The following is a 69,701-nucleotide window of genomic DNA, read 5'->3' as shown; positions in this document are numbered from 1 at the left end:
GGGTCTCCCACAGTCCTACTAGTTGTATTCAGAATTTGTTCCCAAAATCTTAGCCCTTAGGACTTATTTATGAGAAGAATGGAAAACTTAGCGAATGTTTGCAAATATAACACATGAGGTTTTTGCAAGCGTAATAGTTGTATTACATATGTCACATGTTATGACCACATGCCAGCCCCCGAGTGAGGTCTGACCCCTCGCGATTTGCAGGGGTCGAAAGTCACTAAGGATCGGGGTTTTATTATGACAAAAATTGATAAGGAAGAGTGTATGCTTATTTTAAGGATAAAAATGACGTAGCTGCTCAATGTTCCAGGCGTTGGTGAAGACCTCATCGTTGATGGTTTTCAACCGGTAGGCGCCTAGGTGAAGTACTTCTGCGATGACGTAGGGCCCTTCCCAGGGCGGGGAGAGTTTGTGGTGGTCCTTGTTGCTCTGCACAAGATGGAGGACGAGGTCTCCGACGTTGAAGGCTCGACCCCGTACCCGTCGGCTATGGTACCGTCACAACGCTTGCTGGTACTTAGCTGAACGGAGGAGGGTGATGTCGCGGGCTTCATCCAGCTGGTCCATGGCGTCTTGGTGAGATGCCTCGGCTCCCTGTTCATCGTATGCTCTGACTCTTGGTGCTCCATAGTTGAGGTCCGTTGGGAGAACGGCCTCGGAACCGTAGACCATGAAGAAAGGTGTGTAGCCGGTGGCTCGGATAGGAGTTGTCCTTAGGCTCCAGAGCACGGCCGGGAGCTTAGCGAGCCAGCGCGCGCCAAACTTGTTCAACCGATTGAAAATTCTAGGTTTGAGGCCTTGAAGAAGCATGCTGTTTGCGCGCTCGACCTGCCTGTTTGTCCAGGGGTGTGCGACGGCTGCCCAATCGATCCGGATGTGTCGTTCATCACAGAATCAAACGAATTTCCTACCGATGAACCGCGTGCCGTTGTCTGTGATGATGGAGTTCGGTACTCCAAAGCGATGGATGATGTCGAGGAAGAACAGCACAGCTTGCTCGGATTTGATCGTGGATATTGGTCGAGCTTCAATCCATTTTGTAAACTTGTCTATGGTGACAAGCAGGTGGGTAAAGCCCTCGGGCGCCTTTTTGAGTGGCCCAACTAGGTCGAGCCCCCAGACCACGAAAGGCCACGTGATGGGGATCATCTAGAGAGCCTGGGCTGGGAGGTGTGTTTGCCGAGCGTAGTACTGGCACCCTTCGTAGGTGCGTACAATTTGCTCAGCATCGGCTACTGCGGTGGGCCAGTAGAAACCTTGTCGGAATGCATTCCCAACCAAGGTTCTTGGTGCGGCGTGATGACCGCATACTCCACCATGGATGTCGCCCAGCAGGAGTTTTCCTTGTTCGCCAGGGATACAGAGTTGCAGAATTCCGATGTGACTTCGTTTGTAGAGTTCGCCCTCTACAAGAACGAAGGACTTGGCACGTCGTGCGAGCCGTCGGGCTTCCGTCTTGTCTATCGGTAGTATGTCGTGGAGGAGGTAGTCGAGGTAAAGCGTTCTCCAGTCATCGGGAGGGTCGGACTCCACTGCTAGGCCCTCTTCAAGCTCCATGACCTCGGGGTCAGGCGGAGCAGTTGGCGGATCGGCCCCTGGGGTCAGACTAGAAGGGCCATCGTCGGCTTGTTCCGACCCCATGTAGTGTACCGAGGGTTTGTGTTGATCACTGGCAAAGACGCCTGTTGGGACTGGCTCTCGGCCGGATGCTGCTTTTGCGAGCGTGTCGACCGCTTCGTTGAGGCGCCTAGGGATGTGATTGAGTTCGAGGACGTCGAATTTGTCCTCCAGCCGTCAGACCTCTTGATAGTATGCCTCCATCTTGGCGTCGTGGCAGCATGACTCTTTCATGACCTGGTTGACGACCAGCTGAGAGTCGCCCCTGACGTCGAGGCGTCGGATGCCCAGCTCGATGGCGATTCATAGGCCATTGATGAGCGCTTCGTATTCTGTAGTATTGTTTGATGAGGGGAAATGGAGCCGAACCATGTACCTCATGTGGACCCCAAGGGGAGATACAAAGACTAGTCCTGCTCCGGCGCCCTTCTTCATCAGCGATCCGTCGAAGTACATTGTTCACTCCGTGATGAAGTCAGCTAGTGCCTGAGATTTGATCACCGTTCGGGGGGCATAAGAAATGCCCTGATCCATCAGCTCGAGTGCCCACTTTGCGGTTCTTCCCATAGCGTCATGGCTACGGATGACCTCGCCGAGGGGGAACGACATCACCACTGTCACGGGGTGTGACTCAAAGTAGTGGCGTAGCTTCCTTTTGGTGATGAGGACGGTGTAGAGGAGTTTCTGGATTTGGGAGTAGCGGGTTTTGGAGTCGGATAACACCTCACTGATGAAATACATAGGGCGCTGCACCCTGAAGGCGTGCCCCTCTTCCTCTCGCTCTACTATTAAGGTGGAGCTAACCACTTGGGTGGTGGCCGATATATACAGTAGGAGGGATTCTCCGTTGCATGGAGGAACTAGGACCGGCGGTTTAGTTAAAAATCGTTTAACCATGTCAAACGCCTCCTGAGCCTCGGCTGTCCACTCGAAGCGGTCAGCTTTCTTCAGGAGTCGATAAAGGGGGAGTCCTTGTTCGCCGAGGCGTGAAATGAATCGACTGAGGGCGGCAAGGCACCCTGTGATCCGCTGAACCCCCTTTATGTTTTGGATCGGGCCCATCCTTGTGATGGCTGATATTTTCTCCGGGTTGGCTTCGATGCCACGCTCGGAGACGATGAAGCCGAGCAGCATGCCCCTCGGGACCTCGAAAACACATTTTTCGGGATTGAGTTTGATGCCGTTTGCCCAGAGTTTCGCAAAGGTTTGTTCAAGGTCGGCGACAAGGTGGTCAGCTCGCTTGGACTTGACTATGATGTCATCGACATAGGCCTCAACGGTTCGCCCGATGAGGTCTCTGAAGCAATTGAGCATACAACGCTGGTACATTTCCCCAGCATTCTTTAGACCAAACAGCATTGAAATGTAGCAAAACGATCCGAAGGGGGTGATAAAAGATGTCGCGAGCTGGTCGGACTCTTTCATCGCGATTTGATGGTAGCTAGAGTATGCGTCAAGGAAGCAGAGGGTTTCGCACCCTGAGGTGGAATCGACTATTTGGTCTATTCGTGGTAAGGGAAACGGATCCTTTAGACACGCTTTGTTGAGGCCGGTATAATCGACACACATTCTCCATTTCCCGCACTTTTTTCGGACAAGAACAGGATTTGCTAACCACTCTGGGTGGTATACTTCCTTAATGAATCCTGCGGCCAGTAGTTTGGCTATCTCCTCGCCGATGGCCCTGCGTTTCTCCTCGTCAAAGCGGTGCAGGCGTTGCTTCACCGGCTTGGAGCCCGAGAGGATCTAGAGAGTATGCTCGGTGACCTCCCTCGGGATGCCCGGCATATCCGAGGGTTTCCACGCAAAGATGTCTTTGTTGGCGCGGAGGAAGTCGACGAGCGCGCTTTCCTATTTGGAGGAGAGCGCAGTCCCGATATGGACTTTTTTTGCCCTCGGAGCTGCTGGGATCCAAGAGGACCTCCCTGGAGCCTTCTGCCGATTTGAACGACCCGGTTGATTTCTTTGCGTCGGGTGCCTCTTCGACGACCTTCTCCCTGAGGGTGGTGAGCTCTTCGGAGGCGATGACTGCGGATGCGTGTCTGCAGCATTCGACCTCGCACTCATAAGCGCGCTAGAAGGAGGTGCCGATGGTGATGACCCTGCGGGGGCCTGGCATCTTCAGCTTAAGGTACATATAATTGGGGACGGCCATGAACTTCGCGTAGCATGGTCATCCTAGAATGGCGTGGAAAGTCCTCGGGAACCCCACTACATCGAAGGTGAGGGTCTCAGTCCGGTAATTGGACCGATCCCCAAAAGTGACGGGCAGGTCGATCTGCCCTAGTGGCACGGCTTGCCTACCAGGCACGACGCCATGGAAAGGTGCTCGGATGGGACGGAGGTTCGTTCGGTCAACGCCCATCTCGTCGAGCGTCTTGGCGTACATGATGTTGAGGCCGCTGCCCCCATCCATCAGTACTTTGGTGAGCCACTTTGGACCGATGATCGGATCGACGATGAGCGGGTACCTTCTCGGGTGTGGGACGGCATCTGGATGGTCGGTCCGGTCGAAGGTTATGGCGGATTCCGACCATCAAAGGAAGGCTGGCGTGGCCGGTCCGGTGGTATAGACCTCGTGACGCGCGACCTTCTGGCGGCGCCTGGAGTCGTAGGCCATTGATCCTCCGAAGATCATGAGGGCGCTGGTCGGCATTGGGAAGGCGTCGTCCTTCTCCTTTGTGTCGTCAGTGGTGGGGACAGGTTCCTTCCCCTGCTCCCCCTTGTTAAGGCCCTCGGCCAAGTATTTGCGCATAAGGCCACATTCCTTGTATAGATGCTTGGCCGGGAAGGCGTGGTTTGGGCATGGCCCCTCGAGCATTTTCTTGAAGTGGTTCGGAGTGCCCTCCGTGGGCTTCTGGCCACCTTTGCGGTCGGCAGCGGCCACGAGCGAGTTGTTGCGCCGTTGCTTCTTATTTTTCCTTTTAGCGGGACGGTTGGAGGCGCCTTCACCGGCGTCCTCGTCCCGCCTTGTCTTTCCATCGGAGCGATCAAAGATGGCTCCGACCGCCTCCTCTCCAGAGGCGTGACTGGTGGCGATGTCTAGGAGTTCCTTGGTAGTCCACGGGCCCCTGTGTCCTAGCTTGTGGACCAGGGATTCGCAGGTCGTCCCGAACAAAAAGGCTCCTATCACGTCGGCGTCGACGACGTTCAGGAGCTCGTTGCATTGTCGAGAGAAGCGCCGGATGTACCCACGGAGGGTTTCATCGGCCTTCTGGCGGCAGTTCTTGAGGTCCCATGGGTTTCCAGGGCGTTTGTACATGCCCTAGAAGTTGCCTACGAAGATCTCCATCAGATCTGCCCAACTCTGAATAGCATTGGACAGTAGGTGCTCCAGCCATGCTCGCGCCGAATCGGCCAAGAACAGCGGGAGATTGCGAATAATGAAATTGTCATCACTCGCACCACCGGCCTGACATGCAAGCCGATAGTCTTCAAGCCAAAGCCCGGGATTTGTTTCGCCAGAATATTTAGGAATGTTGGTAGGCGGTCGATACCTTAGGGGGAATGTAGCGTAGAGGATGTGTCGGCCAAAGGCCTAAGGGCCTGGTAGGCTAGGGCTCAGGCTTCGGTCCTCATTGCTGTCGTAGCGTCCGCCACGTCCGGGATGGTAGCCGCGGCGCGCTGCTTCTCCATCGTCGCCGTGGGCGCGTCTCCGAGCGTCGATGATGTTGCGTACGTCGTGGTCACGGCCGAGGCGTTGATGCACTGGGACGGCGGAGGGCTGCCTGCTGCCTGGCGGTATTTGGTGGATGGACACGTCCCTGGTGGGACGCACTGAGGGTGCGCGCTGGCTGGTGTCGGGTTCGTGTCATCGAGACAACAAACTTTCCGCCTGCTACGCTGCCGCCCGCTCGAGCAACGTGTGAATTTCTCGGCGGGCGCGGCGATCCTCGGACGTCGCGGCCTCTGGAAGGCCATGCAGCAAGGCGGTTGCTGCGGCGATGTTCTGACTGGATCGGGCAAAGTGAGGAAGGGCCCCATCGTCGGTGAGGATCCTTTGGTGTACGGTGCGGGCCGTGGCACGCGCGCCCCCCCCCCCCCCCCCGTTTTTGCGGCGTTCAATCTCATGATTGATGTCCGTGTACTCCCGGACGTGCCCTTGCCCGGCCTCATCGATCTCTTGCTGGCGGGCCCTCAGCTGCTCCATCCTTAGGCGAGATGGGGCGGCCGTCTCTTCCCCGGATCCGCCATCAGGGTTGTTTGTGGGGGTGACCTCTTCCCCGGAGACACTTTCGATGTGACCCTTGGGGGTCTGCGTCATGAAGCATTCCCGGGAAGGGTGGTGGCTCCCCCTACTAGAATCCGAGCTGGAGAACGATCCTGGCTCCTCGTTGAGGAGCTCATAGAGGGTCTCCGTATCATGCTCAATCGCCCCCACGAACTCGATGTCCGTGGGTGACTGAACCATACATAGCGCCAGAAGGCGGCCAGCGGTCGCCGCAGCGTTGCGGAGACCGAACGGAAACGCTATCAAGGCGCTCCGTACGGACCCTTCCGAACACAGGGTGGCATTGTGAGAGGCCTCCCTTGATGACTGGACTCCCAGGGAGTTGCCCGACGGGCCCTCAAGCCTAAGACGGCTGAGGTTGATGGAAGGAAGAGATGGGGTGGCTGGGTGAGTCAGCACCAGCTCTCCCCCTAGTGTGATGATGAAATCTAGGTCGCCGAAACGCACGTGTGCGCCCGGGGCTCAAGTGATTGCGTGGGTGGCCATCCGAGGCCTGATTTGGAACACGCAAGCTCCCCTACCTGGCGCGCCAACTGTCGGTGTTTCGTACAAGCACCGGCAAGTAAATTTATAGTAATGCACGTTAGGCTCGGATGGTGCGCTAAAGGACACAAGATTTATACTGGTTCGGGCCGAATGTCCCTACGTCCAGTTTGTTGCTGCTCGTGTTATTAGCACCGTGAACGGTTTGTAGTAAGGGGTACAAACGATCGAGAGAGGGACAGGTCCCAAGTCTCTGATGGAAGGGTTGAAAGGAGGTCAAGAGTTTCATGGCCGCTTGACTGTGTGTATGTGTGTGTGGTCTTCTTCGGTCCCCCTTTTATGGGAGAAGCGCATCCCCTTTTATAGATGAAGGGGGTGGCTTTACAAGGATGAGGGCTTTATCTAATCTTGTGGCTTACGTCTACCCGGCCTGGTCCTTCATTCTGATGAGTGCGAAGGAAGATAAGTGCCTACAACACTATCAATGTCTCTATAGAATGTCAGGTTGATTACAGAATGCTGCCCTGCACAGGGTATGGGCTGTAGTACAGTGGTTTTGACTTATTAGCCTTTCCCAGCCTTGCTCCGCACACCTTCTGGTTCCTGTGAGTCCTCGTCGGAGGGACGAGGGGTCGGGGATCGGAGTAACGCCGAGGTCAAGGCCTTCTGACTTTGGCGTACCTGAGGGGTCAGGAAGCGGGCGCCGCTCCCTCAGGTCCATAGCGTGGTGACGGAATACCCGTCGTTCGTGGAGATAGCAAATCTTCTTCTGGAGTGTAGCGGTTGTCGTATATCTTCGTCGGGTTCCGTGTCCCAGGGCTGAAGGCGGCGCCTACAACTCTACAGGGTGAGGAGCACGCACCTGTACAACCTTTCGGGCCCTGCGGCACCCGGAAGGGTCTAAAGCACTCATCCCGTCATCCCCTGGCAGTACTTTTCCTACCAGGGCGCAGGGTATGGTTCTTGGAGCCACGGTTGACCCAAACGTCTTGTCTTGCCCTGTCCCTATCATCTTGAGGGAACAGGGAGAAGTGGTCAGGTAAGATGAATCTAGTCTTTAGATATGGAGCAGGGTGAGGCTCGTTCCTTGCCGTCGGGCGAAACGGAGACCAATCCCTATCTCCTGGGCGAGACCGACCCTGCCCCTCTGGGGTCAGGCGAGGCGGAATCTATCCCTCAGCCCTCGGGCGAGACTGAGCCCGCCCTAAAGGCGTCGGGCGAGACGGAGACTAGCCCTGAGCCCTCGGGCGAGGCAGAGCCACCTCAAAGGCGTCAGGCGAGTCGGAGTCTATCCCTCGGCCCTCGGGCGAGATCAAGCCCGCCCAAAAGGCGTCGGGCGAGACGGAGACTAGCCCTGAGTCCTCGGGCGAGGCAGAGCCACCTCAAAGGCGTCAGGCGAGTCGGAGTCTATCCCTCGGCCCTCGGGCGAGATCGAGCCCGCCTAAAAGGCGTCGGGCGAGACGGAGACTAACCCTCGGCCCTCGGGCGAGACCGAGCCCGCCCCAAAGGCGTCGGGCGAGGTGGAACCAAGCTCCTGTCATTCCAACAAGGGGTGAAACAGCGCTCTTATGCGTCCAGAAGTTTTTAACGTTCGGTGGTTATTGGTTCCACCTTCTGGGGTACCCCGGTATTAGGTCCCCGACAGTATCTATCTTAAGGTCCTGTTTAGTCGGAATAGTTCTAATTCTTGCCAGAATCATTAGAATCCATGCCAAACGGGAAGGAGTTGTAACATTTCTAGACGAAAACACTAGAATTGTTTCTCAGGGCCGAAAAGGTGGGTTCTCCCGATTCTATTTCTTACTCCCTGCCTTTCAAATTATAAGTAGTTTTGACTTTTTTAATACATCTATTTTGCTATGTATATAGACATATTATTATATATGGATACATAGTAAAATGAATAAATAAAAAAGTCAAAGCGACTTATAATTTGAAACGGAGGGAGTACATGCTCAGTACAACGGTGCTTGTGCTTTTTAGTTATTCTTTTTTTATTGTAACAAGTAAAAAATAGGTTGTATTAAAGTTGTTCTTCGCCTAAAAAATTATATTTGTTAAAGAATATTTTCATTTACATGATTTTTTTGAAAAATATTTTTTGTTGATCAGAATCTAGCATGCTAGCCAAACGATCTCATGAAGTGATTCCGATTTATTGTCAGAAATGTTTCTTAAGAAAATCTGGATCCGAAATGTTTCTACGAGAATATGGATCCTTACCAAACACACCCTAAGTTTAACTAAGTATATAGAAAGTAGGTACGACTTTAATAGATGTATCAAGCAAATATGTTTCATGACGTTAATAGGTGTATTATGCAAATATGTTTCATGACAAATCTAATGATACCTACTTAGTACGATAAATATTAGTATCTTTTTATATAAATTTAATTAAACGTAAACATAATACTATTCTAGAATTACATCTTTTTAAAGACGGATGGAGTATTAACAGTACTATACCGTGTGTGCAAGCACATATGGGATCTTTTTCTTGAGAAGATCAGTTGGCCCAGGGTAGAATTGTATTCTTTTATAGACGGAGGAAATACGTTATTTTGCACTACAGTCTACAGACGACATATAAAACAAAAACAATGTATTCACGTTACTTTAGCAAATCATGGTTGCGAAAAGGTGCTGGTCTTGCTGGATGGCATCAACCGATTTTTAGGGTCTGTTCACTTGAAATTATCAGCCGGTTTATCAGCTAAAATCTATAATATTTTTCTCTCACAATAAATCAGACGGCTACCGGCCGAACAGGCCCTTAGCCGCGATCGACCTCCATGTGCGCGTTGTTTAGGCCTGCATGTGATTGCTTAGCAATTCCTTGCTTGGCAGTTACCTCATCGACGCAGTTTCATTAGAATCCTGGCGGTAAACGTTAGCACGCATGAAAATGGCATCACGTTACCGTGTCCCGGCGTTGCTTTCGCATCTGGTTGTCTTGGGCCACTTTTCGCGTGCTGTAACTGTAACTGCGTCTAACGAAAAGCCGCTTGCGAGTGAATGAAGTTTTCAAAGGGAGAGGAGACGCATGGAGGCTGCGTGACGACGACACGAATGGGTAATGGCATTGGGGAGTTATTAGGAACCTGAAAACTCGAAAGCACACCACACCATCGCGCAATCTGCTGCTTTTCGTTTGTCCCTTCCTTCCATACGAAACATTCAGTCTATTCGCTCGTTGGTTTCAGTCAGGGTTTATCAGTCGGTCAACGATGTTTTTCTTTCATAATAAACCAGCACCAGCTAAATTTATTAGCCTAGAAATCAACCAGCGAACAGGTCGATTATCGCAACTTGCCGTCACAGGATGACTACTATGTTAACATGATCGTTATTTCTTCAAGAACAAAAGGATGGTTGTTGATCATACATCACCTCCTCTCTATGTCCCACAAAGAGTATTATTCTCACTTTTCTAGAAATCAAATATTCCCAACTTTGACCAAATATATACAGGAGAATGTTAATATTTTATAGTGCATAGTAAGTATCATTATATTAATCGTTAAATATATTTTCATGATAAACTTATTTGAAGATACAAATGTCGCTAATATTTTTTATTAAATCTTTTTTTGTGAACAATATTTTTTTACAAATCTAATCAAACTTAAAAAGTTTAACCGGCATAAACCTTATGCGATACTTTATTTTTGTACGGTGAGAGTAGTCAACCTTATACCTCTGGCAGAAGTCACTACTTCCGACTAAATATATAATTTATTAACACGGGTATGTTGTACTACTAGTAGAGCAAAACATTAGGAATATATACTGATTTTTTTTTTTGCCAAAAAAGTTATATACTACACAACTGCTTTTTATAATGAATCTAATAAGGCTAATCTTGAGCTCTTTTTTTAAAAAAAAAGAGAGGGAAAATCTCTGCTTATAAGAAAGCAAATGTACTAGATAACTAATCTTGAGCTCTCAATCTATATAGCTTATATTGTGGTCAAATGTCAACATTTTTTTACCGTAAAATGTCAACATTTGATGGACTTACATTTATGATTAGAACAAGTACTAATGTACTATCTTTCATGCAAGTCTTTTAAACTTTGAACTGGAGTCGTGTCTCCTCATTTCTCAACTTCTCATAGCACGTACTAGCAGTTTCCAAAAAGTTCTCCAAAAAGTGTTACAGTAGTCATCACATTGAATCTTACGATATGTGCATGGAGTATTAAATGTAGACGAAAAAAACTAATTACATAGTTTGGTTGTAAATTGCGAGACGAACGTTTTGAGCCTAATTAGTCCATTATTGAACACTAATTGCCAAATAAAAACGAAAGTGCTACCGTAGCCAAATTCCCAAAATTCGCGAACTAAACCCGCACAGAAAACTGCAGTTGTGGCCGGCATCTCCATTAGAGCAAGTATAATAGCAGGCTGTAAGCCGACTAAATGTTGAGGTGGAGGAGAGAGGGGAGAAGAGAGAGGAGAAGCGGGCTGTAAGCTTACAGCCGGCTTGGGCACAAGAACCAAGAAAGTCTGTGAGAGAGATAAGTGGGCCATGTATTAACTGTAAATAGCCAACTACTATATGAGTAGGCTGAGAGAAGGCTGCAAGGAACCTTACAGCCAGCAAGCCGGCTGTATTATTAGCCTTGCTCTTAGCGCAGAATAACATCCAGTGTCAGGCTTAAGCTCACCGGTCGGTGGCTGCGCGCCTCGGGTTAAGCACCTGCACCGCAAGTAACCCAACCCTGTCTTACAATGCAAGTGACTGACCCCACCCATGCCCATCATCATAACATAACACACGCTCATGCGCCCGGTGAATCAAACCACCACCCGATTTGTTTACCCCCGAAAATTTGCCGTCTCCTCGTCTGATCGTCTCGCTCCCCTCCCTGCGCAGCCCGCCCCCAGATCCGGCACCGCCCGCTCCTCGATCCCCGCACCCCACGCCCGCAGGTGAGCCCCACCGATCCGCCCGCGCGCGCCGCCCCGCTCGCCGCCATTCCTTCCTTCCGTTTGCTCACGACGCGTGCGTGCGTTCTCTCTGCAGGCCGGGACCGGTGGGGGCGCGCGCCGGGTAGTAGTAGGAGGAGGAGAGGAAGGGCGGCATGGCGGCGCCGCCGGCGAGGGCCCGGGCCGACTACGACTACCTTATCAAGCTGCTCCTCATTGGGGATAGCGGTGGGTGCTGCTAGATCTCTCTGTCTCAGTAAACGGGTGTGTAAGGGCGCGCGTTCGTCGGATCGGAGTTGGATTCGGGCATATGCGCGGTGTGGATCTTGGTCCTGTTGCCTGTGGTCGTGTTCGCTTCGCTCGATTGATCCGTCTTCCGTCTGGGGTAGGGAGTGGATGAGATGTTGCTTGCTGGTTCTTCAATTCTTTGTGCTTTCTACCTAACGTACCATGCGTTAATCAGTAGGTTATTAGCATCTGGCGCATCAGTCTGAGATGCGAAATTGGGCACTAGTGAGAAGGATGGATTGTGCCTTCCTGTGAGTTTTGAACATTCATTCACTTGTTCAATTGCTGTGGGTGTTTTTTCCCCTTCGTTGATGAGCATTCACTCGTGGAACTCTTTGGTTAAAGGAAGATGCACATTGGAAATAGTCCAGTTTGTGGAAATGTCCTTTCAAGGCTCCATGTTCTGCAGATTAAGTTTGTAGACTGGCTCAAAGGTTGACATGTTGAACTGATACTTCCTGGTTAAGCGATTATTTGTTTTACCCGTTCTTGCATTCAGCAGAGACTGGAATATTCACTTCAAACTGCACCCACTTTAGGGGCTTTAGACAATGTAGAATTATTTATTGTGATGTTGCTTGCTGTTCTATCTTCTATAATTATTTGCTTGTTAGTGTGTACCATGTAACCATGAAATTGAGTAGTCCATGAAATTTATGAAACACATGAGTTTTTGTGAGGCAGATGGATTGTAAAAGTGGCAGCTGCTGGATGTTAGGCGGAGCAGTGAAATGTTGAATGGATTATCCTGTGTTGGAAACTGCCTCTACGGAAATTTAACTGAGGCTTAGCCAAGAAATATGCCTCAACTAATTAATTGCATTGTCGTGTTCTCTCTATCTTATACTTTATTATCTACATTTCCATCTTTCCTGGATATCCTTACTGCCGAGACTGACGAAGTGTTTCTCGTCACAAAATGGTGATGAGTTCCATTGTCATCCAGGTCTGTATGCAATGGTTTTGAGCTTATCTAGTTTTTTATTGAAGTTTGTTGATTCCTGACATAACCTTGGCATTGTACCTATTCCGGAGTCTCTCCAGTAGCTGTATTGTGATAACATGTAAAGTGTAGGTGATGGTAGCTACAGTACAAGGTTATGTTTGGACTGAATAGTTCATTCATAAGCTAGTGGCATGTCCATCAGTAAAGTTTTTTATTACGTCAATGCGTGATTTCTTTTAATCCTTATCTATGTTCAGGTGTTGGCAAGAGTTGCCTCCTGTTGCGGTTCTCTGATGGTTCCTTCACTACAAGCTTTATTACCACAATTGGGTAGGTCCCTTTGGTGTTGTCAAGATTGTTAAACTGGTCATCATGCTTTCTTACATCAAATAGGAATTCAGCATTTGTTATTTACTCCACAATGATTTTGGACCTGTTACTGTGCAGTATTGACTTTAAGATACGAACAATAGAATTGGATGGCAAGCGTATAAAGCTACAGATTTGGGATACAGCAGGCCAAGAACGCTTCCGGACTATTACCACTGGTATGATGTTTTGTTTCATTTCTGATTGACACTTTCAAATTATACGACGACCCTTCTGATCCAATGGGCTTTATTTTACCTCAGCGTACTACCGAGGAGCTATGGGCATCTTGCTGGTTTATGATGTCACTGATGAATCTTCTTTCAACAGTAAACTCTTCTTAACCATATATTCCAATTCCTTAATGCTTCCATTTTAAACTATTTTACCATCTATTCGCAATTGGTTCATCTAAAATACAGACATCCGAAACTGGATTCGGAACATTGAACAGCATGCCTCTGATAATGTCAACAAAATTTTGGTTGGCAACAAGGCCGATATGGACGAAAGCAAGAGGGTACATGCCTGAACTCATTGTTTCCTTGAATGTTTGACTGTTTTCACTCTGTATTTCTTGTTTGAAATAAGTAGTTAGATGCTTAATTCTTTTCCTTCAATTAGCTAAATAATAAATCTTACTGCTACTATTGCTTCAGGCTGTACCTACTGCAAAAGGACAAGCACTTGCTGATGAGTACGGGATCAAGTTTTTTGAAACAGTATGTTGCTTGCCAGACTTGCATGACACCTTCAGTGAACATTTTTTTTTAATAAAAAAACAGAGTTTGCAGTTGTTTTACTCACAGATTTCTGTATCTTTCAGAGTGCCAAGACAAACCTGAATGTGGAGCAAGTGTTTTTCTCCATCGCACGTGACATCAAGCAGAGGCTTGCGGAGACTGATTCAAAGCCAGAGGTACAAATAACTGTGCCTAGTTATGCTTGACATTCCACCATTCATCGTGTTCAGTGTTCTGAGCGATATTTCCTTTGCACTGTAGGACAAGGCAATCAAAATTAACAAGCCAGACCAGGGTTCTGAGGCACCAGCTGCCCAGCGATCTGCCTGCTGTGGCTCATAAGCAGATACACAATGGCCATAATCATTGGTTATTTGACATTATTTATTTCCCGCTTGGCTGTTATAGGAAGAATTTGAAGAAGCCACTTATGATATACTGATGTGGTTGTACTCGTGTTTGCTTCCATTCTTCGAAGCAACCACCTCTTGCTGTTGACGTAGCTATTGCTATTGCACTCTGGATTTGGATCCGTTGGAAAAACCTCTCCCCTCCCTACAGTGTGTAATGAATGAAATCCATGTCGTTGGGTTTGCATCTTATCGATCAATGCATGGAATAACGTGTCGCTCTGGTGTGAATTGTTGTGTGCTTTTTTCTGTTGCCGTTCTATCCCACAGAAATTCAGAAAGTCTGAATATTCGATTTTTTTTAAGAAAAGGAAACGTAATTGGAAATAAGCCCGATGCGTAATGTTTGGAAAAAAAAATCTAATAAAACGCATACAGTTGTACTACAGGCCTCTTCTCAAAGAGGAGGGCAATCCAATATCAGCGATTTGCGCACGCCGTGCACCGTGTTGCCAGGCACAGTGTTATTCCGGCATTTGGCGCAGTTCTCCGACGGCGCCAGGCTCAAGTCCAAACAGATTCCACTGGCACAGCATCCAGCGCCAACGTCGGCTTCCTCAACCGACGTGGCGTCCCCAGAGCAGGAGTCGGCTGCCGCAGTCCGGTGCCGACGCATGTGCCCGCCCAGCGCCTGGCCGACCGCGAACTCGAGGCCGCAGACGGGGCAGCCGTGCAGCCTCGACGACCCCGCCGGGGCGCACTCGCCCTCGTGCGGTTCATCCTGCAGCCTCGCCCGGCGTAGCCCCGGTTCGCCGCCGTAGGGGTAGGTGTAGGGCTTGGGGCGCCTGTGGCTGGCGCGGTGCCCGCCCAACGCCTGGAACGTCGGGAACCTCCTGCCGCACGTCTTGCACTCGAACACGCGCCCGCGGCCGCGCCCGCGCGCGCCGAGCCCTGCCGTCCTCGCGCCCCCTTGTTGTTGCCGCCGCGAGTGCAGCATGAGGACGCTGGCCGCGTCCACGCCCACGCCGGTCTCCATCTCCTGGCCGCCCTGACGCTGGTCAGGTGCACGGCTGCACGCTCTGCTAGCTAGCTAGCTAGCTCGCTGCTCCGAGCTACCCAATGGTGCAAGTGCAATGCGAATGCGATGCTGTCCGATGAGATCCATGCGACGTTGGCCACTATATATAGCACGACGTGCGGGTAGCTTTACTTGAGTATTAGTACTGGGAATTGACTCGAGAGTGTAAAAAGTTTCTAGATGTCGGTATGCCTTTTCCACGCTGCCGTTTGAAGGGCTTAAATTGGGCTCAGTAAGAAACGCACACGTAGAGGAGCCCAAAGCACCACCGAGCTGCCTTAATTAATGAATGCGAGCTGGCGTGCGAGCGTCGTCGGCCGCCGCTGGATCGCCCAGGTCCCGCATCCGCGCCGGGAGCAGCTCGCGTCCGGTGGTTCGGCGTTTCACACCTGGGTTGGTGGCTCAAACTGGACTGCCGGAGTGGCAGTGGCTTACTGGCACGTTAGCTGGACCCTGACCTGAATTCCATGTCTCGGAAGTCAGAACACAGATTCAGCATTCAGCAAGCGTCGGGAACAGGTACATGAACTGGTGGTTCAGGTTCAATGGCCTAGTCAGCGGTTCTCGATCGATCGCCTGAATCGGGTTGGTGCGGTTAAGCCCCCGGTCTCTTTGACCAATTTGCAGGGAACGTTGCTTGACAGTTGATGCTCCACTACTTTTGTAGTATAACACAAAGTCCACCAACCACCGTGAAATTTGTTCATTCGATCGGACCTGACTACCTGAGAGGGTGGCGAGCAAATGAAGTAGGCATTACTTTGATTTGAACTGTATAGCCGCGTATACAATCGTGCAGATTAGACACCACGACAGCGCATCGAAGACCCGGAAATGAACCACAGGTCAGGTTGGTTCTGACCAGGTTCCAGTCACACCAACCCCTTATGTACGTAGTACGGGCTAGCATCCTGTACGGCACATGTAGGAGCATACCCCGTATCAGCGAGAGCAGCCTGAACGAGCTGCACGTTTGGGAAATCGGCCGTGACGCAGCGAGACAGACAGACGCGGAAAGCCAGGGGCATCTACACAAGTCGTCGAGCGTGGCTTTCAGTTCTGAACTGGGGTGAACTGAAGCTGCGCGGCACCGGCTCATCGCTGGATGCCACGTTCAGGCGGCCGGCGCGCCGTGCGAACGAGATCCGTCTCAGGCGGCAACCACAAAGCCACGTAAGCTGCGGGAAAGCGCGGCCGGTCAACCAGCAGCTGTTCGACGCTTTTCCTCACCCGACGACTTCAGACATCTGAGCGATGACGCTCGCTCCTGTCACTCTGTCATATATATTTTTTTGAGCAACAGTCAGTCACTCACTCTGTCAGCTGGTCATGGTCGGAATCGTCAAAACAAGGCCCTAACCCATTTTTTTCACGAGAGGCAGCTTGGGCCGAACCTGCAAACCCAAAGACGGCCGGATGCACTGTAGTAGCACTGAACAGGGCCCTAACCCATTTTTTTCACGAGAGGCAGCTTGGGCCGATCTCCAAACCCAAAGACGGCCGGAGGCACTGTAGTAGCACTGTGGCGAAGCCGCGCGAGCCTCTGCTTCTCCGGCTCTCTCTCTCTCTCTGATGGCTGAAGGAGACCGAGCCTATCGGATGGGAGCCGTGCCAAAGACGGTCTTATGCTGTACACAATTCACTGCGTCATCAGGTGATACTGATACGTCACTGCCGGTTCTTTACGCCTCAACTGCATTGTAATACTGAACCCCTCGTTGTCAGACTTTTTTATTGCAGTAAAAAGAGGTGCAATGCAAGGATGATCGTTTCTATGGGAGCGTGTGTACTGGCAATAAGCGGGACCTACAAGCCTAGAGTGGCTAAAAATGGTTTGTCATTTGACCGGGCTTCTAGCACGAGGAGGTACCCCTCACTGTAGAAACAATAATGATGCGCCGTGGGCGTCCGTCCAGGAACCGACCCACTCCGCCTCGCTTGCTCCCTCCCGTCGTGCACGCAGCCTGCTCCCACCCGTTGCGCCGCCTGTTCGGCCGATCAAGACCGGTGCTAGTGGTACTGATGATGGTGGTGCTGGTGCTGGTGGTGCTCATGTGCCACCGGCTTCCACCCGACGTCTGGAATCGACCGGCACCGGCCTTCCCTATGTTGTAAAACGTATGTTTTAACTATTTCAGATGTTTCAGAGTTGTGTTTCAAATGTTTCAGATAGATGTTGCAATAGTAGTTTTTTTTTCTGTTGCACATATTGTAATGGTTATATACGTACGTTGCAAGAGTTTGTTCAAAAAATGTTTCATTTGTTTTTAGACGCATGTTGCAGGTGTTTTATCTGGATGTTGCATATGTTGCAATGGCTATGTTGCAAATGTATGTTCCTAATGTTTCAGACGTATGTTGCAATTGTTTAATATGAGTGTTATAAAAATAGATCTAGATGTAAGGTTGTTGAGCGAAGAAGAGAGAGTGAGAGCGGGAGCCATGGCAGCGTCGATGTGGGGAGGAGGTGTAGCCGTGCAACGCGGTGTGGAAGAGGCGGGGAGTCATCCGAGCGGCGTGGAAGAGGTGAACGCGAAGCGGTGTGAAAGAGGTGTGTGAGACGTCGGTGCGAAAGAGACGGGGTGAAGTCATCCTGACGACGTGGCAGTGGAGTAGAATAGAGCGGTGCGAACGCGGACGAAGCAAAGCGTCCGAGCGCTAGTCTCGCCCGAAACACATCCGAGTGAAATTGAGCCATGAAATCGAGAATCGTCGAAATAAGGCCGAAGCTGCACGTCGCCCTAGCATGGAAGACACCAGTAGAGACAGTTTGGGCCGGACCTGCAAGCCCAACGTAGACTGGGCTACCGCCACGTGCCACCGTGGCACGGCAGACGGCACACAACCTACCGCTACCGGCTTCCCTTCCGTTTCTTCAACCTCAATCGTCCGCACGCCGTCTTCCCCATCTCGCGCAGCGCTACTGCCGGCTGTCCCGAGTCCCGACCACCGTCCTCCGCTCCCCGCCGCGAATCCTTCCTCCTCTCGCTGCGATGGTAGGTGGTCCCGTCTCCCGCCTTCGTCCTCCCGCGTTCCTTCTCGCTCTACCGGACGGGCGGCGCTGCTGCCGGTCTCTTGATCTGCCCCGATCCATCGCTCCGAGATCCAGCCTTTTGTGGCGGGCCACGTCGTTCTCTCCTCGCCCGTGTCCCCAGATCCGGCTGTCCCTTTTTCTCTTTGCTGCAAGCGATATGGGATCTGCGAATGGTGGTGGCCTCGATTTGTTTAAAGGGTTGAACCTTTGTTTGCTGCAGGAGACCTGCCCGTCGGTGAAGAACATCCTCTTGCTGGACTCCGAGGGGAAGCGCGTCGCCGTGAAGTACTACAGCGATGACTGGCCTACTCTCTCCGCGAAGCTGGCCTTCGAGAAGTCGGTCTTTGCCAAAACCCAGAAAGCGAATGCTGGAACGGAAGGTAATTTACATCTGATTTCGCTTATACGGAAGGAGTTGTTTTCCACCGATGGTGATCCTCGGTCAGCGTTGTTGTGTTCGCTTGAGGTAGTCCAGAGTACTTGATTAGCAGCAGTAGTGATTAGCAGTATCATCTCATAAAATGAACTCAGGAGCGTGATGTATTGTTATGATCCATTCTATATATGCTGATGCTGGGCAAGAGTGCTTCCATGGAATATGACTTTTTGTATAGGGGTAGAACCACACCATTCTTGTTTTGATTCTTTTGCTGCGCAACATGTAAGTTATGCTGCCTATGCCATTTTATTCATTGCTTATTTGACAAGGATTATATACAAATTTACAAATCATCTACTCCTCTACTCCATCCATTCCAAATTGTAAGATGTTTTTGCTTTTCTAGACATATAGCTTTTGCTATGTACTTAGATATATACTATGTATAAATACATAGTAAAAACAATGTATCTAGAAAAGCCAAAATGTCTTACAATTTGGAACGGAGAGTATATATTTTTCATGTCCTCCCTTGTATCCTCTTTTAACCTTGGTCACAGCACTGTTTGTACTATCTCCCACTTGCACCTGGTTACGATAAGGACGACTAATCATGATTAGTCGTCCGATCTGAAAACATTGGCCTGGGCTAATTTTACATCTGACTGACCTTAATTTCTCCTTAAACATGCAGATGTGACTGTTTGAGTTATTTTTTTCTTTTCTTCAAAGTATTTCATATTTTTATTTGTTTCTCTTTAACAGCTGAGATTGTAATGTTTGATGGTCAAATTGTCGTATACAAGTTCATCCAAGACCTGCACTTTTTTGTTACTGGAGGAGAAGAGGAGAATGAGCTTATTTTAGCATCAGTTCTTCAGGGATTCTCTGATGCTGTCGAACGACTTCTCAAGTTATTTTCCCTCAATTAAAGTTTATCTTTTCAACCGCTGTTTGTTCTGTTACATGTTATTGTGTTAATGCTGATCGTATATGGATGTGTTTCCAATCTTGGTGGTTTCAGAAACATGGTTGACAAAAGGACAGCACTCGAGAATTTGGACCTGATCCTATTGTGTCTTGATGAAATTGTTGATGGAGGGTAAAGCCTTGTCTTACTACATACATGATATTAAGGCTTCTTTTCTTGTTCCCTTTATTGTGTACTACATTTATCCTTCCTTTGCTCTGAAATCACCTGACTGTCATCTGCCGCATGTTTGATTTTTGGAGTGGGGCCATGGCAATAGAGTTCTATTAGGGCCTCTATTTTGTAATTGTTGTATCACTGGATTCTAAGCTTTTGTCTGGTGTTCTGCTTCTGTACCCCAAGCCCAAGCATGCCTTACCTTTTAATGGGGTTACACAATTTGATATGTGAAACAATGGCTTATTCTGCTATTAACAAAACAAACATCCTATTCCATTGATATTTTCGAAATGGAACAACACTGATTATCTACATGAGGAATTGTATATATTTGATTTTAAGTTTGAGATCTTGAATGACTGCAGCTACCACAACCTTGCACTCGCCTCAATAGGACTTAGATAACCCATTGATGTCTGAACTCTGAAATGTGAGAGTGATAGGATGATTCTTTGTCAAGCTTATAGAGAGATGAATAACATCGAACATTGTAAGCAACGTGTAATTATTTGCTGCATTACACCTTTTTTTTTTTTTTTGAATGATTACACAGGATTGTACTTGAAACAGAAGGAAGAGAGATAGCTGAAAAGGTGTCTGGTCATGGATTGGAGGGTGCTTCATCAGCTGAGCAGGTAGGCAGGCTGCATCTACTTCAATTTTGAACTGAAGAAACTGGTGTCTTTTAACTTACTAGCTTTCGTTATTTGCGTGCAGACTCTAGTCAATGCCCTAACGCAAGCAAGAGAGCATTTGGCGAAGTCTCTTCTCATGTGATGCTGTGCTTTATATTTTGGGGGTGCCAATGGGTATCTATTATTGTGTCTGGATAACACATTCTTTTTGTTAGCGATGGAGAAAGAAAAATATCTGGAATCTATGAATGTGTGGAATGGCATGGTGTTTCCAAAATTCTCATGTTCATTTTGTAAGCCTTCAAAGTTGTGTAACATGATTCTAATTTTGACTGGTTCAGTTATTGGTCGTTTAGTTTAACCTCGTTCCTGTTGGAAACGGTAAAATAGCATGCTTATGAAGATAACTTGGCATGGCCTACCTTAACGAATTAGGGCTACACTTTCTTCAAGATGGTAATAATGTCTCGCTGAAACCAAACATTATTGTAATCTGCCAAAACTCAACTTACAATTCTGTATCCAACTATCCATGTTCTATATTAATGGGTGCAAAAAGCACAAGGAAACCAGGAAGCTGACGGTGAGTGTTTACTCGCCGGCGGTGACATGCTGAGACAGGTCGTCTCTCTGCTTGACTGCATTGTCATCTGCGACGTTACTGAACTGCTGCTTGTAGCCATGGTCATGGTTGCCTGAAAACAGCTTGTCTTTGCTTGGAGTCCCTTCCATGTCGATGATGATGTTGGTTATCAAGCAGCAGACGAAGATGATCCTTGGCAGCCGGTGTTTATCAGGCCTCCACAGCTCTCCCTGGATGACACGCCACCTCCCCTTGAGTGTCGCCAATGCTGTCTGCACCACCGCCGTTGCCGCTGTGTGCCGCTTGTTGAATTCCACCTTAGCCGCCGGGAGACCATGTCCCCGGTACGGGGTCATAAGCCAGGGAAGTAGAGGGTAGCTTGCATCTCCGACTATGTACTCCCTAACCGCGGAACCTCCAGGAAGCTCCATCTGCCCCTCAAGCCTAAGGCCTTTCTCACACAACCTGTACAGGCCTGAAGTGCGAAGGATGCATGAGTCGTCCATGCTCCCAGGCCAGCCACTGACGATGTCTCTGAACCGCATGTCTGCATCCACAACAGCCTGCAGCACCATACTGTTTTTGTTCTCATTGTCCAGCCAGACCTTGCTGTTGGGCTGAGCTGAGGAACACATGAGGATGTGTGTGGTGTCAATGGCACCACAGCAGTTAGGGAGCCCGTAAATCTTGTCAAATCTTGCCTTGATTGTTGCCATCTCCTCAGGGCTCGGCCATTTCAAGTGACAGATGGCACGCTCCTCCACGGACTCAATGAACCGCCATGTGATGTTCGAGATGGCTGAGTGATTCATGCCAAACCACATTCCTATGTTCTGCAGTGACTCACCAGTTGTCAGCCTCATCAGAGCCACCGCCACCTGATCCTCCACCCCTAGGATTGTCTTGTCACCAAACCTGAAGTTTCTGAAACCGTATGTCTTTGTTGTCAGGTCCTTCTTAACAAGTGAGCAGACGTAGTCGAAGGTCTTTCTTGACATCTTGAGGACAGACTCCATATTCTGGTGTTCTCTTGGAAAAGGGGAATGTCCTGTGAAAAGAGAAATGGCGTAGTATTGTTACTAGTGAAATATTACATCTCTTGCGCATCAGGAACATGAAGGCTACTACGGAAGGCAAATAATTTAAATTTTGAGAAACAAGATTATTTAACAGGAAACGCTAGGCACATGTTTTCAAACTAGAGTGAAACACTAATGATACTGACTGTTATGCAATCGTAAAACATAACCATTTTAAGAACAGTATAATAGATATGTATGCAGCATTCTACTACAAAATCAACGTTCAAGGCAGATAAATTGTTCGATTATAACATGCATATCAAGATATGTGCATGAATTATGAAGATTACAATATCATTTTTACAATATTCCCCAAGAACGTGCAGGAGATATGCACATCTTGGAATACAAACTCAAGGATATAGTTTCACCTTTAACCCAGTATTCATTAAAAAAATGAACTTAGAGTTTCAGGCTCATATTTCTAGAAGTTGATGAGTCCATTTGATTTTAAAATCTGAATGACTTCTAATGCTTGGCATATCTTTTAAAATACACCTGAATGATGCAGGGTGTACCAGGCATTCCCAGCTCTTACTGGTTAGTATCAGTTTAGCAGTCAGGATACCTGACATGTATAGAACTATGGCATCCAAAAATTTTCTACTGAAACAAAGGACCATTTTACAGAAAGATTTCTTGTGGTTGCCACAATTGACCTCTGAACTTGAGTAGTCACACTCAACACTGTGAGGAGATCCCACAATGAATAGAGCAAAAGGATCATGAAAACTATCGAACTGCATGGCCATTGTTCCTTTAAGCTCATCTGTCAAACATAACACTGACAATTCACCAAGCACTGAAGTTTCAATATATGATGTAACTTATCAAGCATCAGCAAGTTCCACAAGTACAATTCGAGCTCTTAGTGCTTGTATGAACCACATTAATCGACTCCTAATTTAGATTCCAAAAGCATACCCAAGGTTTAGCAACAATTCAATAAATAGTAATGAATCTCTACACCTAAAAAGACTCTAAAGTAATCATCTACCCGGTGATACCAAATCTCGCTCCTTCTCATGTATCTACGTCCGATATGAATCATCCTCCACTCGGAGCTCGCGTGTCCGCGTCTAATACGAAATCCTCGGAGCTCAAGCGTCTGCGTCCGAGTGATGAGGTTCAGTCCAAAAATAATAATAATCCCGGTGCAACGCATGGGCATATATCTAGTAATTAGTTGCAATTACACCACTATTTGTTTATAACTAGCCTTCAGTTCCCAAGATTTCAGTGTGTAGAGGCCGATGTCTAATAAGGGGAACCTAATCACAACAAAATGTCTACAATATCTTCAAAAACATCGCAGAAATTGTGATATAGCTTCAAACAGCAAAATCATAGCCTGGAGGTTCAGTCAGCAATCCATCAAAGAAACTTTAAAAAAATAATAGGTTCTGGATGGCATTGTTCTTTCTTTTCCTTTTGTGTTCACTACTTTACTTTCCCTTTTAGCTTAAGATACCAAAAACTCCATTCTGTAAGGAAAATTTTAAGATACTTTTGTTTAGATCATCGATAGCTGCATTGAGAATCAGCTTCCTCGTAGCTGGTTCTGGATTGAATTGAATCAACAAAAGTGAGCAAAAACCGATGGTGCCTAGATTCATCGTCTGCTCAAAGTGCGATTTCTGCAGGTTTACAGATCTGGATTCCGGAACAAACATGGGTAAACAAGAAGAAATGGAAACCAAACGCTGAATTCCCAAAATAATCCTCTACTCAAAGGATGCTACAGAAGCCACGAGCAATCGCGGGAGCTGCCACGGTCTGAAGCTCTCAATCCATAACACACCATTCCAATGCATCAAGCCCCTACGCACCGGCATCTTCAAAGCCCATCTAGAGCAATCAACCGATTAAGCTACACATCGACTCCCACAAACTGCAATTCGAACTCCCTCCAGATCCACCCACGGACTATGTCAATCTCTGGGGGCACACACATGCATTACCAAGAACTAGATACTTTCCTACGATGCCACGGCGATCAAGCTTACAGCGACGAAAGGAGCAAGGAAGCGCACATGGTTAAACTCTACAGAGCACAGCGATGCAGGCAAGGAAGGAGGGTAGGGAGAGGAGAGGCGACCTGCAACCCTTCGATAGAAGACGCTCCACCAATCGCTACCGTCCGGCAGCGGCGGCAGCGGCAACCCTGGAGCCGGCGCCGGGGCGGGCTTCTCCGGCCGCTTCCTCTTCCTGGCAGCTCGCACAGGAGCCATGGACGCGAGGAGATCAAGAAAGGCACAACGAGGACTCGAAGACTGGAGGTCTGAGATGTTTTGCCCCCGAAAATAAAGTGTTTTTCTGAACGGGTTGGGTGTTGGCCGTGGTGTGCAGTGCAGCTACGAAAGCGCTGTGCAGAGCATGCAAGGAAACTCCGAAGCCCCGCTTCGTGTTCCTGTGCAGTGTGCACCCTGCGTGACTGTGTCTGCGTGGAACATGAGACAGTCATGCCACGCACAAGATTTATTTAGTGAAGATCGGCTCAGATCTGTCTGGCATGCATGATTTAGAGCCAAACCGCTTCTCTAGCACGCGGTATACCATTTTACTTTTAGATCCATATAAATTAGATATATGTAAGTTGATCGGTACACGACATATCCAAGATTTGTCTAGCGGAGATTGGCTCAGATGGACTATCAGGTGTGCATTGATTTGCGGCTAAACCGTATCTCTAGCCCGTAGCAAAGGGATGCGACACGCAGTATATCGTTTTGCTTTTAGATCCATATCAAATTAGATATATGTAAGTTAATCAGTACACGACATACTATTTTCCTTTTAGTCCATGCTATTATCAGATGTTTCAAGTTAGCTTTTAATGCGGTAATATCAACACGCCAATTTACTTTGCATTGTTGTGAACTGCATTGTTGTGAACTTTTAAAAAAAGAGGCAAGCAGCATAGGGTAGGGCACCTACTGTATGCATACATCTAGTAGCAATTTTGTTTGAGCGTGAGTCTTTCCTTTTCAGCAGATACATCTATGGCATGTTATTGACTTAGGATGACACCTATCTCTGTGCTACTTATTTATATTTAGATCCACACTAATTTGGATATCTCTAAGCTAGCTTACGTATAACAGATGGCATGTCATTTTGCCTTCACATCCAAATTGAATTTGATATCTCTAAATTAGTTTATGCGATGGTAGCATGTGGTGTATCATTTTAGTCTTGAATTGTTGTGAACTCTAAAGAAAAAATCATTTGAAAATCAACATGCGATGTGGGCTATGATCTTCATAGGAACAGTTTGTGCAAGATATTCGCCTTTGCTTTATGCTACACTATGATTACAAACAAATAATATAGATTGATGAGTATGTATTGTGTGCCACCTACTACAACGTTGTGGTAGTATGCTACCTTTTAAATGGCTTACTTATAGTGTTGTGGTTGATAACATTGTTGCACATAATATAATGTCTACAATTAAGTTGTGCATGTCCATGTCTATGTCATTCTAACCTCCATAAGTTCACAAACAAGTGAAAAAAATAAAGATTGGCCAAAAAACTATCACAAATGGAGGGACAGGACCACTTGTATGATGGATTTTTTTAAGTACCTATGTATATTTATTATTAGTCCTAATTTTTTAAATACTTTGCAACCAAACACTCGGTTTTCGAGGCCTGGTTCAGTCAAATGGTGTTTTTAGTTAAAAACAAGGTAGCCAGGATAGCAACCAAACATCCCCTAGGAGTAGGAAAGATAAGAACATAAAGGGGCGTTCATGGGATTGGTACTGTTTTAGAGTTTAGGATAATGAAAGCATGGTTTGGTCAGGGGATATTGGGTGGCACAAAGGGTAAAGTCACCTATACCAAGAGGGTACGGTCATGTTGGAAAATAGGAAAAATGATCACCTAGTGACACACATCACTTATCAAGAAGGCCCAATTACTAGAGTTCGAGCATAGAAATTTAATTGCTCAGTGAGTTCATTCCTAAGTACTTATTTTTGTAATTATGGTAATAGACTAGGTAGCGTGCCCGTGCGTTGCTACGGGATAACTAACAATTTATACTAAAAACACACGGATCGCACGATAAGACAACAATACTGTTAAATTAAATACCAACGTTAAAGTGACATTTAATCCAAAAAGCAAAGTTTATGAATTTAACACAGTCACGGAGTGCGCGGCGTCGTAGGCTTACAAACTCTAGAGCTTTCAGAGATTAGGTCAAATCCAACCTAGAGCCTCGGAACCCTGCATCTTTTCCTGGACGGGCTTCACTTCGGATGCGCCAGTAGCAATATCAACGATCTCCAGTCGATGGACCAAGTCATATGGATTCCCATATAATGGCTTAGACATATAGATTTTGTTTTCCTTGTACTTGGGTACACTTGTTCTACTGAAGCTTTCATTGAAATGTTTAGACACGAACAGTGTTTGATCACCGATGTCCCTCACCTTAGACCACTCCGGCGTATGGTCGTGGAGGTTGCACTTGTAGATCACGCTGCTGTAGGTGAAGCTCTGTATCTCGTGGAACGTGCTCACCATGGCACCCACAATGTGTAGCTCACCGTTTCATTCTAGGTAGCTGCGGTGGCAGAGCCCCGTAGATGGCGACAGCGATGGCAGCAGCATCATGGTTGGAGTAGCGTCAGTGGCGTTGCTGCTGTAGACGAAGATTTCTCCAGTGCAGTCGATCACCAAGAACTTGTCTTGGCAGTGGACGATGGACCCCACGGAGAACTCCAGTTTGGTGTCGAGCAGCGTCCATGCGTTGTCGACTCCAACCCGGTAGAATGCGACCTCCGTGGAGCACCCAAGCATGGCCATGGCCATGTACTCACGGCCACGCGATGTCAGGTGGCGCCGAGAGCATGATCTCACGGAAGAACACGTCTCTCATGTCTTCTAGCTTAATGGCTATGCCTACGGCATCCACGTCCCCATAGCCGTTGGTGGGATGGAGGACCCACCGGCCATGGACCCTAGACACGTGTTCCGATGAGGACGCCACCGCGACGTGTTCGCCTGCTGGCGGGAGCTCAACGCGGTGGGCACGGGCACCGGTGAATGGATTCAGCAGCATCACGGATGCCGCCTCGTCCATGAGCGCCAGCCACCCACACGAGGAGCCGCACACCACCTTGCCGCGCATGTCGGGCAGCGTCTTGGACAAGACCTTCTTCTCTAGGACGTAGTAGAAGCCGACATGGTCTGAGTCGGGGTCAAACGGGAGCAGCAGGAGCGCCCCGAAGGTTGTGAACAGAACAGCGGCGCGCCATGGGGAGCAAGCGGATCAGAAGGACGTCGTGTCGTGGCCTGATGCGAGACGCTGCCCGATGGACTCGAGGAGATCCTCTGGCAGGCCAGATCTTCAGTCAAGGAGAGGTAGGGACCTTCTCTTGGGGTTGGGAGGCTGAGCCATGGAAGACAGATGACATCAACTATGGTTCACGCAAGAAACAGCAAACGAGGGCGATGGAACACGTGAGCGTGAAATCAAATGAAAGGAGGAAAAAATTGTCCCTTTTGCAAATACAAAAAGGGGAAGTAATTAAATATAGGCAGATTTAGTAAGGTTCTCAGAAATACAAAGATGTTCCTTTTATCTTAGAGCCTCTTTGGCAGGGCTTCTGCAGGGGCTTCAGCTCTGGCTCCTACAGGAGCTGTGCCAAACACCTATTTTGGAAAGGGCTCCGCATGGGGAGCCGATCAAGAGCCGGAGCCATTTTTTGCCTACGCAGGAGAAGCCTAAAAAATGAGCTTCACGTGGCTCCTTGCTGTGGGTTCACGTCGTCTAGTGCGAAGGAGCCATTTGCCAAACGTTTTTCAGAACGACTTCAGCTCCTCCAGAGGAGCTGCTCCTTCAGAGGAGCCAGAGCCGGAGCCATTTTCAGAGGAGCTAGAGCCCTGCCAAATAGGCCCTTAATTCTCTTTCCTTCTATGTCAATTCTCTTTCCTTTTGCTCGTTGCCATGTATGCTGGTGCATGCAAACATGCAATGTGTATATGGATAGCATAATAATTTTCTATTTTCTATTTTGCCGTGATTCCTCTATCACACGACAGGCAATATTCAATCAAGGAGATGTCGTGGCCTCATGGGATCGTAGACATGGGCAGACAGACAAACCAAAATAAATGTCGCACAAAAAAATATCCACATTTTATTCTTTTTAGTTGTAGGAGATTTTCTATCTAATGATATAATTATTCTAAGCAACTTTGGAGAGATAAAGGAAGTACTTGGAGGAGGAGAATAGCAGCATAGGTGACCAATCCAAGTTGAAGACCCAATCCAATTTCAAGTCCATCTCAGACTCCAGGAGCAGCCTGAAAGGATCAAGATGCCCAAGAGGGGGGGGGTGAATTGGGCTAATTCTAAATTTTCTTGCAATAATCAAATTCTACGGATGGCCCAATTAACCCCTTGTGCCTAGAAAAGTATTTCTATCAAATTAACGCACAAAAGACTTGCAACCTATGTTCCAAACTTACTCTATCATGGCAATTCTATGAATGTTAAGACAAGTATTGAATTGCTCAAAGTAAATACTTAAAGTAAATGCTCAAAGTAAATGGAGAGAGGAATGCGGCGATGTTTTGTCAAGGTATCGAAGAGTCACCACTCCCCACTAGTCCTCATTGGAGCACCCGCACAAGGGTGTAGCTCCCCCTTGATCCATGCAAGGATCAAGTGCTCTCTACGGGTTGATTCTTCGACACTCCGTCGCGGCGAATCACCTAAAGTCGCTCACATCTTGAGTTGGGTCACCCACAAGCTCCGCCGGGTGAACACTAAGCTCCCAATCACCACCAAGCTGTCTAGGTGACGGCGATCACCAAGAGTAACAAACATGAACTCTCACTTGACCACGCGAAGCCTAATGAGAAGATGGATGCACACTTGTCTACTCTTGATTCACTAATGAGGTTTCACTCTTGGATTCTCAAATCACAAACACCTCACTAGGACCTTGCTCTTCTTGGCACTCACAAACGTGTTTCTCAGCTGTTGGAATGAGCAAAAGTTACTCCACACACGAGTGGAGCTTCTATTTATAAGGCAGCCTAAAAAACGAACCGTTATGAGCTTCTGCGAGGTGACCGGATGCTCCGATCGTGTTGACCGGATGCTCCGGTCAGTTCAACCCATGAACTAGACAAAATGTATTGACCGAACACTGGTAGGGTCCGATCAGTACTGACCAGACGCGTCTGGTCGCATGAAACCCTTACTAGACCCTTACTAGACTCGATCGGACGCTGAACCCTCAGGGTCCGGTCAGCACTGACCGGACACGTCCAGTCATAGATTCCCTTCTCTGGAACCTTACTGGAGTCGACCGAACACTGTCTTTTAGCATCTGGTCACATGACCCCTTTAGCGTCCGGTCACACCGAACGCAGATAGCTGATCAAATGAACTGATCGGACCCTGCGGCCAGCGTTCGATCGCACTGGGGCCAGCATCCGGTCAGCATTTGACCCTCCATTCACTTCCAACTCTCGATCATATGTGAATGAAGTTTGCTCCAAAGGATCTTAGGCATTCATAGGAGCTACCTAGAGCTAGTTTTAAACAAGTGTGCACCACACCTAACTCACTAGGCTTAACTAGGTCAACCTACCCGTCCATACCCTCCTTAATAGTACAGCCAAAGGAAAAACAAAGTCCTAAACTACTCTAAGTGTCTCTCTAACTTCAATCGACACTTAGAACTAGTCATCCTTAACCTTGTCGTCCATCCTTTGAAAACCAAAATGATTTCCATCGTAGGCGCATGACAACTTTGATTGCTCGATTGATCTCTATTACCATGACCTAACTTAATTGCATCTACAAAACACACGTTAGTCATAGTAATCTTGTATTATCATTAATCACCGAAACCCAACTAGGGGCCTAGATGCTTTCAATCTCCCCCTTTTTGATGATTGATGACAATACCACCTCGAGTATGTAAAAGAGTGAGGTTTTTGACGGGCTTAGTTCATATAAGCTTCTGTCGATAAGAATAAAAGTGTTAGTCAAGCTTATATGACCCAAGCCAACACAATGTACTTAAAGAATATGAATTAAGCATGAGTACGAGTAACAAAGCTCATTTGCATCGGAGTAAAACTACGGAAGCAAAGGCAAATGAGCATAACACAAGTGATATGACACATAAATAATGTAAAGTAGAGAGTACACATGTCATATATCACAATCACATAGATAGCACTGTCACATAGATATAATAATATGCATGAAGGTAATCACACGAATGCATAAGTAAGTGTATCTCACAAATAAAACTCTAAATGTATATAATACGCTAATACTATATAACTAGCTCCCCCTAGATCACGCTCCCCCTAAGTCTACATACTCGAACCCTCTCCCCCTTTGGCGTCAAACACCAAAAACTAAGGGTCGGCCAATGGGGCTACAGCAGATGAGTTGGGCGCTGAAGTACGTGGGGCAAGCTAGAACTGAGCACCATCATCATCTGACCCTAAGCTCTGTACTAACTGACCCTCTGTGGTAGGAAGTGTCGCTGAAGCGGTTTGGGTCTGAGCTGGGGCTGGTGCTACCTGTGAAGCTGCTAGTATGTCTGTCGTAGAATCTGACGAGGCGACAGACGAGGGGAGCCTCTGAGTAGTCACTACGGCTGGAGCTACTGTGGATGGACCGGCAGTATGCATATGAGGCGGTGTAGGCATGCCGGTCAGCTCACTGAAAGATGCTCCAAGACTTCTGGAGACTGACGTGTCAGGCACAAATAGCGAGGGTGACTGCTCTGGTAAGAAACACGTGTGATATGGAGTGAACTGCGGGGCAACCACCGGTGAGGACAACCACTGGGACATCTGAACTATAGGTGAAGCAAACTGAGCTAGAGGCTGTCCCTAACTCTGAAGCCCATTGGGCTATATAGCTAGAGTCGTCATGGTGGAGGCAGTCTAAGTAAGCTAGGGCGAAGACTGTGGCAGTGGGGCCCTAAGTGCTGTCATGACATGCTGCATGAAGCCCATAAGCTGCTGCTGCATAAGTATCTGCTGGTGATGCATCTGCTGCTGCTGCTAGAGAAGCTGCTGCTGCCTCTAGAACTCATCCTAACAAGCCTGGAACTATGCGAAGTTGGTAGCAGTCTCCTATGCCTGTCGTGCCTGGTCCTGCTGCATCCGCTCAAGAATAGCTATCAATGCGAGGTCCGTCTGCGGTGCTGGTGGAGCCGAGCTGGAACTACCGGCCTCGGCATCATGTCTGCGTGGAGGCATCTGAGGAATTAGAAGATAGCCATCATCTGAGCTATCACTAGACTCGGTCATCTCCTGTTGTGCCTCAAGCTGCTCCTCCTCTATAGCGGCGATGCCTCTAATGATCTCGTCCTGCTGAGCTGCTGACTCGGGAACATCTAGATGACGGTTGGGCCGAGCTGGTGCCTATGAAGTGCTGTGCCTGATCCTCTGTGCCATGTTGTATGCTGGAAACTCTATGGTGGTAGCCCTGTACTCGGCAACTAACTTAGGAGTCCTGACCTACACACACTTGAGCATCAAGAATGTGACCCAATGTGCATAAGGAAGCTGTCGGCGACCCTTGAAACCCTCAGTAATAGTATCCTCCATCTCTGATAGAAGGAGGTCCCAAATGTCAAATACGGTCTACTGCATCAGGGCATTAAGAAGCCAGAGCTGTAAGCGAGTCAGGCCCTCCCTGTATCCCAACTTGGGAAACAGTGCCCTCCTGATAATGGCCTCTAGCACTCTTGTTATAGGAGTCAAGTCACTAGGGTTCCTGCTCGACCCCTCACCAAAGGGCTCCTTGAAGCAATGTTGCACTAAATCTGTAGGGGGCACCAGCCCTCCATGAGGATGCCTAGGAGGCTCCTGCTGTCCATAGCATACCTCATGCAGCTTGATAGGCTAATCCTATAGCCGCAGTATCTCCTGGGCCCTAGAGCTCCTCACTCGGTAATCTCTGCCGTTGAATGCAAAATGAATGAAGTTGTGATGCGGATCAACGTAGAGTGAAGCATAGAACTGCCGGACCCAAGATGGTACATATACTCTTGTTCGACCAATCAGATCTGCAAGCCCCGATAAATATGACAAGTAGGGGCAGATGTGCTCTCCAACTGCTGTCACAATAGACTCCAAACTGCAGACCCTCTATGATCTAAACACTGCCCCACTATTGATATAGGCATTGTAGAAGTCCTCCTGGAGCGGTGTATAGAACCCCTCAGCTGCTCTCTCATCCCTCCTCGGAGGGAACCACACGTCGAACTCAATAAAGCGCAGCTGGCGAACCTGCCTGGCTGTAGCGGCCCTCAAATCGAGGTGTACCACTAGAGGCGGACCCTATGGTCTAGGCGGAGGGCGTGACCCCCTGCGTTGTGTAGCTGGCCTCAGTGGAACTGTAGCACTGGTATGACCTGAGCGGCATAGCTGGGGTGCTGGCTCGGTCTCCTTGGTCTGCTGACTCCCCTAAGTCTCCTAGGCTAGCCGAGGCTCTGCTGGTGGGGGCTGCTACTGTGCCTCCTGCTAGGACTCCCCTTGACGCTGAGGCTCCTCAATGACTAGACGACATCCTGCCATCATGATAGTCCCAGGTGGACTACCATAAAGCCGCTCAATCTCCCTCAGTCTGTCCTGCGCATCTAGTGCCAGCTGATCTGCTATGACAATTCCATTGCAGGCACCGCCTCTCTCAGCACGCTCTGCGGCCTCTACAACAGCTGCTGCTCTCGCTATCTCTATGTCGGGATACTTGCGCTTCTTGGATGTCACCTGCTTGGTTGACTTGCCCTTCAATCCTACAGGCTGGCGAGGCGGGGGCCTCTGATCATCATCACCTGGACCACCACCAACGTTCTTGGTGCGAGCCATCTGATCTGACAAGAGGGTGAACTACCGCTAATGAAGATCAATAGACAAACTGACACTCTCGAGGCTTGGCCTCGATCCTTACTCACGAGCTTGGCTCTGAGTTGACTGCCAATTGCCACAAGAACCACAACGAAATCGACTCGCTGCATGATAGAATAGATGGATATACGAATAAATACAATATATCTTGTAGATACGAAAACCTAGGAAGCAAGCAATGTAGGTATGAAATTGAGACGACGGGCAAGCTACCTGACGATCCGGCGATCTGAGAAAAGAAAAGACGTCGCGTGGGGAACCTCGGAACTGACTAGGGTTAGGGATCGCGAACCGCTTCGAAGAATTTTAGCGGCCCTGAATGATTTAGGTCAGCGAGAAAAGAACCCGAAGGCGCGGTTATATGAGGGTCCCAAACGCGACAGAGAAGGAAACCGAAAAGAGTCCTAAAATCACGCGAGATCCACTGACCGGACGCTCCGGTGGTAGCGACCGGACGCTTCCACCCAGCATCCAGTCGATTCCAGAGAGGTCCAAATCCTCTAGAATCGGGACCGGACATGTTCGGTGGTCCATGACCGGATGTAGGCAGGGTCCGGTCAGTACAGCCTATTCTTCCTTCGATCGACCGGACGCTAGATCCCCTCCTGACCGGACGCACAAACACAGCGTCCGATCACTCCTTTGGCAGCAGTTCACCTCCTATGAACTGACCGGACGCTGGACAACAGCGTCCGGTGCAACGTCCGGTGCACCTTTTCTAGCAAATCTTCAAAGTTCCTTTGTGCTGCCTGTTCCCAATCAAGTCCCAACTTGAATAAGATTCAAATAAACACCAATTGGAACTGATATGAGTAACCTCTCTCAAACCCTCATATTTTTCAAAATATTTTGCCTTAGGCTATAATTCTTTTTAAGAAAATAGGCAACAAGAGGGCAAATGGAACAAAACGACAAAACAACATTCATGCATATGCAATACTTGTAAGTAAATCTAGTTGCTTGTCAAGTTTGATCCAAGGTTAAGCTTCTTCACATGCTTTTCAGCGATTATCTTAACCATGTTAGACAAGCCCTATATGCATTGCCACAAATTTAAACATGTTGTATATTACAATGAATGCAAGGGACAACACAAGCTCAATTTTTAGTGAAGTTGCTAAAATCAAGTACATTGAGCTCATTTTGCAATCTACAAAATGTAGCATTATCTAGCGGTTTAGTGAAGATATCCGCTAATTGATCTTCGGATCTTACACCTTCTAGTGATATATCATTTTTAGCAACATGATCTCTTAGAAAGTGATGGTAGATATCTATGTGCTTGGTGCGAGAGTGTTGAACTGGATTATTTGTAAGTTTTACCGCACTTTCATTGTCGTACAAAAGAGGTACATTTTCTAGAACAATACCATAGTCTAGCAAAGTTTGTTTCATGTATAATATTTATGCACAACAAGCACCCGTGGCAATGTATTCCGCTTCGGCGGTGAACAAAGCCACACTATTTTGTTTCTTGAAGGACCAAGACACAAGTGATCTACCAAGCAAATGGCACCCTCCGGATGTGCTCTTTCTATCAACTTTGCAACCGGCGTAATCCGAATCGGAATAGCCAATTAATTCAAATAAAGCTCCTTTGGGATACCAAAGGCCAATGCTTGGTGTGTGCTTAAGATACCTAAGGATTCTTTTTACGGCAATTAAATGTGTTTCCTTAGGACTAGCTTGAAATCTAGCACACATACACACACTAAACATGATGTCGGGCCTAGATGCAGTTAAATATAATTAGCTACCAATCATAGAACGGTAGAGAGTTTGATCAACCGGGTTACCTCCCTCATCTAGGTCAAGATGTCCATTAGTAGGCATTGGTGTCTTGATTGGCTTATATTCATCCATCTTGAATCTCTTGAGAAGATCTTTTGTGTATTTCTCTTGAGAGATGAAGATGCCTTCTTTTATTTGCTTGACTTAAAAACCAAGAAAGAATGTAAGCTCACCAATCATTGACATCTCGAACTCCTTCGACATCAATTTACCAAATTCTTTGCATGAGTCTTCATTTGATGATCCAAAGATGATATCATCAACATATACTTGATAAATGAAGATATGCCCATCAAGCTTCTTGGTGAATAGTGTGGTGTCGACCTTCCTAATAGTGAAGCCCTTCTCAATAAGGAAGTCTCGAAGATGCTCATACCAAGCTCTTGGGGCTTGCTTAAGCCCATATAGTGCCTTAGACAACCTATAAACATGATTAGGATATCTAGGGTCTTCAAACCCAGGAGGTTGATCAATATAGACTAGTTCATTAATAAAGCCATTTAAAAATACACTTTTCACATCCATTTGATATAGTTTTATTTCATGATGTGATGCATATGTAAGAAGGATACGGATGGCTTCTAATCTTGCAACCGGTGCAAAGGTCTCTCCAAAATCCAAACCTTCAACTTGAGAGAACCCCTTTGCAACTAGTCTTGCCTTATTCCTCACAACAACACCTTGATCATCTTGCTTGTTGCGGAACACCCACTTCGTTCCAATGACTCTTGCACCTTTTGGTCGCTCTTCAAGAGTCCAAACTTTATTGCGAGTGAAGTTGTTCAACTCTTCATGTATGGCATTGATCCAATCCGGATCTTTAAGAGCTTCTTCTACTTTGGTAGGCTCATAGCAAGAGACAAAAGAGTGATGAGCAATAAATGAAGTAAGTTTTTGAAATCGAGTCATTACACCCTTTGATGGACTCCCTATGATGAGATCTTGTGGATGATCTTGTAGGAGAGGTGTATTTCTTCTATTGACCACTCGAGGAGGAGGTTGTGGAGCATCAATATCTTGTGCTTGTACCACCATTTGCTCATGGGAGATATGAGTATCTTCATTTTCTACTCTCCCATCTTTTTCACCATCTTGTGGTACACTTGATGAAGAAGGTTGGTTAATGACTTGTACATCATCTTCATCATCTTTTGGCTTGATGTCTCCCACCAAAATATTCTTCATAGCCTCTCTCAATGGTTCATCACCTACATCATCAAGATTCTCATGTGCTCCTTGGGAGTCATTAGATTCATCAAATTCCACATCATATGTTTCTTCAACCAAGCCGGTGGCATGATTAAATACTTTATATGCTTTGGACTTTAATGAGTAACCAACAAGAAAACCTATATCACAACGTCTTTGAAACTTCCCTAGGTGTTGCCGCTTCTTGTAGATGTAGCATTTGCAATCAAACACCCTAAAGAATGAGACATCCGGCTTCTTCCCATTGAGCAACTCATAAGATGTCTTGCCAAGGAACTTTTGAAGGAATAGGTGGTTGGATGCATAACATGCGGTGTTGATTGCTTTCACCTATAGAGCTTCGGGGGTGTTGTACTCATCTAGCATTGTTCTTACAAGAGTGATCAAAGTCCGGTTCTTCCTCTCAACTATACCGTTTTATTGAGGAGTATAAGATGTGGAGACTTCATGTTTGATTCCAACTTCATCACAATAAGCTTCTATGTTTGTGTTGTCAAACTCTTTGCCGTTGTCACTTCTTATCTTCTTGAGCTTCACTTCAAATTCATTTTGAGCTCTCTTGACAAACTTCTTGAAGCACGAGACAACTTTGGATTTGTCATGAAGGAAGAACACCTATGTGTACCTTTAATAGTCATCCACAATCACAAGATAATAGAGATTTCCTCCCAAACTCTTGTATGTTGTTGGTCCAAATAAATCCATGTGTAGGAGTTCTAGCACTCTTGTGGTTGACATAAAAGCTTTGGTTGGATGAGTGTTTGCAACTTGCTTGCCGGCTTAACATGCACTACAAAGCTTGTCCTTCTCAAACTTCACATCCTTCAACCCTCTCACCAAATCATTCTTCATAAGCTTCTTGAGTGAGCTCATCCCAACATGAGCAAGTCTTCTATGCCATAGCCACCCAAGTGTTGTTTTGGTGAATAGGCAAGTCTTCAAATTTGCATCTTCGGAGGTAAAGTCAACTAGATATAAGTTATTGTATCTAAATCCATTGAATATCACTTGATTGTCATCTACCTTGGATACAACAACCTTCTTCTCGGTGAATAAGCATTGAAAGTCAAGATCACACAATTGCCCAACGGATAGCAAGTTGAAGCTCAATGAAGCAACATAGAGCACATTGGAGATGGAATGATCATTAGATATTGTCACTTTGTCGAATCCTTTAACCTTGCCCTTTGAATTATCTCCAAAGGTTATTTTCTCTTGTCCATCTACCTCTTCATATAGTGAGGTGAACATACGAGGATCACTGGTCATATGTTGAGTGCAACCACTATCAATAACCCAATGACTTCCACCGGTCTTGTATTTCACCTACACACATGAGATTCAAACTTTAGGAATCCAAACTTGTTGAGGACCCTTCACCTTCTCAACAAGTGACTTAGCCACCCAAATCTTCTTAGGCCTACTCTTGTTAGGGAGTCCTAAGAACATAACTTTCATCTTTCTACTAGAATCTTTTTTAAGCATATAGTGAGCATTGAAAGTAAAAGGTCTAGCATGCTTGGGCAAGGGTTGTGGCGGTGGAGTTTGACACTCATGAGCAAAGTGGCCTTCTTGTCCACACTCAAAACATCTCTTTGGCTTTGGCTTTGGCTTTGATTGTTGATGTTGAGCTTGAGCCTTCTTCTTCTCTACACTTGCCACATCCAATGTCACTTCTATCCATCTTCATGACGGTGTTCATGAGTAGCTCACTTTGGAGATGCTTGCCTCTAGCAAACTTGCTCAATCCCACCTTGAGATGTTCTTTTTCTATCTTGAGCTTCTTGTTCTCTTCCTTGAGAACATCATTGTTCTTCTCTTCCTTGAGCTTCTTGTTTTCTTCTTTGAGCTTCTCATTCTCAAGGATTAACTCTTTGTCATGATCAAGAGTTTCTAGCATAATGGTGTTGTGGCTTTTTATTTCTTCAAGATCTTTCATGAGCTTCTCATTATCACTCTTGATCTTGACATACTCATTATAATCATTGCACTCAACCACTTGCTTGCCTTTGCTACTAGATCCATGCTCAATGCTTTCATCAATTAAATCATCACATGAAGTAGCTATATCAATCTTGACAACATGGTTAGTAGCATCATGTGGCTCATTTGGTAAAAATTCTTGAGCAATAACAAGAGTATCATGATTAATCTTAAGAGTAATGTATTCATCTTTTAGCTTATTGTGACTAGTGATGAGTTTATTGTGCACCCACTCAAGTTTATCGTGTTTATCTTTAAGCTCTTTCTTGGAGGATTTGAGCTCCTTGAGTTTGGATGATATAGCATCATTAGTTTCTCGAAGCTCATCATTAGCCTTTTCCAATGTATCACACTTAGCTAAGAGTGAATCATTTTTAGCATCAAACTTTTCATTTGTAGCTCTACTCTTTCTAATGATCTTAGTGTATTTTCTTAATATTTTGACAAGATCATCATATGTAGGTGAGTCATCATCATCGCTATCGCTATCATTATCACTAGCATGTTCATCATCACTACTATCATCACTCTTAGTTACCTTGTGTTCACCTTTGGCCATAAGGCATAGGTGTGTAGAGGATGATGGCGATGATGGCGGTGAAGATGCAAGATCAATAGCAATGGCGGCCACCTTTTCATCTCACTATCTTCATCGGATAATCCACTTGATGAATCTATGTCCGTGAGCCAATCACCAACAATGTAGGCCTTTCCACTCTTCTTCTTCTTGTGGAAGTCCCTCTTCTTGCCATCTCTCTTCTTGTATGGCTTGTTCTTTTTCTTCTCATCTTCATCTTCATTGCTTGAGTCATCTTTCTTGCCCTTGTTCTTGTTCTTGAACTTATCTTTCTTGGGCTTTGTGCATTGATGAGCAAGATGGTCAAGTTCACCACAATTGTAGCAATCCATCTCGGAGATTGGCTTTCTTCTTGAGCTAGTGAAGAACTTCTTCTTACCATCAAACTTGATGCCACTCTTATTTAGCTTCTTTAGTATCTTGGCGGTCTTCTTCATCATGAGAGCAAGACTTTCTTCATCATCTTCTTCATCACTTGAGCTCTCATACTCAAGTTTAGCTTTGCCCTTATCTTGACTCGCTTTGAATGCTAAGTCCTTCTCTTTCTTCTTTGTAGAGGATGAGCCATCTTGTGGGGTGATGTGCATATACATCTCATGAGCATTGATCTTTCCTAAGATTTATGTCGGTGTAGTGGTGGAAAGATCACCTTGGTGTAGCATGGTCATAATATGGCCATATTTGTCAATGGGGAGGACACTCAAGATCTTTCTCACAACGTCGGATGACGACATTTGAGTAAGTCCAAGCCCATTGACTTTCTCTACAAGAACATTCAAACGTGAATACATCTCATTAGCACATTCTTTGGAAAGCATCTCAAATGAATTTAGCTTTTTAATCACAAGATGATAGCATTCCTCACGCTCACTCTTAGTTCCCTCATGGAGCGCACAAACGTCTGACCATAGTGCATGGGTGTCTTTGTGGTTCCTTACGTGGTTGAACACATCTTTGCAAAGACCTCTAAAGATGGTGTTGCGAGCCTTTGCATTCCATTTTTCATAGTTCACTTCATCGCCTTGAAGTTATGCGGGATTCTTAGGTGTTGGGAACCCTTGAGAGGCGGCTCTAAGTATTCCAACGTCTAGAGCTTCTAGGTATGCCTCCATGCGAATTTTCCAATATGAAAAATCATCCCCCTCGAAGATAGGAGGAGGTCCATCCCCGTGAGACATCTTACTCTAAGCGGTTAAGCTTAAAAACGTAAGCGCGAGACTCTAATACCAATTGAAAGGATCAAGATGCCCAAGAGGGGGATGAATTGGGCTAATTCTAAATTTTCTTGCAATAATCAAATCCTACGGATATCCCAATTAACCCCTTGTGCCTAGAAAAATGTTTCTATCAAATTAACGCACAAAAGACTTGCAACCTATGTTCCAAACTTACTCTAGCATGGCAATTCTATGAATGTTAAGACAAGTATTGAATTGCTCAAAGTAAATACTTAAAGTAAATGCTCAAAGTAAATAGAGAGAGGAACGCGGTGATGTTTTGCCGAGGTATCGGAGAGTCACCACTCCCCACTAGTCCTCGTTGGAGCACCCGCGCAAGGGTGTAGCTCCCCCTTGATTCGTGCAAGGATCAAGTGCTCTCTACGGGTTGATTCTTCGACACTTCGTCACGGCGAATCACCCAAAGCCGCTCACACCTTGAGTTGGGTCACCCACAAGCTCCACCGGGTGAACACCAAGCTCCCAATCACCACCAAGCCGTCTAGGTGATGGCGATCACCAAGAGTAACAAGCATGAACTCTCACTTGACCACGCGAAGCCTAATGAGAAGATGGATGCACACTTGTCTGCTCTTGATTCACTAATGAGGTTTCACTCTTGGATTCTCAAATCACAAACACCTCACTAGGACCTTGCTCTTCTTGGCACTCACAAACGTGTTTCTCAGCTGTTGGAATGAGCAAAAGTTACTCCACACATGAGTGGAGCTTCTATTTATAAGGCAGCCTAAAAAATGAACCGTTATGAGCTTCTGCGAGGTGACCGGACGCTCCGGTCGTGTTGACCGGACGCTCCGGTCAGTTCAACCCGTGAACTAGTAAAAATGTATTGACCGGATGCTGGCAGGGTCCGGTCAGTACTGACCGGATGCGTCCGGTCACATGAAACCCTTACTGGACCCTTACTGGACTCGACCGGACGCTGAACCCTCAGGGTCCGGTCAGCACTGACCGGACACGTCCGGTCACAGATTCCCTTCTCTAGAACCTTACTGGAGTCGACCGGACGCTGCCTTTCAGCGTCCGGTCACATGACCCCTTCAGCGTCCGGTCGCACCGAACGCAGACAAGTGATCAAATGAACTGACCGGACCCTGCGGCCAGCGTCCGGTCACACCGGGGCCAGCGTCCGGTCAGCATTTGACCCTCCATTCACTTCCAACTCTCGATCATATGTGAATGAAGTTTGCTCCAAAGGATCTTAGGCATTCATAGGAGCTACCTAGAGCTAGTTTTAAACAAGTGTGCACCACACCTAACTCACTAGGCTCAACTAGGTCAAGCTACCCGTCCATACCCCCCTTAATAGTACGGCCAAAGAAAAAACAAAGTCCTAAACTACTCTAAGTGTCTCTCCAACTCCAATCGACACTTAGAACTAGTCATCCTTAACCTGGTCGTCCATCCTTTGAAAACCGAAATGATTTCTATCGTAGGGGCATGACAACTTTGATTGCCCGATTGATCTCCATTACCATGACCTAACTTAATTGCATCTGTAAAACACACGTTAGTCATAGTAATCTTGTATTGTCATTAATCACCGAAACCCAACTAGAGGCCTAGATGCTTTCACAGCCTACACTAAAATCATCTCCCTGGTCGCGTACGACTTCGTTTTCGATGTTATACATATGCACAGGAAGCTAAGAAGATGACGAAGATATCACTCCTTTAGATACAAATAACACTCAAGTTTCTACGTGAGACATAGTAAAGCTCGAGCATGATAATTAAATCTCTAGGTGAGCTCGTTCCAATATACTCTTTTCCATGATTATGCAAATAGATTGCTACCAAACGATATTACTATAATTTGAAAGTATTATATGACCAAGTTTTGCTAGCTAGGATTAGCCAGCCTACCGCAAAGTTATAGTAACATATCCAACGACGCAATCTGTTGGTTACCGGGCACCATCCACAGGGTGGCCTCCTCGGCTATCTTCTCAAAGGAGTCTTGATGTTGTTGCCAAAAAAAAGGAGTCTTGATGACAGAAGTTCAAAAACAATGCTTCTCAAATGTTGCTTGAACAGTGACAACGGACAACACCCAGTGAAAACGATTCACCTTCCATCTGATTCTTGTTCTAAGTGGAGTTTATATCTTTTTCTGGAAAGAATTTGAACACACCCCGTTATACAATCGGAGCTTTATATGGGAATACAGATGTGATTGAAACCTTCGCATCAATGAGATTGTGTCTTAAATAGATATAATGACATCTGACATAGATAATGTTGAATCAGCATTCTGCACGTATCTAGCGGATATTTACACAAAATAAATCCGTGCGGTCTACTGCTACAAAATAACGGAGTAGACCGGCCTGGAGCGTGAAACAGAGTCACGTCTGCCTCGGCGCCGGCGGTGTCGAAACCACAGCCACACAGGCGGCCGGCGCAGCCATGGCTCGCCCTTGGAAGCTCTACCTCGTCTGCTACAACTCCCTCCAATCGCTCGGATGGTACGGTATCCACCACCAGCAACCAGAGGCGATCGGCCGGCGGCCGTTGCTTCCACTACTAATTCTTCTTCTTCTTCTTCTTTTATCTCCTGAATTCAGGCTCATCGCCCTCCTCCGCCTCCTGCCCTGCCTCGCCCCTCCATTCCCTGTCCACTCCGCGTACGCGGTCGCCGGAGACCTCATCTGTACCCACCCACCCTCGGACCCGCCCGCTTCCCCTGTCCCCACCTTTCGTCTCCGTTCTCTCCAGTCTCATTGTTTTCCTTTTGTCGTTGTTCCCAAGGTTTCCTGCAGGCATGTGCGATCCTTGAAACGGTCCACGCTGCCATCGGTAAGATGAACTGTTGACCCCTTCGTGATTGATGTTGTGATATGAGAAGAAACTGACTGGTGCCGTTTTGGTTCAGGATTGGTGCCGACCGCGCCACTTCTTGCTTTCTTGCAATGGGGTGGGAGGACCCATTTCGTCCTGTCTGTTGTCCGGCAAATTCCCGAGGTGTGAGGCTTGGATTGGGTTAAAAAGCTATCAGAGGGATTACTCTTGCGCACATATATAAAAGATTCTGAATTTGCTAGGGTTTCTGTAACGTTGTTGTGTTTCACCCCTTGGAGAGTTCAATCCTGGCTGATAAGTTTCAGTTAACGTTTGGCAACTGCAGGTTCAGAGGAGTCCATCTGTGTACATAACATTTATAGCTTGGAGCATATCTGAGGTGTGACCGAAAGACCTTTCATTTCATTTTCTCTGTATTGTGTCTTATTCTCGCCAACAATTGCAAATAGTGTTTAAAGTTTAAACTATATGGTTTGATATCCTTACTCCTTACCTAGCAGTACACAGTATAATCTGTCTCATCATCCTAAGAAAAAGGTAAATAATTTGTCTTTGTTAGTGATGGGCCTTGCTATGGTACAACTATTACCGCTTAGGAGGTAAGAGTTTGAACAAATCACAACCCTTCATTTTTAGAATAGAAAAATAATTATACAATAAAATAATCAAGAAACAAAATGCCGGCTAGCCATCTTTGGTAATCCCTGCAAGTGTCGCCCTTTTCTTATCTAGCGCTGATGTTCTCCTTTTTTTACATCCTGCGAATCATCTTCTGATCTGTGACCCGCGTAGCAAGCAAGAAATGTGACACGTGACAGTATGTATGTACATTTGAAAAGCTTACACTTAATAAAAATAAAATATTGTCAGCCACTTATTAATCATATTATCACTACTACGATCCAACTTGGGATGACAACTACTGTACCAGATATACTAGGGAAATTATAAGAAAAACAGCAACATGCGGCTCAAAACAAAAAAGAAAGAAAAATAATAAATGCAGCATTCAAGATATGTTCATGTTTAAGATCAATTAAATAAGTTGTCAAACGTTAGTTTTTTATAATAAAAATATTACAAAGAAAATGAACACGTGAGAAGAAAGATATTTTAGATCTTATATCCACATGTCACATTACATCAAATAGGAAAGTAAGATCATGTATATCTGCTAGATCTAATAATAAGATGTCTTCCTTATTTTTTCTATTTTTCTACCATTACCTCCTAGGAAGTAATATGTCTTAATTAACATCTAGATCAACGGTCCACGGTTATTAGGGGGTACCGTAGCAACTGTTTCAGCAATATCAGAGTAGATAGTCTGTTGGAAAAGAATTGAGTTGATCAGAGTTCAGACAATAACACTGTTCTTAAATGTCAATGCATCGGCATGCCGATATTCAGATGAAAAGAGTACTAACATCCATTGATACACATTGAAGAAAAATCATGATTAGAGTAGTATTAACGTTTAAGCACTGATGGTGTGCTGGTGGGAATAGTGGGAAAAATGTTTCACTTGAAGGAGATGATGCAGTAATTAAAATCTATTACCATATATTGAGAAGAGACTCTTGACTATCTTGTTTCCTAAATAAACTCTTGGAAATCAGCCATCTTTCAATTTATGATCTATCATGTGTCTGGTAATATAAGAATGTTAAGTCCTTAAGTATCTATTAGTACTTAAATCTATCTATCCAATTTTAGGCATCCCTTTTGTTTCTTAGTTCTCCTCAAGATATGGTTTAAGGATCATCTCTATACAATGATAATTTGCTTCGTGATTTTATTGTACAGGTCATCCGTTACTCTCACTATGCTCTGACTACCTTAAAAGTTTGTCCAGGATGGTTGACATATCTCAGGTTTCATACTGCAACAATCTCCAATTCAATGTGCAGTCTAATGTTACGAGTTGTATTTTTGTGCATACTGGAAAAGCAAATTTGCAGGATATCTTGTTGCCATGACCTTTGTCTTTTTCTTTTTTTCGTTTGTTTGTTTGTGTACTTTTTTGTGTGTGGGTGGGTGGGTGGGTGGGTGTGTGTGTGGGGGGGGGGGGGGGGCGCTGCAGAGGATTTTTCATCGTTACAAAATATGGTTAGTACTTAGATCAGACGAAATTTCAATAAATATTTTCTAGTAATGTAAGGGACTAAAGGGAAGGATCACTGAACAGGGACAATAGTAGGTCCTAGGCTCAGGTTGTTGAAGATGCAATGAAGCCCCTAGTCTAGGGAATTCATGCATGCCCTGATTTTATTTTATTTTCTCGATCACACAGGAGAGCTGCGTATCTTTGTATTAAAGAGAGGAAAAAGTGGGGAAAGAATACAGGACAACCCTCTTATCCCAGCTATAAGAGAAGAGAAGGCCTAAAAAATTACAACTAAAAAAGTCACCAGTTATCCTATTACAACGACCCAAACAAAGCAAAGGCTCAACCTATGCCCTGAACATGACCAAAGAATAACTCCTCGAGCTTTCGGGCTCCAGCCAAACACCACAGCCTCATCTCTTCTTTGAAGGAGTGATGGGCAGTCGGGAGGAAGAAGCTGCATAAAAAACACAGCCATTCCTGTGGTTCCATATAATCCAATCCCCAAGTATGATAGCACTGTTAAATCCTTTTCTTTAGGCCTTGGCCTTCCCAATCTTTTTACTTACTTTTCTCCAACAGTCTGCAAAGCACTTGTCATGGCGACTAGGCATTGTATGCTCCCGCAGTCCAGCCCTAACAGATTGAGCCACAACTGACGAGCAAAGACACAATTTGTGAGAATGCGCTGCACTGTCTCCTCCTCTTAGTCACATAATACACAATACTCAGGGCGGGGCAGACCCCTTTTTGCTAAACGATCAGCCATCCAACACTTGTTTCTAAAAGCAAGCCGTAGACAGACCTTGCATTTGGAAGGCGCCCATGATTTCCAAGCACCATAAAAAAAAGGCCTTCTAGTTGACTTGGAAGAAGAAACACGTCCTGAGTTGCAAAGCAATCCCAAATTGTTTCTATAATAATTTAGCAACACAGTACAATGCTCAGTTCACCCCTTCTCAAATTGCTTCTCAGTTTAAAAAGATGCATAGCTGTCAAGTGGTATTACCTATTTGTTTTCATAGTTTCACACTTTCACCTGTCCGCTTGACTCTTCCGGACTACTTCATTTCCAATTCTCATCTTAAGCTACTTGTATATAATATATGTAATACCGATATCATTATTCCTATGGAAGAATAGACTCATGGGAGCTCCCTGTAGGTACACTGCTTTTATCCCACTGTATCCAATCGGGGTTGGCCCAGGAGAAAGTAAGCTCAAAATGTCTTCTCACAACAGTGTTGCTCTTGACTAAAGCTAAACTGAGGTTGGTTCTTGCTGTCCTTTCAGTGTGGACTATGTATCAAGCTCTCCCGTTTGTGAAGAAGAGGAACCTTTACTCAGGTTTCTTCAAGAAGTTCTCCATGAGCTACCATTCATTTCTAGTGGTAAGTCAAGACTCCGTGAAACTGGAACATCGTGTACTGCTGATGCGTTCAGTTTGAGTGTTTGACTGTTTCTTAACAAAAGTTCAACCATCTCTATTCTGCTATGTGCCTGCCGTGACACAGGGTGTGCTGGTGGTCTATCCGTTCCTATGGCTGAAGCTGTACCTGCATGTCTTCAAACAACGCAAGTCCAAGCTGGGAAAGGGGAGCAGGAAGAAACGAACCTGAGAAAAACATGGCTCAGCTCAGGTGCCATTTGTCGCCGTCATGTGAAAAGCTAAAGGGTCATTGTGGAATTGTTTTTTTTACATGGCTCAGCTCAGGTGCCATTTGTCGCCGTCATGTGAAACGCTAAGGGGTCATTGTGGAATTGTTGTTTTTTTGAAGAAAATCATTGTGAGTTTTTAACTGATGCAATGGTGAAGGCTTTGCTGGATCGGGCAGCCACTGGATATGATGTGGGTTGATTGTTTCTTTAATAACTTCTTGGAGCCTTTTCGTACTTCTTATGCAGAATTATCACATGTATTTATGTTGCTCACTTGAATTCAATTGGTTATAGTACTTGAGTAATCTCCTCTCTCTCTCTCTCTCTTAAGGATGGGAGGGAAGGGCTCGTTTGGTAGGGATTCGGCTCCTCTAAAAACGGCTCTGGTTCCGACTCTTCTGAAGGAGCAGATTCTCTTAGGGAGCTGAAGCCGTTTTTTAGACCGTTTCGCGTAATAGCTTCCCTGGGTAGCCAAAAGAGTAAAAAGTCTATAATACCCTTTTTTTTCTTTTCTTTTCTTACGTTATCCGTTCCCCGTGCCTATTTTTCTCCTCCATACCCTCCCCTTTTATTCTTTCTCTCTCCTCATCTTCTCCAACCGCTCGCCTCCCGCATCGCGCAGACGCGAGAGTCGCAACCGCTTCGCCCTCGCACCCGGCCATCCTCGGAGATCCAGTGGTCCAGCAACCCCGCGCCCAGCGGCCCTGTGCGTGGCGCTCGGCTGCCCGGCGGCCTTGTGCTCGGGCACCCAATGGCCTTGTGCTCGGATAGGATACGATTAGATATCGACATCATAAATATGCGGTTTGAGTATTCAGATACGGATACGGTATCGGATGTTGGATATCCAGACTCGAATACGGACAGATCTCAACCCCTCTAAACGAATTCGATTTCGAATACGGTCGGAAAATATCCGTACCGTTTTCATCCCTGCTTATGAGTGAATCAGTTGAAGTGGCGTATTCACGTTTGACAGCAGGAGCTGAAAAATGGCTCCGGGAGCCGCCTGTGAATCCATACCAAACGGCACCGAAGTAGTACTGCATTAGCATCTACGGTCTGATATGCCTAGGTCTAGCCAGGCAGGCGTTTCCATTTTGCAATCCCGAAAAATGCGCCAAGCGGCTGGGCCGCCGGGTGGACTGATTCCGCGGCCGGACGGCAGCGACCTCACCTCCCAAATGCCAACCTAGCCGCCGCCTGCCGAGACCTCCATGCACACCCCGGCCGCGGCTGCCACCGTTCCACGCTTCAACCGGATGCGCATACCTTTCCCTAGTGCCCATGGCCTCGCCCTTGCTTCATTCTTTTGGGGACTACCGCTTGGCCGCTGCTGCTTGCAGGCGCGACCATGCCTTCGTTCCTCAAGTGGTGCAGCCTCTTCCCCTACGGGTTTGGTTGTTCAGTCCTGCAAGCGGTGGAACTATTTGTTGACCAGGAAAAAAACTAGGGAAAGGAGCTGAAGGGTGAAGGCGATTGATTTTCAGGTTGGCAACTGGCTTGATGCCTGATTTTTGGTAGGATCGTTCTGCTACTTTTCAGTGCAAAGTGCCGACACTTCCAAATTCAGGAAACTCCCAGCCTCAAATGGTGCTTAAGCATTTAGTTTCTTCAAAAGAAATGGTCATCGTCACTTCAGATAGTCTGCTGTAACTGATGAAACTGATATTATTTTTGCAACGTGTTCCTGACTGAAAAAGAGAGAGAGAGAGAAGTCGCAAATCTTCTAACCACTTTTGATGAAATTGACCTGAAAGAAGCTCCATTATCTTGTGAAGCTATCCAAAAGAAGCTATCTACAAAAATACCTTTAACTTGTCATTGTCTTGTCCAACTTATATTTCATTTGACCCACAACAGAAGGCATTCGAAGCGATATCTTGGCCTTGGCATCACCTGAAGTGTGCGATGTGTCGATACGGCTGCTTCTATCTTGCAGCTCAGAGATATGTGGTCAGTTTTCCTCCACTCTGTTGGATTTTCCTTCCGTTATCTGCATGAGCAGATAACTCCAAATGATCGGCTGGGAGGTGTTGTGACACTGCAGGTGAGAGGTATATAAACTAAATGCTTTCGGCTCTGAGGTCCCGAAATTGATAAACTGGGAGCCTGGGATCACCAAATGGACCGTGTTCTTCTGAGCTCCCACTTGCCATCTCACGCTTTTGCAAACACAAGGTATTGATTCTCCCAACTCTTTTGTCTGTGGAAGGCCTTCGAAGAGTTCATACCTTCTCTGTAACCTGCCCGTTATTTTCCAATCTTTCAGGTTGCAGCAAGGCCCTGGTGGTCTTAACAGTATAGGATTTGCAGTCATCAGAAAGGGATGCTTAAAGTTTAGATGTTATGCGATTGGCGATGAACTTAATGGTCCAGGGCACTTTAATAAGCCTTTTAACAAAAACAGTAATGGACCTGTTTTCCAAGGACTCGATGCGTCTGGTGCTTCTTTTAGAACTGTTGGTGCTGAAATCACTCAGGATACAAGAGATTTCTTTGTCAGTGATGCAGAGGGTGATCCAGACAAACCTACCGATGGATTCGCCTCAATCGACCAGGCTATAAATGCTTTGCGTGAAGGAAAGGTAGGTGAATGACTACGTTAAGTATATTTCACACCTTAACGTTTTTCATCACTATAATTTGTATCTTTACTATATTTTGTATCATCAATTCGTCATAGTTTAGGTTTAAACTTGGGCACGGAGCTAGTACTCTTTGTCATATTCATCATAACTTCAGCCTGTACTTTTCATCCCTGCAGTTTGTTCCATTCATGTGCATGGAACATGCATGATCAGGCTAGATTGGATTGTCCTACTTGAAGATCATATTCCATATAATGTGTAATACATGAATTCTTACAAATATAGTAGTAGCTCACAATCAAGCACGATTCACTGAATTCAGCAGCTTAACTAGATGGATTTCCTTCCCAGTATTTTGGTTATATAAATACCACAATGTACTAATGTGCGTGCACCTTTCTATTGCTCAAATCTATTTACTTTTATTTAAAAATTATAAGACTCAAGTGAAAACAATGCAACACTTACATCTACATGGAGCAAGTCCTTTGCTTCAAAACTCAGGACAGGACCTTGAATGCAGAATGTGATACCTACATTAGCATTGTTTCCATAGTACAGTTGAATTTAGCTACAAAGTTAACTATTCATTCTTCTCCAGTTTGTTATTGCTGTAGATGATGAAAACGGCGATAACGAAGGTGATCTTGTGATGGCGGCCACTCTAGTGAACCCTTAGTCAATTGCATTCATGATCAGGAACGGTTCTGGGATTATCTCAGTAGGCATGACAGAAGAGGCCCTAACAAGACTGATGATTCCTATGATGTCCCCAATTACAGAAATCGAAGATATCACAGCTGCTGCTTCCACGGTGACAGTGGTAAAGATATATCATCTCATAGCCTTTGCAAATTCTTAGATGTACTACCAAACTTGAAAAGATATCTTCAATCTCTTCAGGATGCCCGGGTTGGCATATCTACCGGTGTCTCAGCTGCAGATTGGGCAAAGACCATCCTTACTCTAGCCTCTCCTGATTCCAAGCCCAGTGATCTGAGGAGACCAGGCCATATATTCCCCCTCAAGTACCGAAATGGGGGTGTGCTGAAAAGAGCTGGCCACACAGAAGCGTCAGTTGATCTTGTTGCATTGTCAGGTTTCCGTCCTGTATCCATTCTCTCCACTGTCATGGACCCCAGGGATGGTTCACTGTCAGGCATAACAGTTCTGCAGCAGATGGCTATGGAGCATGACATACCGATCATTTCGATTGCTGATCTCATCCGGTTAGTATATCTTAAGGTGAAGCCTTTGTGAACTTAAAAGCTTCTGTTGTTTTATCTTTTGATTATACTATACTGCTTGCATAACTCTTCAAGATCAAACATTAATAATATACCTGAAAACTGAAATGTATTGGTTTGGTGCTGGGATATTTCCAAGTTGCAAATATATTTTACGATATGAAGGTTTCAACAAAATGTTTTTTGGTTTGATTCAGGTATAGAAGAAAGCGGGAGAAGCTGGTGGAGCTGATTGCTGTGTCTCGCCTGCCGACGAAGTGGGGCCTCTTCCGAGCTTACTGCTACCAATCCAAGCTCGATGGAACTGAGCACATTGCTGTTGTGAAGGTACTGCAGTCACTTTTCTCCATTGATGTTGAACAGAACATGCACGTTTTGCCTTGATTTCCAGTTGGTCTCGTGTGATTCCGGTGAAGATGTCCTGGTGAGAGTGCACTCAGAGTGCCTGACGGGGGACATCCTCGGGTCAGCCCGCTGCGACTGCGGCAACCAGCTGGAGCTGGTAATGCAGCTGATCGAGAGGGCCGGCCGTGGCGTGCTCGTGTACCTCCGCGGCCACGAGGGCCGCGGCATTGTCCTGGGCCGGAAGCTCCGCGCCTACAATCTCCAGGACCAGGGCCACGACACCGTCGAGGCGAAAGTCGAGCTCGGCCTCGCCGTGGACGCCCGCGAGTACGGCATCGGCGCCCGGGTAGCCAGAATCCACGCAATTCTTGCCTCATTTCTTCTTTAAGTTAAGGGGAGATTGATGTGTTTTTGGATCAAAAAATGTACGTTTCAGATACTCCGTGACATCGGCGTGCGCACGATGCGGCTGATGACCAACAACCCGGCCAAGTTCATCGGGCTCAAGGGCTACGGACTCGCCGTGGTGGGGAGGGTGCCGGGGATCTCTCCCATCACCGAGGAGAACCAGAAGTACCTCGAGACGAAGCGCACCAAAATGGGGCACGTCTACGGCTCCGACCTCCCTGGCAGCCTGCCGGAGTTCGCCAATCCACAAGGCACCCCCACAGAACAAGAAGACGATAACCAAAACTGATAAAAACTTATCTTTTTTTTAACGATACCATTATAACCACAATCACAAATTCGCATTTCATTTCCGTTGCTCATGCCAAACAAAGTTCAGACTGAGAACGACTATTGCAGAGTATTATCAATTGGAAAATTATGACAAGACATTTGGATACCAAATACCAAACGTTGCACTAGCATTCATTAATTCATTTCATTGTTCGTAAATCCTACGTCACAAATTACAAAATGATTCTCTACACCTGACAAAGGGAAGAGCCGTTAAGAACAAGGTCAAACAGGAATCATCTACCATTCTACTAGGCGGAGGTGAACTTGGTGACGACCTTGGTGCCCTGGAGACAGCGTGCTTGGCGAGCTCGCCGGGGAGGACGGAGGCAGACCGAGGTCTGGATCTCGCGCGACGTGATGGTGGTGTTAGCAGCCTGCCACTTCCTGTGCTGGTGACTGCTGAGGATGACGCTCCAGAAGCTGAAGAGGAGGCTGCTCGGGCTGATCGGCCCAAGAGACTGCGCCGGCCCAATACAAGGATTGTTGGCCCAATGTGGTAAGCTTAGTAAATGTATTAAGTAGCAGTAACGAGAGAGGAGAGGACAGGATGGAAAAAACAAAACTATACTTTGTTTCTGAGTAAACCCGGCCATCGCGCCGTTCCTGCCTGTTCTTCCAGTTCTTCATTCCGTATTTCTTTCTTCCAGTAGTTTGCTCTTATAATTTGGTATCAGATTTCGGTACGAGTCCTAGCCTCCGATCCCCCTCATACCCACTTCACCCGTTTGCAACGCTCCCGGGGAGCCATGGAGCCGAATCTCAAGTTGGTCCTGGAGGGGATCCAGAGGTCGAAGGAGGAGTTCAGGCGTCGTTTCGACGAGCACAACGAGCAGTGGGAGCGGCGCTTCGCCGATCTCGAACTTAACCGCTCCGCCCGTGACGCCGCCGTCGACAAACGCCTCGACTCCCTTGAGCTCGCTGGCGCCGACACGGCGTACACCATCGGCCGCCGCGTCGCCGATTTGGAGGCCGTCCACCTCGATTCCCTCCACGACGAGCGCGACGACCGCGTCTCCGCCCTCGAGGTGGCCGCCGCGGACCTCGGTACTTGGCGCCCCGAGATGGAGGTGCTCGTCGACGACCTGCGACTCGAGATGCAGAAGCTCTTCCAGGGTCGCGACTCTAAGGTGTTCGACGTTTTGCCTCAATGGCCTACCGTCGCCGCCTCTTCTTCTTCTGCGCCCAGTGGGCATGGCGACGCAACGTCTCACCGGGATGGTGGGTTCGGGACCGGGGCGGTCTGGACTCACGTCCTGGTCATGGGTAAGCAATTAGATCCTCCTCCTCCTCCTCCTCCTCCTTCCCTTCATCCGCGCTCGACACCACAGCTTCCACACCGGCCACCTGCCCCACCGTTTCCTTCTCCGCATGTTCCTCCGTATCCGCATCCTTCTCCACATCCACCTCGTCCACCTCCACTCTACATACCTCCTCGTCCACCATTTTCGACTCCTCGCCACCCAACTCCTCATGATCCCAATGACCTGCAACACCCAACTGGACGCCTCCCTAAGCTTCCATTTTCTAAGTTCGATGGCGAAAACCCACGCCTCTGGCGCTCTCGCTGTGAACGATACTTCACCATGTACGCCGTAGATCCCTCCCTTTGGGTTAGCGTCGCCACCATGTATGTGGAAGGTGCCGCTGTAGGTTGGTACGAATCCATCGAAAACACTCCAGCTACTGTCAATTGGACCTCCTTCTGTCAAGCCTTGCACGATCGTTTTGATCGCAACCAGAAAGAAGCCTTAATTCGCCAATTGTTCCACATCAAACAAACTTCTACGGTGTCAGATTATGTCGAGTGTTTCTCCATCTTAATCGATCGCCTCAAGTCCTATTCTGCTTCTACTAATCCCCTGTTTTATACCATGAGATTTATCGATGGCCTTAGGCCTGACCTCAAAGCTATGATTCTGGTTTCTAGGCCCCAAACACTCGATGCTGCTATTTGCATGGCTCTTGTGCAGGAGGAGGTGGCCGGCCAATCGGGTGCCCAGTCCTCGTTCTGTTCATCGGCACCGGTTGAGTGGTCCCAGAAACCTCCACAATGGACAGCATTGCCACTACCACCACCTCCGCCTCGCGTCGAGAAGCCTGTGGCGAAGCCTGCAGCTGCCGAGCCCACAGCAACATCTTCGGCATCTGGTGCTCGGCTGCTGTTAAAGCATACCGTCGAGCCCTGGGCTTATGTTACAAGTGCAACGCCAAGTGGAGTAAGGATCACCGGTGTGCACCAGAGGTATTGCATGCGGTTGAAGCTATGTGGGAATCCCTGGATCTTGAGGTGGTGCCAGCTGCAGACACCTCTGATGATCAACCAATTGAGCAAGTGTTTCTAGCCATCTCCAAGTCAGCTGTGTCTAGGGTTCCTACTGCTCATACTATCAGGCTGTTGGGATCCATGTCAGGTATTCTAGTTCATATTCTGGTGGATTCAGGGAGTTCATCTTCATTTATTAGTGACACTATAGCCATTCAGTTACATCACCTCGATTTAGTATCTGTTGCTAGCTGTGTGCAAGTGGCTGGTGGTGGTGTCTTACAGAGCTCCTTGCTGCTTCGCCAAGTTCAGTGGACAGTGGGATCCTGCTCCTTTAGAACTGATTTCTGGGTTCTACCCTTGGGTAACTTCGATGCCATTCTGGGCATGGATTGGCTAGAATCCTACAGCCCAATGCAAGTTCACTGGGCCTTGAAGTGGTTGGCAATTCCATACAATGGTCAGACCTAGGTGTTACAAGGTATCCTTCCTGATGAACCAGATCAGCTACTGTTGCAACTTGAACCTACAGAGCCTGTGCTATCTTCCAATCAGGATGCCATCACGGTTCCAGCTCCAATCAGTCAGTTAATTGAAGAGTTCTCTGACTTGTTCCAGCCACCAACATCTCTGCCTCCTTCCCGTGCTTGTAACCATGAGATCCCTCTGTTGTCTGGTGCTCAACCTGTTTTCATCCGGCCTTATCGGTATCTGCCCAAATTGAAAGATGAAATCGAAGCACACGTTCAGGAGATGTTGTCACAAGGCCTCATTCAGCCTAGCTCTAGTTCTTTCTCATCTCCGGTACTGCTTGTCAAAAAGAAAGATGGCTCATACCGCTTTTGTGTTGATTTCAGACATCTCAATGCACTGACCAGAAAGTCCAAGTTTCCTATGCCAGTGTTTGACCAGTTGATGGATGAGCTCGCCCAAGCTAAGTGGTTCTCAACATTGGATCTTCGAGCGGGTTTCCACCAGATACTTTTGCAGCCCGATGAAGAGTTCAAGACCGCTTTCCAGACTCACCTGGGTCAGTACGAGTTCAGAGTGATGGCATTCGGTCTTACCGGTGCGCCAGGCACATTTCAAGGCGCAATGAATGGTACTTTGGCTCTAGGATTGTGCCGCTTTGTGTTGGTTTTCTTCGATGATATCCTCGTCTACAACCCCACTTTTGAAGCTCATGTTGATCATCTACGCCAAGTGTTTCAGTGGTTACGCGCTGATCAGTGGAAGCTCAAGCTATCCAAATGCACCTTCGCCCGGGAGTCCATCTCCTACTTGGGTCATATCATCAGCAGCCAAGGTCTTTAAACCAACCAAGCAAAGGTACAAGCCATCCTTGAATGGCCCATTCCATCTTTAGTTCGGGAGCTCCGTGGTTTTCTGGGCCTTGCCGGCTATTACCACAAGTTTGTGCGTCATTTTAGCATTCTTGCTAAGCCTCTAACCGATCTCCTAAAGAAAGATCAGTTGTTCATGTGGACTTTAGCCCATGACTCTACCTTTTCGGTCCTAAAACAGGCTCTCTGTTCGGCCCCTGTCCTGGCATTGCCGGATTTCTCTTTACCCTTCCACATTGAAACAGATGCTTCGGGTATAGGGATTGGAGCCGTTTTACAGCAGAATGGGCATCCCATAGCATTCATCAGCAAGGCTTTAAGTCCCTAGAATCAAGGGTTGTCTGTCTATGAGAAGGAATATCTCACTATCTTGCTGGTTGTCCAACAGTGGCGTCACTACTTGCTCTAGGGCGAATTCTTCATTCACACTGATCATCGCAGCTTGGTCCATCTAAATGAACAGCGGCTCCATACTACTTGGCAACAGAAGGTCTTCTCCAAGCTGCTCGGGTTACAGTACAAGATCCTGTATAAGAAAGGCTCAGAGAATAGCGTGGCAGATGCTCTATCCCGCCGAGTGCCCATGACCCAGAGCTATGCTATATCTTTAGTCTCCAACACTTGGCTCGATGAAGTGGTTCAGGGATACAACTCTGATCAAGCTGCTATGGCTTTGTTATCTCAACTGGCTGCCAGTCCAGATAGCCACGCTCCATTCTCTTTGATCCAAGGTGTCATCAGATACAAGAACCGTCTATGGCTCGGCTCCAATAAGGCCATGCAGCTTAAAATCATGACTGCACTGCATAGCAGTCCTTTGGGTGGCTACTCAGGAGCTCTAGCGACCTACAGTAAAATTAAATCTTTGTTCTTCTGGCCTGGTATGAAATCAGACATTTGGGCTTATGTCCAATCCTGTGCTGTGTGTTTGCAAGCTAAGCCGGACAGATCATGCTACCCAAGTCTATTGCAGCCTCTTCCTGTGCCGTCTGCCTCCTAGGAAGTGATCACGATGGATTTCATCGAGGGGTTGCCACAGTCTGGTTCCTACAATGCCATCTTAGTCGTGGTGGACAAATTCTCCAAGTTTGCACACTTTATTTCCCTGCGGCATCCCTTTATAGCAGCTTTTGTGGCCAAGATCTTCATGGACCAAGTATATCGCCTTCATGGTCTTCCTCGAGCCATTGTCTTAGACCGTGACCGCATCTTTACAAGCAATTTCTAGAAATGTCTGTTCAAGGCAGCCGGTTCCGAGCTTCAGTTCAGCTCAGCATACCATCCTCAGACGGATGGCCAGACCAAACGTGTCAACCAGTGTGTCGAAACGTTTCTTCGCTGCTTTGTGCATACTTGCCCAGCTCAGTGGAGTCGATGGTTACCACTCGCTGAATTCTAGTATAATATCTCTACTCATTCCGCGCTGGGCCGTTCCCCCTTTGAGGTCTTATATGGTTTTCCTCCACGACTGTTGTCGGTGAACTTGGATGAGGTAGCTCCAGTACCTGATCTTCACAAGTTGATGGCTGATCGCGAGCTCATGCATGCTGTTGTCAAGCAGCACTTGCTCCGTGCTCAGACTCGCATGAAATGGCAAGCTGATAAAGGCCGTTCTGAGCGTCAGTTCTCTGTGGGCGACATGGTGTTCTTAAAACTTCAGCCCTATATCCAATCATCACTGTTCCACTGCTCCAACAACAAGTTATCCTTCAAGTTCTTTGGACCCTTTCAAGTCGTTCAAAAGATTGGTCCGGTTGCATACAAGCTGCTACTTCCACCGGGCGCTGCTGTCCATCTGGTCTTCCACGTCTCGTAGCTGCGTTCGTCTCCAGGCCATCAGCAGGTATCACCATCACTACCCTCTGACTTGCTGCCGTTTCAGTTTCTGCTTCGGGTGCTGCAACGGCGCTGGACATCCGGGCCTCGCCCTGTGGCACAAGGTCTTATACAGTGGTCCCATTCACCTCCGGAGCTGTCTACTTGGGAGCAGCTCGAGCAACTGCACCAACAGTTTCCGCGAGCACCAGCATGGGGACATGCCGGTTCTGAAGATGGGGGAATGTTAGCAGCCTGCCACTTCCTGTGCCGGTGACTGCTGAGGATGACGCGCCAAAAGCTGAAGAGGAGGTTGCTCGGGCTGATCGGCCCAAGAGACTATGTCGGCCCAATACAAGGATTGTTGGCCCAATGTGGCAAGCTTAGTAAATGTATTAAGTAGCAGTAACGAGAGAGGAGAGGACAGGATGGAAAACACAAAACTATACTTTGTTTCTGAGTAAACCCGGCCATCGCGCCGTTCCTGCCTGTTCTTCCAGTTCTTCCTTCCGTATTTCTTTCTTCCGGTAGTTTGCTCTTACAGGTGGCCTTCTTGTTGTACCTGGCGAGGCACGCCGCCTCCTGTGCAAGCTTCTCGAAGATGTCGTTGATGATGGAGATCATGATCGACATGGCCTTGGAGGAGATGCCGATGTCTAGGTGCACCTGCTTCAGCACCTTGAAGATGTAGATCTTGTAGGTCTCCATGCTCTTCACCTTCTTCTTGCCCTTCTTGTCGCCACCCACGCCGCCATCCTTGGACGACTGTAGCCACTTCTCGGCCTTGGGCTTTTCTCCGCCGCCTTGGGTGCCTTCTCCGCCGTGGGCTTCTTCTCGGCCAGCTTCTTCTCCGCCTTCGGTGCCATCACGCACGGATCAAAAGAAGGAAACTCGCGAGGGCGGGAAGTTAAAGAGGAGCACGGCGGCCCGCGATTGGTCAACAGAAGGAAGGCGCGGATCGGTGACATGGCGTGAACGCATGATCTCAAGCTTTGGGCAGATCGGCGGTGAGAATTGTTCCACCTATTAGCTAGCAGTGGATTCAAACAATCCCCTTCTAAAAATGAGTGACTATTAGGGCATCTTTAAGAGACTATTTATATCTTTCCTAATTTACAGGAGTAGAGATTTCAATGAAAAAATACCCTCCAACAGTCTCTTAATTGGATATCCAAAAATTGATATCTTCTATTTCGGATTTCTTGCTAGCCGAAGATAGAGAGCGAGGATGGCTCTCTAGACTGCGCACAAGATAGAGAAACTGTTGGAGAATACAGAGATATAGAAAATGATTCTTACTCAAATGACTTTCTAAATGATGATTTAGAGAGTAGATTTTAGAAAGGCTCTTGGCTAGCTAGCTAATTTTTAGTGCTAATGCATCCAAAGCAATGCCCTTCTGCATTGAGGCTGCGTTCTTGGTACAAGACTTCTCTTGCTCTCACACTTAATTAACTGTCCACTTGCTTGCATGCATGTTGAGCCCGAGGAATGGTGTCCAATTACTTACATGCACGTTAATTCAACCAAGAGAAGACGTCTAAATTATAGGACCAAATAAAAAAAAGTGGTTACATCTTCTATACTAGAATGGGTGGAGTATTCGACTATTCTTTTTTCTTCTTCAGCTTCAACTCTTGTAGTGTTTGAACCCACAGGCAGATGCATGGAAAGTGAATGTTACAACCATATCTTAGACTCATTTGGCACCAAGTGCAAATTAGTCCAGGTGCAGGCATTTTGCTGGCTAATCAAAACCTCCGTGTTTTCCCCCCTAATCCACGTTGTCGTTGGAACGGAACCATCGGCCCCGTGGATGGATCCATGTTGCTGGAACTAATCATATCTCAGCTCATTTTCATATAAAGTAAGGTCACCAAAGTTCAAAGAAAAATTAGGAAAAAAAAATAGAGAACATGGAATCTACATAAATATTGCAAATCACGATAGATTTTGTGAGAAGTGTACCTCATATGTAGACCAGAATTCAAGCATCAACAACACTAGTTTTTTTTGTGTGTGTGTGTGACCATCAACAACACTAGTTGAACACAATAAAAAATAGATAAACTTTTGCAATTATAATTGCAGCTTCTGTCCTAAATAGCGGTACTTAATAATAGAACATACTCCTCTTTTTAAGACCCTAGATAATACACTCTATCAGTAATAGGCTAATAGCCACTGTTACATCACATCATTCATGAATCGTCGACACTGAAACGAATAGCTTTGGTTGCATTTGATGCATAACCTGAGATGAACTAATATTTCTACAACAATTGTGGTCATCGGGACATCTGCAATTACTATGAAGTAAGGATCAAGTTAGTCTCAGTATAGGAGCACAACTCCTAGTACTAGCCATACACAACAAAGACAACAAAGACAGCAGAAGCAATGTAGATGAAGCAAGACAAGAAACAAACATACCTGTGAAATTGTTTTCTTTAGCTAAATTTGTCGAATCTTACACCATTTGCAAGACATCTTATTTCCCATTTATTTTGCATTATTATTATAACGCTATCATAACAATTTTAATTTTTCCACTGTGCGAATCTATATCTATACCTAATATTAAAGAGCTAAAATTTCTTCCATATTTTTTGGTCTGGCCCATCCTTTCGGGCCAACCGTCCACCTCCTCTTTTAATCAACCACTGTCCCGCTCGCGTATGTCTTCGATCCCACCATGCTCATTTGAGCACCGCACGCATCGTCAATGTCGCCCTATTGCCATTTTTTTGCCTGCCCTCATCCTTTCATGCATGGCCCTAGCGGCGGTGCGGAGGCGGGTCAGGCGGCCCTATCCTGCTTGGTCCCTTCTCGTCTCCGCCCACTTGCTCCCCTCCTCTGCTCAGACACGCTCTCTCCTGTCCATCCTCCCTCGTCTGCGCACTCCAAAGTTCTAAATCAGGGCACCCGTGACTCTCCTTGCCGATCGTCTCTACCTGCTCTGTCCGTGCTCTCCATATAAATAAGCACCCCACACGTCCTCCAATCCAAATTCAGAACCCTATCTCAAGACCTATTTGTTGTGGGCAAGGTCACCTAGACGGTGGTTGCCATCATGGATTAGGTGGAGGCCAAGGAGAGAGCGGTGGCAAAGCCACAGAGGCAAAGAGGAAAGTGGATTCGTCCGAGATGGCAGTCAAGATGTCAACGGAGAAGACAGAGAGCTCGATGTTTTGAATCTCATCTCATGGGCAGTCAAGATGCCAACGGAGCTGACAAAGAGCTCGATGTTTTGAATCTCATCTCATGTTCAGAATGGGACGTTTCTGAACGTTCTGTATCTTGGATCCATTACTCCTAGCTATAAGCCTATTACTCTACTCTTCATGTAATGTTCTACTTGGGGAGCTATAACTCTACTCTTCTTTTAATGTTCTATTCTACTCGGGGAGCTAGAGGAGGCATGGATTTCCTAGAAGAATAACTATTGGTTAGCTATATAATTTGAGGTCGATGCTCTGATAACACAAGATACTATTGGAATATGTTCCTTTTAATGCGGTGTCATCCAAACAGAAGGTCTAAAGTTAGCTCTAAGCTTTAGTCCGTCTCACATTAGAGCTTTAGATCTCGAAACTGAGCTAAAGTACTATAAACTCATCTCACATTAGAGTTTTAGATCTTAAAACTAAGCTAAAGTGCTATAAAGTTTTTAGAGCTCTAAAGTTTAGAGAATACACATACCGTTCCTAATACTAGTCCTAGCCAGTGGAGGATCCGTGGTTTTGATTCATGGGATGAGATCCGACTTATTAGCCCAGCACAGTGGATAGAGCACATCCTGAACTTACCTACTCCCTCCGTTCCAAATTATAAGTCGATTTGACTCTTTTTTCATAGAATTTATTACTCCATCTGTCCTGTAATATAGTGCATTCTAGAAACTTTAAGACAAATTAAGAGAGAAAATAAAAGAAGCATATACCCTTGTTTTATTTCCTAATCAGACGCTATCATCAACTTGATTAATGGAGATTAGTTAATAAATAAAAAATATTTAATGCTAAACTAGTTTTTATCCTCTAAAATACATTATATTTGAGAATAAATTTTGAATGCTAAAATATACTGTATTACAGGACGAGGGAGTATGTATCTAGAGTTTTGGACATAACATGTCGAAATATGTTGCAAACGAATCTGAATAATATCCAACGAGGGAGTATACAAATATTAAAATTCTGAGTTGCTCAGGTACGCAGAGGGAATATTAAAATTCTGAGTTGCTCAGGTACGCAGAGGGAGTCTGATACCCAGCGAGGAAATGAGCTGAGACACATTTGGCAGCCATCACATCTTATGATGTTCACCATGAAAATTATGATTAGGTGGCAGCATGTTCAAAATATTCTTCGATATCGATCATTTCATGCCACACAGTACAATCGAATTTTTAGGATAAGCAACAGTCCCGAGTTTGTCTAAAGAGACCCAACACCACCATAGGAATGACACTGAGCTGAAAATATACAGGGGAAGAGCAAAAGAATGCTGGCACGAGGTAATTGGTTGTGAATTGCAGCACACCAGTTGCAGCACTCGTTCAACTCCCCATATGTTCCTCCTTCAGAGCATTTCCTGAGATCTGCGGACACATTGCCTTACCTTTTTCTTGAACTCATCCCGCTTTTCTCTCCAATCCTTCTGCAAGACAAATTCATGTACAACTTCAGAAACCAATGGTATCTGATAACAACATACATTTCAGTGTTTTACCCAATGCCAGAAAGTTCAGATATGGTGTGGCTTAGACTAAATGATTAGAAAACTTCAGAAGTACATAAAGTCAACTACCTTGACGATAGCAGAAGCGCTATGTGCTAATCAAAGAGAAAATGATCACAATAAATATTTAACGGGTGAATAAGCAAATAATTACTCAAGTAATGTATTTCAAAGGACCCAATACTGTATTTAACTATTTATCCATCAGCAAAACTGACTAATGCAATTGCAAAGCCGATAAGTGACCACTTTTAACGTTGTGTGTGTGAGAGAGAGAGAGAGAGAGAGAGAGAGAGAGAGAGAGTAATGCCATGTGCACTTACAGCAGCTTCAATATTCGCTGGAGACTCGTCGTTCGGACTAGAGAGCATTGAAATGATGCTCAGAACTATACTTTCAACCTGCATTTATGAAAGCACAATAAATTAGCGAAGGCAACATGCACATTGACTAATTTCTACTGATGTAAACAAAAGGTATGGGCTAGGGTATACATCAACAAAAAATTCAGTCATATAGTATTTTAGCTACTGTGTGTGTGTGAGAGAAAGAGACGCGCACGTGCAGAGTCAAACAGTGACATACACTCACACAGAAACAAACCCACACACAGACATACCACAGTATGCACGAATAATTGTATAAGGCCCTGTTTGGTTCCCAGGATTGAGAGGAATTGGAAAGTGATTTAATAATAAAATGGGAAGCACTGTCTAGATATTGGTTTCAGTTCATGGGATCCAAACAGGCCCTAAGAGTTAAACGTAAATAGTATTAGCTGCCCCCCTCGGGGTCTCTGTAAACAAACAAACAATTGTTGCTTTCTTAAAAGCAGAGACCTAGTCTCCCTTAAATAAAAAAACAAACAAACATTTACGTGCCCTAAACAAGAAGGCCCACCGTGTGCACTGGTGTCCATCGTTCGCTTGCAAGCTCATAACCATTGGGATCTTCGCCAGGTGGATGAAGAATTGAAATGCAAACACGTCCATCAGGATAAACTGAGAATTCAATATAAAAATTGTCAGAACTTTGACATGATCAAATATTAGACATGAATATCAGTTAGATTGCGAAGCTTACCATTCGGATGCCACATCTCAGAAGTAAATCTTACTGATGGCGGGCTGTTGGGATAGTTCTGGGGGAAGGTCATTATTGCATTGAAGTAGCCTCCATCACTGCAAAAGTAAAATGTTGACCCTCTTAATTTCATGAAAAACCAGGAAAAATGAAGTGAGATTTTCAAGGTGCTGTTATATTGGATAAGATCACAAAAATTTACTGCAAGTTGGTTGGACATTTGCAAGGAAATAAACTATTAATGCAGGTGGGTAGGACATTTGCAAGAAAACAAACTACAACTGCAAGTGGGTGGGGTATTTGAATCTACCTTCAACATACAGCTAAGTAGTACAACAGATCGATACAAACGTACAAGACACAGACCAAACTCAGAAGCGGTGTGACCACGCGCAAGTGATACAGATCAGCATCAAGACACAGAATCCGCTTGGTTACACCATAGTTCATCAATAAGGGCTGTGGATCAACATCACAACACAGAATTCTGATGTACAAATAGAGACCACGCAATCGGGACTGCAGGCAGACACACAAATTATATAGAATTGGCATCAAAATGCAGAATCGGCTCCATGACACCACAATTCATCAATATATGGGTTGCAGATCGACATCACAGCACGGAATTCCTACAGTATGCACCATGCAAATCAAACAATCTGAACCTGAACTGACTATGCGCACCCATCAAGCATGCAATCTATATCCCAAGAACAATAGTGCAGTGATTATAAGGCAGGCAAAATTCGAACTTACTATAGGGTGTCAGGCGGGCCGATGATGGTGACCTGCCACTCGAAGACGCTGCTATCGTCTACAAGCCCCGCCGAGAACCCATCCACGGGGTTCTTCGCAAGATCTGTGACAAGCAACAAAGAACGTTCGAGAGATCAGGAGCCGATCGCGGCAAATCGGGGCGAAAAAGGAAAGGGAGAACAGGAGGCCGTTCGGATCCGTACCCTTGAGCTGCTTCTGGAGCAGGAGGCTCGCCTGGCTAGCGGTGCCCTCCATGGCAAGGAAGCAGCGATCCTCGACCGGATCGGGGCTAGGGTTTTGGCGATGGGAAGTGGTTCGCCGCCCCCCGGAGGAGCTGCTTTATTTCTGGGGGCGAGAGCAGCTACGGAATCGAGAGGAACAGGTAGAAGGCAACAGGCTGGAGGATTTCTAAACCCTTTACACAAAATAGCTTTATCGGTGAAGTCAAAGCCGGTGAAGAAAAGAAAAAAACTGGTTTTTTTCTGACTTCTAGTTTATTTTAATCCAGACTTATAAAACGGCTTCACGCTACCATGTCTAGATTTACACAAAATAGATAAAGCTGAAGCCGACATAAGCCGTGCCAAAAAGGCCCTAAGAAGCCTGAGAGAGGATTCCGGGTTAGTAAATGATGGCAACCGGATTAGTTTCTACGGCTAAAACATCATGTATTTTTAGTTGTCACTAGTTAGTGCCCGTGCGTTGCTACGAGATAAATAACAATTTATATTAAAAATATACGGATCGCACAATAAGACAACGATACTGTAAAAATTAAATACCATGTTAAAGTGACATTTAATTCAAAAGGCAAAGTTTATGAATTTAACACAGTCACGGAGTGCGCGGCGTCGCAGGCTCACAAACTCTACTTTATAGACCTTTCCGTGATGCGGCTAAGATAATATTTTATATTGGTAGAAAGAAATCTCCGATATTCATTTCTTTGTATATTTTGCGCCTACGACGCCGCGCACTCCGTGACTATGTTAAATTTATAAACTTTGTTTTTTTTGGATTAAATATCACTTTAACGTTGGTATTTAATTTAACAGTATTGTTATCTTATCGTGCGATCCTTATGTTTTTAGTATAAATTGTTAGTTATCCCGTAGCAACACACGGGCACGCTACCTGAAACAATAAGCGAGGACGATGGAACACGTAAGCGTGAAACCAAATAAAATGAGAAAAAAGTTATCCCTTTTGCAAATGCAAAGAGAGAAAGTAATTAAATGTAGGCAGATTTGGCAAGGTTCTCAGAAATGCAAAGATGTTCCTTTTGTCTTAATTCTCTTTCCTTCTGTGTTAATTCTCTTTTCTTTTGCTCGTTGCCATGTATGCCGGTGCATGTAAACATGCAATATGTATATGGATAGCACAATAATTTTTTATTTCCTATTTTGCTGTGATTCCTCTATCACATGACATGCAATATTCAATCAAGAAGAATTATGCATACGGGAGATGTCGTGGGATCGCAGGCGTTGGCAGACGGACGAATCAAAACAAATATCGCACAAAAAATATCCACACTTTGTTCTTTTTAGTTGTAGAAGATTAGTACAAAAGATTTAGTTGTTCCGTAGCAACACACGGGCACACTACCTAAAACAGCAAGCGAGGGCGATGGAACATGTGAGCGTGAAACCAAATGAAAGGAGAAAAAACTGTCTTTTTTGTAAATACAAAGAGGGAAAGTAATTAAATATAGGCAGATTTGGTAAGGTTCTCAGAAATGCAAATAGATTCCTTTTGTCTTAATTCTCTTTCCTTCTATGTTAATTCTCTTTCCTTTTGCTCATTGACATGTATGCTGGTGCATGCAAACATGTAATGTGTATATGGATAGTATAATAATTTTTTACTTCCTATTTTATCATGATTCCTCTATCACATGACATGCAATATTTAATCAAAGAGAATTATGTATGCGGGAGATGTCGTGGGATCGCAGGCGTGGGCAGACGGACGAATCAAAACAAATGTCGCACAAAAAATGTCCACACTTTGTTCTTTTTAGTTGTAGGAGATTAGTATAAAAGATTTAGTTGTCCCATAGCAACGCACGGGCACGCTACCTAAAACAACAAACGAGGGCGATGGAACACATGAGCGTGAAACCAAACGAAAAGAAAAAAAGTTATCCTTTTTGCAAATACAAAGATGGTAAGTAATTAAATATAGGCAGATTTGGCAAGGTTCTCAGAAATGTAAAGAGGTTTCTTTTGTCTTAATTCTCTTTCCTTTTATGTTAATTCTATTTCCTTTTGCTCGTTGCCATGTATGCTGGTGCATGCAAATATGTAATTGGTATATGGATAGCACAATAATTTTCTACTTCCTATTTTGCCATGATTCCTCTATCACATGATAGACTATATTCAATTAAGGAGAATTATGCATGCGGGAGATATCGTGGGATCGCAGGCGTGGATAGACAGACGAACCAAAACAAATGTAGCACAAAAAAATATCCATACTTTGTTCTTTTTAGTTGTAGGAGATTAGTAATTTCCTCACAAAGAAACTTACTTACCATTATTAATTTTGGAGCCCTACAACAAATAATAAGTTTTTGGTGTATTTGTTCAATTTCCTTTTCATACTAGCAAATCGAAATATCTTAGGTTGCGATTGGATGTTGATATTTAGCCCTGGAATCTGGATTTGGCATTGGTACCAGCAAATACCTATTGTTTGGACGGCTTTGGTACTAGGGAACGAAATCAAGCGCCAATGCCACAAAAATATCCCACCAGTCTTGCGCGAGCCCACCCACGATCCGGCTCCGTATTCACCTGAATCGGCTTTTTCCCCTCCCCCGCGCGTACCTCTTCGTCTCCGCACCCACAGAAAACAAAATGCTCCCGCCTGCTAAGGGGAACGAGCGGGAGGTGACCCCAGGAGGCCACTACCGCCGCCGCAGGTACCCTCTCTCAGTCACCTCCCCACCTTCCTGTCGACAGAATATCATCGGCAGTCCTTTGAGGGGTATCCCACGAAAGTAGATTGATCGGCACCGGTACGCATAATTAAGAACAAGAAGGCAACAAAGACACAAGAGTTAGACAGGTTCAGGCCATCAGCACGACGTAATACCCTACTCCCGTGGTCTGTTGGTTTGTATTATCTATCGTATAAAATTGCATGTGTTTTGAGGGGGGGTCCCTGCCCGCCTTATATAGTCTAGGGGGCAGGGTTACAAGTTGGTTAGATCTAGGAGATAACCGATAAGTAATAACAGATTACAGGAATCATGGGATCGAACGTATTCTAACAGATCTCATAGCATCTTTAGGATATCACCCTTGATGCCTTACGGTACACGCCGAGCAGTGCCGTGCACCGTAGGTCTTTGTCTTATGGACTGGACCGCCCCTAGCAGCGTATCCCATGTCGTACCCCCCATAGCTAGTCCCCGAGCGCCTTGTTTCCGCTGTACAACGCCGTCTTGAGCTTGTCCAAGCAGGTGTAAACAAAGCCAAGCAGTCAGACTCATAGTCCGACCACTCTAATAAGTCACCGAGCAGTTGTGGACCGTCGCCGAGCAGAGTATCCTAAGTAAGGCTTGCCAGAAGGATGTAAGGAGCTCAAGTTTAAAATTGAAAATTTTCTCGTTGTGAACCAAGTGTGCCCACTTAGAGTCCGACCATGAGAAAGGGAGATAATCTTCTTCAACTTCAGGAGGCACGGAGTCTTCTAGATTAAAGAAAACACACTCACCGCAAGGTGAAGTGTGCCCACTTAGTCCCCGAGCCTGGTAGTAGGTGACGTAGTCATGTGATGCCAGGGTCTAGAAAGTAGAAGAAAGGCAGAAGACCAGCTGAGTAGGCAACTAGTCCCTAGGCTAAGCCCTAAAATGAAAAGCGCATATTCACCGCAAGGTGAAGTATGCCCACTTAGTCCCTGAGCCTGATAGTAGGTAACGTGGTCATATGGTGCTAGGGTCAGAAACAATAGTAACCAGAAGAAGTCCCTAGTGTGGTGAGAGACCGAGTCATAATGATGACGTAGTCCCCGAGCCACAAGTGGAAATCTCGAATAAGTCAAGAAGTACCGATTACTCAAATCATGGAGAAAAAAACCAGAGTAATGGATGTACAATAGAAAGTACTGAGCCTTGATGGTATTGTGGAGAAGTCAGCGAATATTCGGTGTGTAGTACCAAGTTGCATCAAAGAATGGGCGATATGGGCCGTAGTTGCATGAAAGCCCAGATTACGGCCCACCACGCCGCTTTGGGGAATTCGGAAGGGAGCAAATCAATATGGTGTGGTTTCCCAAAAACACTTGAATGCAAAAAGTGGGTACAATTTCTTTATAACTGCATCGCTGCACTCCGCGCTCCCACCTTTGCGACTTTGCCACTTCATCTTCCTCTTTAGCCTCGCGCTCCGCCGCTAGGGCTAAAAAGCTTGCGAAAAAAGGCCAGTTTCGATCCAGATCTGAGGGATGGCGCCGAAGAGGAGAGGTGGTAACCCAAAGAAGGTCACCATCGGGGCGAGCCGTGACAACGAATGGGTGCTGTCACTCATGGGGGAGACAGAGCTTAACGAGATGGTGGAGGCGGGCGTTCTTCCTGACCGTATCACCACCGGATGGCGTCCGGACGACGGTGAACCCTATCCGATGCCACACACCGATGAGCTTGTTGTGTTTGAAGATTATTTCTAGTGTGGATTAGGACTTTCGGTACATCCTTTCTTGCTGGATCTGTTGGAGTATTGGTGTTGGGTTTATAAACCCGGGGTCTCTCATAGATCGGCCTCCCAACAAAGGTTTGGCCCAAGTAGACAAGCGCACAACTCATGGGCCGGCCTAAGTACCTAAATGATAGGCCAAAGGGGCGATCGAATCTCTGACCAGGAGGCCTGGCTGAGGAAGAATAGCGCTCGCTTTTCGATTCTGCCCACCTCTTCGACTGGAGCACTCGCTTCGGTCTCCAGCCCACCTTCGGATGGCCTCTCCGACCAGAAGGCGTGGCTAAAGCACTACTTCCGACTCTGACCCATGTCTCCGACTAGGGATGTGCTAAACCCCTGCTCATGGATCTTCTCCGACTGGCATGATCAGAGCCGACTAGGATCATCCGACCGGGGACGCCCGCTCTAAAATCAGAAATAAAAAAGTAGGAGAGCAAAGGGGGGAAAGAACACGAAGTAAAGAAAGAGGAGCATACCAGTTTGGACACCATCGAGGCATTGAGAGGTATGGGCTTGCCATTGACCTTCTCTTTGGGCTTCAGCTACAGCACCTAGTCGAGGTGACTCCAGACCTCGCCATCCGACAGCTCCTCTAGCGACGCACAATCAGGGTCCGATGGGCCGCCGTACCTCTACATTGGTCGTGACCACTCCGCCAACAGAGCAACCCGGTGGTGGTAGAGGTGTGGAACACCCGCACCCCATCAAGGCCATGCCGCACGAGGTTCCGGAGCTCCTCATCAATGATCTTCACCTTCTTCTTCTCTCGATGGGAATAGCCCCATGACCAACTATCCTGCTTCTCTGGCCTCCCGCCGGTGAACGCTGGAAATGATGCCTCTGTTGGATTCCTGATATAAAACCACTCCCCGTGCCACCCCTGGTTGGAGTCATAGGGGATGTACATGGGATACGAGCCTCCCACGCTCAGTTTCCTCTATAGGGCGACACCCCCCACCATTGCGACCTCAGGTGGATTCCCCACCGGCAAAGCTCACCCAAAGAATAGCCACCGGAAGAAGTCCGTGTGTGGGTCCATCCCGAGGAAGGCCTCGTAGACGGTGACAAAGCCAGCGATGTGTAGCACCCCCATCGAATTGAGGTATTGCAGCTCTAGACCCCACTCATTGAGGAGTCCACGCAGGAACCAGTGTGCGGGGTATCCCAACCTGCGCTCATGGAAGGCGAGAAAGAAAACCACCTCACTAGGCCAAGGTTGCGGAAACTCCTCCCTCCCGAGAACCCTCTAGTGCGCCACCTCCTTCAGCGGTAGAAACCCCTTCACGGCAAAAGCCTTCAACACTGACTCCCTCATAGTGGATGACCTCCAGTCCAACATCTCGCTCCGGGTTCGTGAAAGGATTTGTGAGTTTTTTCCTCTCCCTTGCTCTCTCACTTTTCTTTCCTAGGAACCGCCGTGGCTCTCAAAGACGCTCTCGACAAGAAGGAAAATGAGACGAGGCGACAGATGGGGAATAGGTGAAAGAATGGGGCAAAGACCTTCTCCCTTCTCCTACTTAAGGAAAAGGGCACAACAGTTGGGGAAGGCGTGTCGATCGGGAAAGTCAAAACGACAGAGCAAACTCTTTCCCATTTAATCTAGATGGGACGCACCCTAACCGATGAGACGCGTCCTGCCCGACAGAACGATGCCTGATCAGACAGGACGTGGCCTGGGCATGGCCCACCACTACCGCACGCCAACCACTACCGCACGCCAGACACAAGAACCAAAGTGCCACCACACACGGGTAGCTCTCCGCATCCCCAGGCGGGACTTAGAAAACCCCAAAACAGGATCTCCGCCAGGGGAGACCATCGGGTTTCCTAAGGTCAATTGAATGACTCAAGATAACACCAAGAGATAGGTAAGG

General features: G+C 46.5%; 6 protein-coding genes and 2 pseudogenes across 6 annotated transcripts; 4 read left to right on the top strand and 4 right to left on the bottom strand.

Annotated features, from left to right (window-relative positions):
- Positions 1-11,118: 11,118 nt before the first annotated feature.
- LOC136516409 (ras-related protein RABE1c-like) lies at positions 11,119-14,262 on the top strand. The gene is made up of 9 exons (XM_066509798.1): positions 11,119-11,278; positions 11,373-11,503; positions 12,767-12,839; positions 12,957-13,057; positions 13,142-13,207; positions 13,301-13,398; positions 13,538-13,600; positions 13,705-13,797; positions 13,883-14,262. The coding sequence occupies exons 2-9, from the start codon at positions 11,431-11,433 to the stop codon at positions 13,961-13,963; spliced, it is 648 nt and encodes a 215-aa protein (XP_066365895.1). The 5' UTR covers positions 11,119-11,278; positions 11,373-11,430; the 3' UTR covers positions 13,964-14,262.
- A 166-nt stretch (positions 14,263-14,428) lies between these two features.
- On the bottom strand, positions 14,429-15,028 carry LOC136516418 (zinc finger protein ZAT12-like). The gene has a single exon (XM_066509805.1). It carries the CDS (start codon positions 15,005-15,007, stop codon positions 14,429-14,431), a length of 579 nt encoding a protein of 192 aa, XP_066365902.1. The 5' UTR covers positions 15,008-15,028.
- A 2,862-nt stretch (positions 15,029-17,890) lies between these two features.
- LOC136517749 (coatomer subunit zeta-1) lies at positions 17,891-20,533 on the top strand. Its single transcript, XM_066511392.1, has 6 exons — positions 17,891-18,045; positions 18,304-18,463; positions 19,228-19,375; positions 19,487-19,564; positions 20,166-20,247; positions 20,330-20,533. Exons 1-6 carry the CDS (start codon positions 18,043-18,045, stop codon positions 20,387-20,389), a joined length of 531 nt encoding a protein of 176 aa, XP_066367489.1. The 5' UTR covers positions 17,891-18,042; the 3' UTR covers positions 20,390-20,533.
- Positions 20,534-20,728: 195 nt separating this feature from the next.
- LOC136517748 (protein ALP1-like) lies at positions 20,729-24,479 on the bottom strand. The gene is made up of 2 exons (XM_066511391.1): positions 24,011-24,479; positions 20,729-21,878 (listed from the first exon to the last, which is right to left on the bottom strand). Exons 1-2 carry the CDS (start codon positions 24,141-24,143, stop codon positions 20,839-20,841), a joined length of 1,173 nt encoding a protein of 390 aa, XP_066367488.1. The 5' UTR covers positions 24,144-24,479; the 3' UTR covers positions 20,729-20,838.
- Positions 24,480-41,934: 17,455 nt separating this feature from the next.
- LOC136517631 (uncharacterized) lies at positions 41,935-46,372 on the top strand. Its single transcript, XM_066511254.1, has 9 exons — positions 41,935-42,088; positions 42,188-42,273; positions 42,372-42,419; positions 42,496-42,584; positions 42,748-42,801; positions 44,229-44,296; positions 45,694-45,743; positions 45,823-45,920; positions 46,044-46,372. The coding sequence occupies exons 1-9, from the start codon at positions 42,030-42,032 to the stop codon at positions 46,146-46,148; spliced, it is 657 nt and encodes a 218-aa protein (XP_066367351.1). The 5' UTR covers positions 41,935-42,029; the 3' UTR covers positions 46,149-46,372.
- Positions 46,373-48,228: 1,856 nt separating this feature from the next.
- Positions 48,229-51,211, top strand: LOC136518475 (probable monofunctional riboflavin biosynthesis protein RIBA 3, chloroplastic; annotated as a pseudogene).
- A 149-nt stretch (positions 51,212-51,360) lies between these two features.
- LOC136518476 (histone H2B.11-like) lies at positions 51,361-57,595 on the bottom strand (annotated as a pseudogene).
- A 3,204-nt stretch (positions 57,596-60,799) lies between these two features.
- Positions 60,800-63,513, bottom strand: LOC136517118 (ubiquitin-conjugating enzyme E2 7-like). The gene is made up of 6 exons (XM_066510635.1): positions 63,325-63,513; positions 63,122-63,224; positions 62,363-62,460; positions 62,180-62,280; positions 61,603-61,680; positions 60,800-61,198 (listed from the first exon to the last, which is right to left on the bottom strand). Exons 1-6 carry the CDS (start codon positions 63,374-63,376, stop codon positions 61,121-61,123), a joined length of 510 nt encoding a protein of 169 aa, XP_066366732.1. The 5' UTR covers positions 63,377-63,513; the 3' UTR covers positions 60,800-61,120.
- Positions 63,514-69,701: the final 6,188 nt, after the last annotated feature.

The sequence above is a fragment of the Miscanthus floridulus genome, chromosome 17, assembly GCF_019320115.1.
Source record: "Miscanthus floridulus cultivar M001 chromosome 17, ASM1932011v1, whole genome shotgun sequence".
NCBI lineage: Eukaryota > Viridiplantae > Streptophyta > Magnoliopsida > Poales > Poaceae > Miscanthus > Miscanthus floridulus.
The sequence above is the reverse complement of the archived record's forward strand: the minus strand, read 5'-3'. Positions and strand labels throughout refer to the sequence as shown.

Excerpts from the sequence above, each read along its gene's own strand:
- LOC136517631 (XM_066511254.1), top strand. The coding sequence starts at position 42,030 with ATGGCTCGCCCTTGGAAGCTCTACCTCGTCTGCTACAACTCCCTCCAA. Across the intron at positions 42,585-42,747 it reads TTGTCCGGCAAATTCCCGAG|GTTCAGAGGAGTCCATCTGT; the intron begins GTGTGAGGCTTG and ends TGGCAACTGCAG. Across the intron at positions 45,921-46,043 it reads GCTACCATTCATTTCTAGTG|GGTGTGCTGGTGGTCTATCC; the intron begins GTAAGTCAAGAC and ends GCCGTGACACAG.
- LOC136517118 (XM_066510635.1), bottom strand. The coding sequence starts at position 63,376 with ATGGAGGGCACCGCTAGCCAGGCGAGCCTCCTGCTCCAGAAGCAGCTC. Across the intron at positions 63,225-63,324 it reads GCTCCAGAAGCAGCTCAAGG|ATCTTGCGAAGAACCCCGTG; the intron begins GTACGGATCCGA and ends TGCTTGTCACAG. Across the intron at positions 62,281-62,362 it reads TGAGATGTGGCATCCGAATG|TTTATCCTGATGGACGTGTT; the intron begins GTAAGCTTCGCA and ends TTGAATTCTCAG.
- LOC136517748 (XM_066511391.1), bottom strand. The coding sequence starts at position 24,143 with ATGGCTCCTGTGCGAGCTGCCAGGAAGAGGAAGCGGCCGGAGAAGCCC. Across the intron at positions 21,879-24,010 it reads CTTCTATCGAAGGGTTGCAG|GACATTCCCCTTTTCCAAGA; the intron begins GTCGCCTCTCCT and ends CTCTTTTCACAG.
- LOC136517749 (XM_066511392.1), top strand. Across the intron at positions 19,376-19,486 it reads GCTGTCGAACGACTTCTCAA|AAACATGGTTGACAAAAGGA; the intron begins GTTATTTTCCCT and ends TGGTGGTTTCAG. Across the intron at positions 19,565-20,165 it reads GATGAAATTGTTGATGGAGG|GATTGTACTTGAAACAGAAG; the intron begins GTAAAGCCTTGT and ends ATGATTACACAG.
- LOC136516418 (XM_066509805.1), bottom strand. The coding sequence starts at position 15,007 with ATGGAGACCGGCGTGGGCGTGGACGCGGCCAGCGTCCTCATGCTGCAC.
- LOC136516409 (XM_066509798.1), top strand. The coding sequence starts at position 11,431 with ATGGCGGCGCCGCCGGCGAGGGCCCGGGCCGACTACGACTACCTTATC. Across the intron at positions 12,840-12,956 it reads AGCTTTATTACCACAATTGG|TATTGACTTTAAGATACGAA; the intron begins GTAGGTCCCTTT and ends GTTACTGTGCAG. Across the intron at positions 13,208-13,300 it reads TGATGAATCTTCTTTCAACA|ACATCCGAAACTGGATTCGG; the intron begins GTAAACTCTTCT and ends TCTAAAATACAG.